This window comes from Melospiza melodia, unplaced genomic scaffold (assembly GCF_035770615.1).
Source record: "Melospiza melodia melodia isolate bMelMel2 unplaced genomic scaffold, bMelMel2.pri scaffold_383, whole genome shotgun sequence".
NCBI lineage: Eukaryota > Metazoa > Chordata > Aves > Passeriformes > Passerellidae > Melospiza > Melospiza melodia.
Window position 1 is genome coordinate 1 of NW_026948704.1, and position 52896 is coordinate 52896.

Below are 52896 nucleotides of genomic sequence, written 5' to 3' on the forward strand. Positions count from 1 at the left end.
TAAAGAGAATTTTGGGAGAAAAAAGAGGATTTTTTTCCACAAAAATGAATTTTTTTTACGGAAAAAAGAAAATGTTTTTATAACAGCAGGAAATTTTGAGGCTGTAAAGGAAAATTTTTCCCCCTCAGGTTGCGCGTGGTGGCCGTGTCCCTGTGCCTGTGGGGCAGCGTCAGCGCCGTGGCCGCGGCCAGAGGGACCCTGAGCGGCCTGGGGGGTGAGCGGGGTCACGCGGGGTCAGGGGTCACTCGGGGTCACTCAGGGGTCACTCAGGGGTCACTTTTGGGGTCATTTTTGGTCCATTTTTAGCCATTTTGGGGTCATTTTTGGGGTCACCTTGGGGTCACTCATTGGTCACTTTGGGGTCACTTTTGGGGCCACCTTTGGAGTCACTTCCAGGTCATTTTGGGGTCATTTTTAGGGTCACTTTTCGGGTCACCTTGGGGTCACTCAGGGGTCACTTTTGGGGATTTTTGGGGTGATTTTTTTGGCCTTTTTTGGAATATTTTTGCTGATTTTTTTTTGCATTTTTGAGGGGATTTTTGGGGCTGTGGTCACTCAGGGGTCACTCAGGGGTCACTTTTGGGGTCACTTTTGGGGTCACTTTTGGGTCCATTTTTGGGGTAGTTTTTGGGGTCACTCATTGGTCACTCAGGGGTCACTTTTGGAGATTTTTGGGGTGATTTTTTGAGCATTTTTTAGGATTTTTGGGACTCTGGTCACTTGGGGTCACTTGGGGTCACTCATTGGTTACTTAGGGGTCACTCGGGGTCACTTGAGGTCGCTCAGGGGTCACTCGGGGTCACTCAAGGTCACTTGAGGTCACTCGGGGGTCACTCAGGGGTCACTCGGGGTCACTCATTGGTTACTTAGGGGTCACTCCGGGTCACTCAGGGGTCAGGGGTCACTCACCGCTCCCTCATTGGTCGCTCAGGTGTGGCTCTGGGCAGTGCGGGGGCGGGGCTTGGTGAGGTCACGTTCCTGACCTTGGCGTCCTCCTATCCCAGGTAAGGGGGCGTGGCCTCACTTGAGAGGGCGTGACCACACAGAAAGGCCACGCCCACCTGGGCCACGCCCCAAAAATGTGGAGAGGGACCCAAAAAACCCCAAAAAATTTGGGGTAAAATTGCCCAAATTTGGCCAAAATCAGCCAAAATTGGAATTGGGGGCGGGGCTTAATGTGGATGGGCGTGGTCACGCAAAAAGGTGGGCGTGGCTTTGAAGTGCAGTTAAAATTCCATCAAATTGATCCAAAATTACCAAATTTGGGGCAAAATTGGCGAAATTTGGTCAAAATTGGCCAAAATTTGAATGGGGGGCGGGCAAGTGGGCGGGGCTTAATGTGAGTGGGTGTGGCCACAACAAAAGTGGGCGTGGCTTTAAAATGCAGTTAAAATTCCGTAAAATTGATCCAAAATCACCAAAATTTGGGGCAAAATTGGCCAAATTTTGTGAAATCGGCCAAAATTTGAATGGGGGGCGGGCAAGTGGGCGGGGCTTAATGTGAGTGGGTGTGGCCACAACAAAAGTGGGCGTGGCTTTAAAATGCAGTTTAAATTCCATAAAATTGATCCAAAATTACCAAATTTGGGTCCAATTTGGTCAAAATCAGCCAAAATTTGAATGGGGGGCGGGCAAGTGGGCGGGGCTTAATGTGAGTGGGTGTGGCCACAACAAAAGTGGGCATGGCTTTAAAATGCAGTTAAAATTCCGTAAAATTGATCCAAAATTACCAAAATTTGGGTCCAATTTGGCAAATTTGGTCAAAATCGGCCAAAATTTGAATGGGGGGCGGCAAGTGGGCGGGGATAAATGGGGCTGGGCGTGGTCACACAAAAGAGGGCGTGGCTTTTAAAATGGCGTAAAAATTCCTCAAATTTGGGTCCCAAAATCCCCAAAACTGGCTCCAAATTTGCGATAAAACGGGAATTTCGAGAGTGGGCGTGGCCATTCTGACTCGGCTCCTCCCCAGCAGCTCCGGGCTCTCCCATTGGTCGTCGGGGACGGGCGCGGCCGGACTGGGCGGAGCTTTGGGGTTCTGGGCCTTGAGGGTGTGGCTGCCCCTCCCCCACGCGCTGCTGCCCTTCCTGGCCCTGCCCCCGCTGATGCTGCTCAGGTGAGACCCAAAATTGGATTTTTTTGACCCAAAATTGGATTTTTTTTGACCCAAAATTGGATTTTTTTTAACCCAAAATTTCCCAAATTCCGACCCCAAAATTCCCATTTTTATATTCCAAAATTCCCAAATTTCAGCCTCACAAACTCAAAAAATCTAACCCCAAAATTCCCAATTTTTTTACCTGAAAATTCCCAAATTTCAATTCCAGAACTCCCAAATTTTAACCCCAAATTCCAATTTTTTACCTCCAAACCTCCCAATTTTTAACCCTGAATTTCCCAAACATTTTACCCCAAAAATCAGAATTTTCCACCCCAAAATTGTCAAATTTTAACCCCAAATTTTCCCATTTTTTTACCCCAATTTTTTCCTCCAACCCCCCATAGTGGGCGTGGCCTCCTTGGCCCCTCCCCCTAATTTAAATATTTAAATTTTTTTATTTTTCCCAATTTTTTCCTTTTTTCTCCTCAGTTTTTTCTTCCTGCTGGGCCCGGCCCCTCCCCCAGGCCGGATCCGCCCCTCCCCCACCCCGACGAAGGGGGCGGGGCCAGAGAGGAGAAATGGGGCGTGGCCAAGGTGAGAAAGGGGCGGGGCTTAAAGGGGCGGGGCTTAAAGGGGAATTTCAGGGGAATTTTTGGACATTTTGGTGTTAAAATTTAGGAATTTGGGGATTAAAATTTGGAAAATTCATTAAAAATTTGATAATTTTTGGGTTAAAAAAATGAAACTTTAGGGGGAAAATGTTGGGAATTCTTGGGTGTAAAAATTGGTGGAAATTTTGGGGTTAAAATTTGGGATCTGTGGAATTTAAATTGTGGAATTTTGAGGTTAAAATTTTGAAATTTTGGGTAAGCAGATGTGGATTTTTGGAGTTAAAATTTAGGAGTTTTGGATTAAAAAAGTGTAATTTTGGGGGGAAATATGTTGACAAGTTTTAGGATAAATTTCAGAAATTTTGGGGTGAAAAAGTCAGAATTTTAATAGAAAAAATTGGAATTTTTGAGGTTTAATTTAGGAATTTTTGGGGTTTAAATAGTTTGGAATTTTGGGGTTAAAGTTTGAGAGTTTTGATATGAAAAAACTGGGAACTTGGGGGTTAGAAAATGAGAATTTTGGAGTAAAATTTGGGAATTTTGGGGTTGCAAATTCAAAATTTGAGAAGCTAAAAATTGGCAATTTTGGGTTTAGAAGAATTTTGGTTAAAATTTGAGAGTTTTAGGGCTAAAAGAAGGAGTTTTAGAGCTCAAAATTCTGACACTTTGATGTGAAAAATTTGGGAATTTGGGGCAGAAATCTGGAAATTTTTGGGTTCAAAAATTGGAATTTTGGGTTAAAATTTGAGGAATTTGAGGTTTAAAAATCGGCAAATTCAGCATTAAAAATTGGGAATTTAGGGGTTAAAAATTGGGCAATTTTGGTTAAAAATTTGGAATTTTATGGGGCAAATTTGGAAATTTTGAAAGGGTGGGGCTTAAGGGAGGGGGCGGGGCTTGTGGACACAAAGGGGGCGTGGCCTGACTAAGCCCCGCCCCCTTTAGGCCGTTTTATGCCAGGGGGCGCCGCTGGGCCTCGTTTACTTCGCCGAGTACTTCGTTAACCAGGGGCTGGTGAGGGGGCGGGGCTAAATGGGGAGGGGGCGGGGCCTAAATAATGTCAGGGAGGGGCTTGAGGAGGTCGGGGAGGGTTTTGGAGGAAGGGGGAGGGGCTTAAAGTGGTGAGGGCGGGGCTTAAAGGGTAAGGGAAAGGTCACAAAATGGCGGATTTGGGGTTGGGCGAGATTCAAAATGGCGGATTCGGTGTGAGTGGCTGGTGAGGGGGCGGGGCTAAATGGGGGGGTGGGGCTTAAGCGATGTGGGGCGGTGCTTAAATGTGTGGGGCTTGAAGGGGCGGGGCTTAAAGTGGTGGGGGCGGGGTTTAAAGGGTAAGGGAAGAGTCACAAAATGGCGGATTTGGGGTTGGGCGGGATTCAAAATGGCGGATTCGGCGTGAGGGGCTGGTGAGGGGGTGGGGCTCAGTGGGGAGGGGGCGTGGCATAAACTGTGGGGCGGGGCTCAAATGGGTGGGCTTGAAGGGGCGGGGCTTAAAGTGGTGGGGGCGGAGTTTAAAGGTAAGGGAAGGGTCACAAAATGGCGGATTTGGGGTTGGGTGGGATTCAAAATGGCAGATTTGGCGTGAGGGGCTGGTGAGGGGGCGGGGTTTAAAGGGGTGGGAGCTTGAAGGAGCGGGGCTTAAAGTGGTGGGGGCGGGGCTTAAAGGGTAAGGGAAAGGTCACAAAATGGCGGATTTGGGGTTGGGTGGGGTTCAAAATGGCGGATTCGGCGTGAGGGGCTGGTGAGGGGGCGGGGCTAAATGGGGGAGTGGGGCTTAAATGATGTGGGGGTGGGACTTAAATGGGTGGGGCTTGAAGGGGTGGGGCTTAAAGTGGTGGGGGCGGGCTTAAAGGGCAGAAGAAGGGTCTCAAAATGGCGGATTTGGGGTTGAGCGAGATTCAAAATGGCGGATTTGGCGTGAGGGGGCGGGGCTACATGGGGTGAGGGCGGGGCTTAAATGATGTGAGGTGGGATTTAAATGGCGGGGCTTGGAGGGGCGGGCTTAAAGTGGTGGGGGCGGGGTTTAAAGGGTAAGGGAAGAGTCACAAAATGGCGGATTTGGGATTGGGCGGGATTCAAAATGGCGGATTTGGCGTGGGGGGCGGGGCTAAATGGGGCAGGGGCTTTAAAGATGTAGGGTGGGACTTAAATGGGCGGGGCTTGAGGGGGCGGGGCTTAAAGTGGTGGGGGCGGGGTTTAAAGGGTAAGGGAAGAGTCACAAAATGGCGGATTTGGGGTTGAGTGGGGTTCAAAATGGCGGATTTGGCGTGAGGGGGCGGGGCTAAATGGGGCAGGGGCTTTAAAGATGTAGGGTGGGACTTAAATGGGCATGGCTTGAGGGGGGCGGGGCTTAAAGTGGTGGGGGCGGAGTTTAAAGGGTAAGGGAAAGGTCACAAAATGGCGGATTTGGGCATGGGTGGATTCAAAATGGCGGATTTGGCGTGAGGGGCGGGGCTAAATGGGGAGGGGGCGGGGCTTAAACGATGTGGGGCGGGACTTAAATGGTTGGGGCTTGAAGGGGCGGGGCTTAAAGTGGTGGGGGCGGGGTTTAAAGGGTAAGGGAAAGGCCACAAAATGGCGAATTCAGTGGCGCGAGGGGCTGGTGAGGGGGCGTGGCTAAATGGGGAGGGGGCGGGGCCTAAAAATGTCAGGGAGGGGCTTGAGGAGGTCGGGGAGGGGTTTGGAGGAAGGGGGAGGGGCTTAAAGTGGTGAGGGCGGGGCTTAAAGGGTAAGGGAAAGGTCACAAAATGGCGGATTTGGGGTTGAGCGGGATTCAAAATGGCGGATTCGGCGTGAGGGGCTGGTGAGGGGGCGGGGCTCAGTGGGGGAGGGGGCGTGGCTCAAATGGGTGGGGCTTGAAGGGGCGGGGCTTAAAGTGGTGGGGGCGGAGTTTAAAGGTAAGGGAAGGGTCACAAAATGGCGGATTTGGGTTGGGTGGAATTCAAAATGGCGGATTTGGCGTGAGGGGCAGGTGAGGGGGCGGGGTTTAAAGGGGTGGGAGCTTGAAGGGGCGGGGCTTAAAGTGGTGGGGGCGGGGCTTAAAGGGTAAGGGAAAGGCCACAAAATGGCGGATTTGGGCATGGGTAGAGTTCAAAATGGCGGATTTGGCGTGAGGGGCTGGTGAGGGGGCGGGGTTAAATGGGGGAGTGGGGCTTAAATGATGTGGGGTGGGACTTAAATGGGTGGGGCTTGAAGGGCTGGGGCTTAAGTGGTGGGGGCGGGGCTTAAAGGGCAGAAGAAGGGTCTCAAAATGGCGGATTTGGGGTTGAGCGAGATTCAAAATGGCGGATTTGGCGTGAGGGGGCGGGGGCTACATGGGGTGAAGGGCGGGGCTTAAATGATGTGAGGTGGGATTTAAATGGGCGGGGCTTGGAGGGGCGGGCTTAAAGTTGTGGGGGCGGGGTTTAAAGGTAAGGGAAGAGTCACAAAATGGCGGATTTGGGGTTGAGTGGGGTTCAAAATGGCGGATTTGGCGTGAGGGGCGGGGCTAAATGGGAAGAGGGCGGGATTAAACAATGTGGGGCGGGGCCTAAATGGGTTGGGCTTGAAGGGGCGGGCTTAAAGTGGTGGGGGCGGAGTTTAACGGGTAAGGGAAGGGTCACAAAATGGCGGATTTGGGGGTTGGGTGGATTCAAAATGGCGGATTTGGCGTGAGGGGCAGGTGAGGGGGCGGGGTTTAAAGGGGTGGGAGCTTGAAGGGCGGGGCTTAAAGTGGTGGGGGCGGGGTTTAAAGGGTAAGGGAAAGGTCACAAAATGGCGGATTTGGGGTTGGGTGGGGTTCAAAATGGCGGATTTGGCGTGAGGGGTGGGGCTAAATGGGGCAGGGGCTTTAAAGATGTAGGGTGGGACTTAAATGGGCGGGGCTTGAGGGGCGGGCTTAAAGTGGTGGGGGCGGGGTTTAAAGGGTAAGGGAAGAGTCACAAAATGGCCGATTTGGGGTTGAGTGGGGTTCAAAATGGCGGATTTGGCGTGAGGGGGCGGGGCTAAATGGGAAGAGGGCGGGGCTTAAACGATGTGGGGCGGGGCCTAAATGGGTTGGGCTTGAAAGGGCGGGGCTTAATGTGGTGGGGGCGGAGTTTAACAGGTAAGGGAAAGGTCACAAAATGGCAGATTTGGGGTTGGGCGGGATTCAAAATGGCGGATTCGGCGTGAGGGGCAGGTGAGGGGGCGGGGCCTAGATGGGCGGAGGGTGGAGCTTAAACGAGGTGTGGGCGGGGCTTAAATGGTGTGTGAGGGCTTGAAGGGGAGGGGCTTTATGTGGAGTGGGCGGGGGCTTAGCGGGATGGGGAGGGGTTAAAGGGTGGGGGAGTGGCTTAAAGGAGGGGGGGGCGGGGCTTAAAGGGAACATGGAAATTTTAGGGGACGGAAATTGGGATTTTTGGCATCAACATTTGGAGTTTTTTGGGGTTAAAAATTGGGGAAATTTGTGTTAAAAAATTTGGGAATTTCAGGGTTAAAATTTGGGGATTTCGGGGTGAAAATTCGGGGATTTTTGGGGTTAAAAATTTGGGGATTTTTAGGTTGAAAGTTTCGAATTTTGGGGGGTTAAAATTTGCAAATTTTGGGGGGGTTTCAATTTGGGGTGGGGGAGGGGCCCAAAATGGCGGATTTGGGGTGGGGGAGGGGCTTAAAGTTATGTGGGAGGGGCTTAAATGGGAGGGGGAGGAGCCTAAATTGCATAATTGATTTGGGGGAGGGGCTTAAATGGAATTTATGGGTGGGGGAGGGGCCAGCGCTGTTTGGCCCCGCCCCCATTTTTTGGCCCCGCCCCCTTTCAGATGGAGCTGCTCTACTTCCCGTCCTCGCCCCTCCCCCACAGCGCCCAGTACCGAACGTGAGTTTTTCTCGCCCAAAACTTCGAATTTTTACCCCAAAACTCCAAAGATTTTAACCCCAAAATTCCCAGGATTTAAATCTGAATTTCCCAATTTTACCCACAAAAATTCCTAATATTTAAATCCCAAAAATTGTCCAATTTTTATCCAAAAATCCCCAATTTTCAGCCCGCGAAATTCCCAGTTTTAACCCCAAAAATTCACAAACTGAAAATATAAATTGAATCCCAAAAATTCCAATTTAAACCACAAAAATTCTCAATTTTTACCCCAGAGCTCCCCAATTTTAAACTGGAAAATCCCAAATTTTAGCCCCAGACTCTCAAATTTTAACCCCAAACTTCCAAAAATTTCAACCCCAAATCCCCTCATTTTTATCCCAAAATTGCTAATTTTTATCCCCAAAATTTCCCAAACTTTAACCTGAAAATTCCCAAATTTTTGACCCCAAAAGTTTCCGATTTTTACCCCTGAAATCCCCATCTTTAATCCCAAAAGTTCCAGATGTTTAACCCAAAATCCCCAAAATTTTAACCCAAAACTCCCAAATTTTAACCCAAAAATTCCAATTTTCGACCTCAAAATTTTTCAATTTCAACCCCAAAATTTCGCAATTTTTACCTCAAAATCCTCAGTTTTCAACCCCCAAAATTCCAGTTTTAACCCCAAAAACTTTCCACGCCTTTAATCCAGAACTCCAAAATTCAACCCCCAAACTCCCAAATTTCAACCTCAAAATCCCCAAACGTTAAAACCAAAAATTCCCATTTAAACTCCCAAAATCCCCGTATCTTAATCCCAAAAAAATTCCAATTTTTACCCCAAAAACTACCAAATTTTACCCGAGAATTCCCAACTTTTAACCCGTTAACTCCCAAAATTTAACCCCGAATTTAATCCCAAAATTTCCCCGGTTTAAACCCCAAAACTCGCAAATTTCAACCCAAAATTTTCCCAGGTTTTAAACCCCGAAACCCGCAAATTTCAAGCCCCCAAAATTTCGGTTTTTCGCCCCCAAAACCCCCATATTTTAATCCCAAAAAAATTCCAATTTTTACCGTAAAAATTACCAAATTTTACCCAAAAATTTCCCAACTTTTAACCCGTTAACTCCCCAAATTTAACCCAGAAAATTCCCAAAATTTTCCCAGGTTTCAACCCCAAAACTCGCAAATTTCAACCCAAAATTTTCCCAGGTTTAAACCCCAAAACTCGCAAATTTCAACCCAAAATTTTCCCAGGTTTCAACCCCGAAACTCACAAATTTCAACCCAAAATTTTCCCAGGTTTCAATCCCGAAACTCACAAATTTCAACCCAAAATTTTCCCAGGTTTCAACCCCAACACTCCCAAATTTCAACCCAAATTTTGCCAGGTTTAAACCCCGAAACTCACAAATTTCAAGCCCCCAAAATTTCGGTTTTTCGCCCCCAAAACCCCCATATTTTAATCCCAAAAAAAATTCAAATTTTTACCCCAAAAAAATTCCAAATTTTGTCTGAAATTTCCCAGTTTTTAACCCATTAACTCCCAAAACTTAACCCCAAATTTCAACCCAAAAAATTCCCAGGTTTAAACCCCAAAGCCCCCAATCCCCAACCCCAAACTTCCCAATTTTTTTTACGCCAAAATTTCGTTTTTTCACCCCAAAATCTCCGGTTTTTAACCCCTTTGGTGCCAGGCTGCAGCTGCCGTACTTCAATCCCAAAAAATTCCAATTTTTACCCCAAAAACTACCAAATTTTACCCAAAAATTCCCCAACTTTTAACCATTAACTCCCAAAATTTAACCCCGAAAATTCCCAAAATTTTCCCAGGTTTAAACCCCAAAACCCGCAACTTTCAAGCCGCCAAAATTTTGTTTTTTCGCCCCAAAAATCTCAATTTTTTAACTCCTCCCGTGCCAGGCTGCAGCTGCTGTACCAGGCCGGCGTTTTCCTCTCGCGCTCGTCCCTGCGCTGCCTCCGCCTGCGGCGCCTCTGGGGGCTGGCGCTGGCCCAGGTGGGACCCACAGAATCCTGACCCACAGATTCCTGCCCCATAGATCCAATCCTGCCCCATAGATCACAATCCTGCCCCATAGATCTGATCCTGCCCCACAGATCCTGATCCTGCCCCACAGATCCCAAATGTGCCCCATAGATCCCAATCCTGCCCCATACATCCCTAAATGGGACCCATAGATCCCAAATGTGACCCATGGATCCTGATCCTGCCCCATAGATCCCAAATGTGACCCATAGATCCCAATCCTGCAAATGTGACCCATAGATCCCAATCCTGCCCCATAGATCCTAAATGGGACCCACAGATCCTGATCCTGCCCCACAGATCCCAAATGTGCCCCATAGATCTGATCCTGCCCCATAGATCCAAATGTGCCCCATAGATCCTAAAAGGGACCCACAAATTCTGATCCTGCCCCATAGATCCCAAATGTGCCCCATGGATCTGATCCTGCCCCATAGATCCCAAATGGGACCCACAGATCCTGATCCTGCCCCATAGATCCCAATCCTGCCCCACAGATCTGATCCTGCCCCACAGATCCCAATCCTGCCCCACAGATCCTCACAGATCCCTCTGGGGGCTGGCGCTGGCCCAGGTGGGACCCCAAGCTGCCCCATAGATCTGATCCTGCCCCATAGATCCTAAATGTGCCCCATAGATCCCAAAGCTGCCCCATAGATCCCTCAGTGCCCCATAGATCCCAATCCTGCCCATAGATCCTAAATGGGACCCATAGATCCCAAACGTGACCCACAAATTCTGATCCTACCCCATAGATCCCAAATGTGCCCCAATAGATCCCAGTCCTGTCCCATAGATTTATCCTATAGATCCTTCAGTGCCCCATAGATCGTAATCCTGCCCCATAGATCCCAAATGTGCCCCACAGATCCCAATCCTACCCCACAGATCCCTCAGTGCCCCACGGATCCCAAATGTGCCCCACAGATCCTGAGCCTGCCCCATAGATCCCAAAGCTGCCCCATGGATCTGAGCCTGCCCCATAGATCCCAAATGTGACCATAGATCCCAATCCTGCCCCATAGATCTAAATGTGACCCATAGATCCTAAATGGGACCCACAGATCCTGATCCTGCCCCATAGATCCCAAATGTGCCCCATGGATCCTGATCCTGCCCCACAAGATCCCAATCCTGCCCAATAGATCCCAAATGTGACCCATAGATCCCAATCCTGCCCCATAGATCCCAAATGTGCCCCATAGATCCTGATCCTGCCCCACAGATCCCAATCCTGCCCCACAGATCCCAATCCTGCCCCATAGATCCCAAATGTGCCCCATAGATCTGATCCTGCCCTATAGATCCTAAATCTGCCCCATAGATCTGATCCTGCCCCATAGATCCCAATCCTGCCCCACAGATCTGATCCTGCTCCATAGATCCCAATCCTGCCCCATGGATCCCAAATGTGACCCATGGATCTGATCCTGCCCCATAGATCCCAAATGTGCCCCATAGATCCCTCAGTGCCCCATAGATCCCTCAGTGCCCCACAGATCCCAGTCCTGCCCCATAGATCCCAAAGCTGCCCATGGATCTGATCCTGCCCCACAGATCCCAAATGGGACCCATAGATCCCCAATCCTGCCCCATAGATCCTAAATGTGACCCATAGATCCTAAATGTGACCCACAAATTCTGATCCTGCCCATAGGTCCCAAATGTGCCCCAATAGATCCCAAATGTGCCCCACAGATCCTGATCCTGCCCACAGATCCAAATCTGCCCCATAGATCCCAGTCGTGCCCCATAGATTTATCCTATAGATCCCTCAGTGCCCCACAGATCCCAAATGTGCCCCATAGATCCCAAATGTGACCCACAGATCCTCACAGATCCCTCTGGGAGCTGGCGCTGGCTCAGGTGGGACCCACAGAATCCTGACCCACAGATCCAAAACCTGCCCCATAGATCCCAAATGTGCCCCATAGATCTGATCCTGCCCTATAGATCCCAATCCTGCCCCATAGATCCTGATTCTGCCCCGTAGATCCAAAGCTGCCCCATAGATTTATCCTATAGATCCCAATCCTGCCCCATAGATCCCAAATGTGCCCCATAGATCTGATCCTGCCCCACAGATCCCTCAGTGCCCCATAGATCCTAAATGGGACCCACAGAATCCTGCCCCATAGACCCTGATCGTACCCATAGATCCTCCCTGGCCCCATAGATCCTGATCCTACTCCATAGATTCCTAAATCTGCCCCATAGATCCCAAATGTGACCCATAGATCCTAAAAGGGACCCATAGATCCTGATCCTGCCCCATAGATCCCAAAGCTGCCCCATAGATCCTCAGTGCCCCATAGATCCCAAATGTGCCCCATAGATCCCAGTCCTGTCCCATAGATTTATCCTATAGATCCCTCAGTGCCCCATAGATCCCAGTCCTGCCCCACAGATCCCAAATGTGCCCCACAGATCCTGATCCTGCCCCACAGATCCCAAAGCTGCCCCATGGATCCCAATCCTGCCCCATAGATCTGATCCTGCCCCATAGATCCCAATCCTGCCCCATAGATCCCAGTCCTGCCCAATAGATCCTGATCCTGCCCCACAGATCCCAAATGTGCCCCATAGATCCCTCAGTGCCCCACAGATCCCAAATGTGCCCCATAGATTGTCCCTGACCCCATAGATTCCGATCCTGCCCACAGACCCCAAATTTCCCCAATTTTTCCCAATTTTAATTCCCATTTTTAACAATTTTTAATTCCCGTTTTTCCCCATTTTTAACCCCCGTTTTTCCCCGGCCCCGCCCCAGGTGCTGCTGGCCTCGTTCCTATTGGCCGCCGTGGCTGTCAATCACCTCCTGCCCGGGCTGGGCGTGGCCGCGGCGCTGGCGCTGGGGGAGGGGCTTGTGGGGGCGGGGCCTACGGGAACGCCTTCAGCAACCTGGGAGAGCAGGTCAGTGACCTTTGACCCCCGAGTGACCCCCGGGTGACCCTGAGTGACCCCGAGTGACCACTGAGTGACCAATGAGTGACCCCTGAGTGACCACTGAGTGACCACTGAGTGACCACTGAGTGACCCTGAGTGACCCTGAGTGACCCCTGAGTGACCCTGAGTGACCACTGAGTGACCACTGAGTGACCACTGAGTGACCACTGAGTGACCACTGACCACTGAGTGACCACTGAGTGACCAATGAGTGACCAATGGGTCACCCCTGAGTGCCCCCTGAGTGACCAATGAGTGACCAATGGGTGACCAATAAGTGACCAGTGAGTGACCACTGACCCAAAATGGCCAAAAGTTACCCCAAAATGGCCCCTGAGGGACCAATGAGTGACCACTGACCCCTGAGTGACCACTGAGTGACCCTGAGTGACCACTGACCCAAAATGGCCCCAAAATGGCCCAGAGTGACCAATGGTGACCACTGACCAATGAGTGACCAATGAGTGACCTCTGAGTGACCAATGAGTGACCAATGAGTGACCAATGACCACTGAGTGACCAATGAGTGACCACTGACCCAACATGGCACAAAATGGCCCCAGAATGACCCCTGAGTGAGCCCTGAGTGACCAATGAGTGACCCTGAGTGACCACTGAGTGACCAATGAGTGACCCTGAGTGACCACTGAGTGACCCTGAGTGACCCCTGAGTGACCCCTGAGTGACCACTGAGTGACCAATGGGTGACCACTGACCCAAAATGCCCCAAAATGCCCCCAAAATGACCCAAATGACCCCTGAGTGACCACTGAGTGACCACTGACCCAAAATGGCCAAAAACTACCCCAAAATGCCCCCAAGTGACCCCTGAGTGACCCCCGAGTGACCCCCGGGTGACCCCTGACCCCGGGTGGCCGCTGTCCGCAGGTGCCCCTCCCCCGGCGGCCGCTGGCCATCGCTGTGGTCACTCTGGGGGCCGAGGTGGCCATCGCCGCGGCCGGAGCGGCCGGAATGGGGGCGCACGCGGCGTTCTGCGGCCGGGAGTGACCACGGAGTGACCACTGAGTGACCGCTGACCATGGAGTGACCACTGACGTGACCACCGAGTGACCACGGAGTGACCACTGACCATGGAGTGACCACGGAGTGACCACTGAGTGACCACCGAGTGACCACGGAGTGACCGCTGAGTGACCACTGAGTGACCACTGACCACTGAGTGACCGCGGAGTGACCACGGAAGTGACCGCTGAGTGACCACTGAGTGACCACCGAGTGACCACGGAGTGACCACTGAGTGACCACAGAGTGACCACTGAGTGACCAATGAGTGACCACGGAGTGACCACTGAGTGACCATGGAGTGACCACAGAGTGGCCATGGAGTGACCGCTGAGTGACCCTGAGTGACCACTGAGTGACCACTGACCATGAGAGTGACCACAGAGTGACCACTGACCATGGAGTGACCACTGAGTGACCACTGAGTGACCACTGAGTGACCGCTGACCATGGAGTGACCGCTGAGTGACCACTGAGTGACCACGGAGTGACCGCTGACCATGGAGTGACCGCTGAGTGACCACTGAGTGACCACTGAGTGACCGCTGACCACGGAGTGACCATGGAGTGACCACTGGATTGCTCAAGGAGTGACCACGGAGTGACCACTGAGTGACCATTGAGTGACCACTGGATTGGCCATAGAGTGACCACGAACTGACCACTGAGTGACCACTGAGTGACCATTGAGTGACCACTGGATTGGCCATAGAGTGACCATGAACTGACCACTGAGTGACCACTGAGTGACCATTGGAAGTGACCACGGAGTGACCACTGGATTGGCCATAGAGTGACCACTGAGTGACCATTGGGAGTGACCACAGAGTGACCATTGAATGATCCTGAAAGTGACCACTGAGTGACCACGGGAGTGACCACTGAGTGACCAATGAAAGTGACCACAAAGTGACCACTAAGTGACCATGGAGTGGCCATTGAGTGACCCCAGAGTGACCATGGAGTGACCACTGAATTGGTCAAGGAGTGACCACTGGAATGGCCTTGGAGTGACCACTGAGTGACCACTGAGTGACCACTGAATTGGTACTGCAGTGACCACGGAGTGACCATCGACCTCCCTGAGTGACCACCGAGTGACCACTGAGTGACCACTGGAAGTGACCACTGAGTGACCACTGAGTGACCGCTGACCATGGAGTGACCACTGAGTGACCACTGAGTGACCACTGACCATGGAGTGACCACGGAGTGACCTTGGTCTGGTCATTGAGTGACCATTGAGTGACCCTGGGAGTGACCATTGGATTTGCCTTGAGTGACCACTGAGTGACCACTGAGTGACCACGGAGTGACCACTGAGTGACCACTGAGTGACCACAGAGTGACCACTGAGTGACCACTGACCGTGGAGTGACCACTGAGTGACCACGGAGTGACCACGGGAGCGGTCACCGAGTTTTAGAAGGAAAAAACGGAATTTTGGAGTTAAAAAAATTTGAATTTTTGGGTGAAGAAATCCAAAATTTGGGGGGTAAAAAATCGAATTTTTGTTGGTGGGGGGGAAAATGAGATTTTAGAGGGAAAAAAAAAACTGAATTTTTTTTGGAGAAAAAAAAAAAATTTGAATTTTAGGGAGAAAAAGAGGAATTTTGGAGTAAAAAAAAAAAAAACCCACAAAATTTAGGGGTAAAAAATTGAATTTTAGGGAGGAAAAAAGGAATTTTGGTAAAAAAAAAAAAAACCAAAATTTAGAGGTAAAAAATTGAATTTTAGAAAGGAAAAAAGGAATTTTGGTTAAAAAAAAAAAAAATTTAGGGGTAAAAAATTGAATTTTAGGGAGGAAAAAAAGAATTTTGGTAAAAAAAAAAAACCCAAAATTTAGGGGTAAAAATTTGAATTTTAGAAGGAAAAAGTGGATTTAAAAGGGAAAAATGGAATTTAGAAAGTAAATAAAAATATTTTTTAAGAATTTTGGTGGTTTCGTGTAAAATTTTTGGGTTTAGGGAATAAAAGAGGGAATTTTGGGGGAAAAAAAGTCAGTTTTGGGAAAATAAAGCAATTTTATATGAAAACTCTTGAATTTGGGGCGGAAAATTCCAAATTTGGATTAAAAAAGAATCAATTTGGGAATGAAAAATAGAATTTTGCTTAAAAATTTTGCATTTGTGGGCCCAAAATTTCACAACTTGGGGCAAAAAAATTGCGATTTTGGGTTAAAAAAATTAAATTTTGCATTTCAAATGTCAATCATTGGAAAAAATTTAATTTGGGTCAAAATTCATAAATTTTGGGTCCAAAATTGCAATTTTGGGTCAAAATTTCTGGATTTGGTGCCAAAATTCCAATTTGGGAAATAAAAATCTCAACTTTAGGTTAAAAATATCAAATTAAGTTAAAAAATTAAAAATTTGGGGCAAAAATTTCAAACTTGGGTGAAAACTTCTCAATTTTGGGTCGAAACGTTTCAATTTTGTGTCGAAAATTTGAATTTTGCGTCAAAAAATCCCAAATTTTGATCAAAACCCCCCAAATCCCCACCTGGGCGTGGCTCATCGCCTCTTAGCCCCGCCCCTCCCTCCCCATCCAATCCCAGCCCTCCCTATAAAAAGTGGGCGGAGCCTTTTTTTTTTTACACCCAATTCTTTTATTGGTCGGCCCCGCCCGGCCCCCTCCCCCTCCCCCCGTGTGGGGGCGGGGCTTGAGGGGGGGAAATGGGCGGAGCTTGGGGAGGTGGGGGCGGGGTTTGTGAGGGTTTGTGGGCGGGGGTTTGTTTGGCCCCTCCCCCCTCACCAGCCCTGGCTGCCCCCGGGGGTCCCGTCCAGGGGTGGGGGAGGGGCGGGGGCGGGGCTTGGGGAGGGGGCGGGGCAGCCGGAACCTGCGGGAAAGGGGGGGGAGGGGAAAGAAAGAGAGAAAAAAAAGGGGCGGGGTCACAGATTGCCCCTCCCCCAAACCCTTTAATCCCTCCCTTTTTAGCCACTCCCCCATTTAAGCCCCTCCCGTTTAGCCCCTCCCTTTTAGCCCCTCCCCCTTATTAAACCCCACCCCTTTTGGCCCCTCCCCCTCACTTTAGCCCCTCCCTTCCTCTTGGCCCCTCCCTCACCCCTTTAGCCCCTCCCCTTCCCTTTTAGCTCCTCCCCCGTTTTAAACCCCGCCTCTTTAGCCCCTCCTCCGCCATTTTAGCCCCTCCCCTTCCCTTTTAGCTCCTCCCCCGTCCTTTTGGCCCCTCCCCCACATTTCCAGCCGTGGTTTTGGCCCCTCCCCCTCCCTTTTAGCCCTCCCCTTTTTAGCCCCTCCCCATTTAACTTTTTCTCTCAAGCCCCTCCCCCTCTTTGTGACCTCTCCCCCACAGCCCCTCCTCACACTGGCCCACGCCCACTGGCCACGCCCACTGGCCACGCCCCCCCCCCGGGCTCTTTCCGCCCCCAATGACCACCACGCCCCAATTTCCACTGATCCCTGACCTCTGTAGCCACGCCCACTGACCTCTGACCCCCTCCCTGAGTGACCACTGACCACACCCACTGACCACGGCCCTCTCTGGCCACGCCCAATGACCACACCCAATTAGGCCACGCCCCCCACAGTCCTCTTTACGGCCCCCTATTGGCCACAGTTCATTCCTGCCCCTCACCCACTGACCACTGACCACACCCACTGACCACACCCACTGACCACTGACCACAACCCACTGACCATTGACCACACCCACTGACCACACCCACTGACCACTGACCACACCCACTGACCACACCCATTGACCCATGACCCCTCCCACTGACCACTGACCACACCCACTGACCACACCCACTGACCATTGACCACACCCACTGACCACACCCACTGACCACACACCCACTGACCACACCCACTGACCACTGACCACACCCACTGACCCCTCCCACTGACCACTGGCCCCTCCCACTGACCACACCCACTGACACCCACTGACCACTGACCCCTCCCACTGACCACTGACCACACCCACTGACCATTGACCACACCCACTGACCATTGACCACACCCACTGACCACTGACCACACCCACTGACCACTGAGTGACCACTGACCACACCCACTGACCACTGACCACACCCACTGACACCCACTGACCACACCCACTGACCATTGACCACACCCACTGACCACACCCACTGACCACTGACCACACCCACTGACCACACCCACTGACCACACCCCACTGACCACTGACCACACCCACTGACCACACCCACTGACCACTGACCACACCCATTGACCCCTGACCCCTCCCACTGACCACTGACCACACCCACTGACCACTGACCACACCCACTGACCATTGACCACCACACTGACCATTGACCACACCCACTGACCATTGACCACACCCACTGACCACTGAGTGACCACTGACCCCTCCCACTGACCACACCCACTGACCATTGACCACACCCACTGACCACTGAGTGACCACTGACCCCTCCCACTGACCACACCCACTGACCATGACCACACCCATTGACCACACCCACTGACACCCACTGACCACTGACCACTGACCACACCCACTGACCATTGACCACACCCACTGACCACTGAGTGACCACTGACCACACCCACTGACCACTGACCCGAGTGACCACTGACCCCTCCCACTGACCACACCCACTGACCATTGACCACACCACTGACCACACCCACTGACCATTGACCCCTCCCACTGACCACACCCACTGACCCCTCCACTGACCACTGACCACACCCACTGACCACTGACCCCTCCCACTGACCCCTCCCACTGACCACACCCACTGACCACACCCACTGACCACACCCACTGACCATTGACCACACCCACTGACCACACCCACTGACCACACCCACTGACCATTGACCCGAGTGACCACTGACCCCTCCCACTGACCACACCCACTGACCATTGACCACACCCACTGACCACACCCACTGACCACACCCACTGACCATTGACCCCTCCCACTGACCACACCCACTGACCACACCCACTGACACCCACTGACCACTGACCACACCCACTGACCACTGACCACACCCACTGACCATTGACCACACCCACTGACCCCTGACCCCTCCCACTGACCACTGACCACCACACCCACTGTCCATTGACCACACCCACTGACCACTGACCACACCCACTGACCACTGACCACACCCACTGACCATTGACCACACCCACTGACCACTGACCCGAGTGACCCCTGACCCCTCCCACTGACCACTGACCACACCCACTGTCCATTGACCACACCCACTGACCACTGACCACACCCCACTGACCACTGACCACACCCACTGACCATTGACCACACCCACTGACCACTGGCCCCTCCCACTGACCACACCCACTGACCACACCCACTGACCACTGACCTCTGTGGCCACACCCACTGACCACCGGCCCCTCCCTGAGTGACCATTGACCCCTCCCACTGACCACACCCCACTGACCACCGGCCCCCTCCCCCTTGCCCCGCCGGCCCCGCCCCCACCTCTGGGCGTGGCCTGCCCGCGGGGGGCGGGGCCGTTGCACCCGCAGGTGGTCGCTGACGTAAGGCGGCGCTCAGCAGCTTCCCGCAGACGTGGCACGGCACCTTGTCCTCGTGGCGCACGGCCGTGGGCGCGCAGCCGGTCACGCGTGGCGAACGCCGCCTCGCACGTCTGACGGTCAGTGAGGGGTCAGTCAGGGGTCAGTCGGTCATTGGAGCGGTCAAGGGGTCAGTCAGGTGGTCAAGGGGTCAGTTGGGGTCATTGGAGTGGTCAAGGGGTCACTCAGGGGTCAGTCAGGTGGTCAAGGGGTCAGTTGGGGTCATTGGAGTGGTCAAGGGGTCACTCAGGGGGTCAGAAACGTCATTCGGGGCTTGTTTTGGGGCCACCCGGGTCATTTGGAGGGTCAAGGAGTCAGGAGCCAGTGGTCACTCAGGTGGCCAAAGAGTCATTTGAGGGGTCAAGGGGTCACTCAGGAGTCATTGGAGTGGTCAAGGGGTCACTCAGGGGGTTGTTTGGGGTCACTCAAGTGGTCAAGGGGTCAGTGGGTCATTGGAGTGGTCAAAGGGTCACTCAGATGTCCATTGGAGTGGTCAAGGGGTCACTCAGGGGTGGTTTGGGTGGTCAAATGGTCAGTCAGGCGGTCAAGGGGTCACTGAGGGGTCATTGGAGTGGCCAAGGGGTCACTCAGAGGGTCAAGGGGTCAGTTGGGACCATTGGAGTGGTCAAGGGGTCAGTTGGGACCATTGCAGTGGTCAAGGGGTCATTCGGGGCTTGTCTGGGGTCACTCAGGTCATTTGGAGGGTCAAGGAGTCAGCCAGTGGTCACTCAGGTGGTCAAGGGGTCATTTGAGTGGTCAAGGGGTCAGTCAGATGCTCAAGGGGTCAGTTGGAGTCATTGCAGTGGTCAAGGGGTCACTCAGGTGACATTGGAGTGGTCAAAGGGTCACTGAGGTGGTCAAGGGGTCACTCAGGGGTCAGTCAGGGGTCAGTCAGGGGTCAGTCGGTCATTGGAGTGGCCAAGGGGTCACTCAGGGGTGGTTTGGGGGCTCCAAACGTCACTCGGGGGTTGTTCGAGTGGTCAAAGGGTCATTTAGGGGTGTCTGGGGTCACTCAGGTGGTCAAGAGGTCACTCAGGTGGTCAAGGGGTCCCTCAGATGTCATTGGAGTGGTCAAGGGGTCAGTCAGGTGGTCAAGAGGTCAGTCAGGGGTCATTGGAGTGGTCAAGGGGTCACTCAGGTGGTCAAGAGGTCAGTCAGGGGTCATTCAGGTGGTCAAGGGGTCACTCAGGGGTCATTGGAGTGGTCAAGGGGTCACTCAGGGCTTGGTTGGGGTCACTCGGTGGGATCGGTTTGGGGTCACTCATTGGAGGGATCAAGGGGTCACTCACTGATCACTCGAGTGGTCAGTCGGTCATTGGAGTGGTCAAGGGGTCACTCAGGTGGTCAAGGGGTCAGTCAGGGGTCATTGGATTGGTCAAGGGGTCACTCAGATGTCATTGGAGTGGTCAAGGGGTCACTCAGGGGTGGTTTGGGTGGTCAAATGGTCACTCAGGTGGTAAAGGGGTCACTGAGCAGTCACTGGAGTGGTCAAGGGGTCACTCTGGTGGTCAAGGGGTCAGTTGGGACCATTGGAGTGGTCAAGGGGTCACTCAGGTGGCCAAAGAGTCATTGGAGTGGTCAAGGCGTCAGTCCGATGTCACTGGAGTGGTCAAGTGGTCACTGAGGGTCATTCGGGTGGTCAAGGGGTCACTCAGGGGGTCAAGGGGTCACTCAGGGGTCATTCAGGTGGTCAAGGGGTCACTCAGGGGTCATTGGAGTGGTCAAGGGGTCGCTCAGGGCTTGGTTGGGGTCACTCGGTGGGATCGGTTTGGGGTCACTCATTGGAGGGATCAAGGGGTCACTCAGATGGTCAAGAGGCCAGTTGGGGTCATTGGAGCGGTCAAGGGGTCGCTCAGGGGGTCAGAACGTCATTCGGGGCTTGTTTGGGGTCACCCGGGTCATTTGGAGGGTCAAGGAGTCGGCCAGTGGTCACTCAGGTGGTCAAGGGGTCACTCAGGGATCATTGGAGCGGTCAAGGGGTCACTCAGGGGTGCTTTGGGTGGTCAAATGGTCACTCAGGCGGTAAAGGGGTCACTGAGGGGTCATTGGAGTGGTCAAGGGGTCACTCAGGTGGTCAAGGGGTCACTCAGGTGGTCAAGGGGTCACTCAGGTGGTCAAGGGGTCATTGGAGTGGTCAAGGGGTCACTCAGGGGTGGTTTGGAGGGTCAAAGGGTCATTCGGGGCTTGTCTGGGGTCACCCGGGTCATTTGGAGGGTCAAGGAGTCAGTCAGGGGTCACTCAGGTGGTAAAGGGGTCACTCAGGGGTCACTCAGGGGTCACTCAGATGGTCAAGGGGTCAGTTCATGGTGTGGTCAGTGGGTGTGGTCAGATGATGGGCAAGCTTGATGGGCGTGGTCAGTGGGCATGGTCAGATATCAGTGGGCGTGGTCAATGGGCGTGGTCAATGGGAGTGGTCAGATGGTGGGTGTGGTCAATGGGCGTGGTCAGCCGGTGGGTGTGGTCAGTGGGCATAGTCGGTGGGCGTGGTCAGTGGGTGTGGTCAGGCGGTGGGCGTGGTCAGTGGGCATGGTCAGATATCAGTGGGCGTGGTCAGTGGGCGTGGTCAGTCGGTGGGCGTGGTCAGTGGGCGTGGTCAGGCGGTGGGTCATGGTCAATGGGTGTGGTCAGTGGGCGTGCCTCACCTGGCACTTGAAGGGCCGCTCGGTGGAGTGAACCTGCCGGACGTGGCTGTTGAGGTGATCCGGCCTGCGGAGTGACCAGCAGTGACCAACGGTGACCAGCAGTGACCAACAAGTGACCAATGGTGACCAGCAGTGACCAACGGTGACCATCAGTGACCAATGGTGACCAATGGTGACCAATGGTGACCAGCAGTGACCAATGGTGGCCAACGGTGGCCATCAGTGACCAGCAGTGACCAATGGTGACCAATGGTGACCAACGGTGACCAACGGTGACCACTGGTGTGGCCAGTGACTGACCGGTGTCACCAGTGGCCATCAGTGACCAATGGTGACCATGGTGACCAACGGTGACCAACGGTGACCAGCGGTGACCAATGGTGGGCCAGCAGTGACCAATGGTGGCCAGCAGTGACCAACGGTGGCCAGCAGTGACCAGCAGTGACCAATGGTGACCACCGGTGTGGCCAGTGACTGACCAGTGTCACCAGTGGCCAGCAGTGACCAACGGTGACCAATGGTGGCCAGCAGTGACCAGTGGTGGACCAATGGTGGCCAACGGTGACCAATGGTGACCAACGGTGGACCAATGGTGACCAATGGTGGCCAGTGGTGACCAATGGTGGCCAGCAGTGACCAGCGGTGACCAGTGGTGTCACCAGTGACCAATGGTGGCCAATGGTGACCAACGGTGACCAACAGTGACCAGCAGTGACCAATGGTGACCAATGGTGACCACCAGTATGGCCAGTAAACTGACCAGCAGTGACCAACAGTGACCAATGGTGACCAGCAGTGACCAATGGTGACCAATGGTGACCATCAGTGACCAACTGTGACCAATGGTGACCAATGGTGACCAATGGTGGCCAGCGGTGACCAGCAGTGACCAGTGGTGACCAACGGTGGCCATCAGTGACCAATGGTGACCAATGGTGGCCAGCGGTGACCAATGGTGGCCAGCAGTGACCAAGACAGTGTGGCCAGTGACTGACCAATGGTGACCAACGGTGACCATCAGTGTGGCCACTCACTGACCAGCGCCACCGGTGACCAGGACGATGTCCCCAAGCCCCACCAGTCACACCATGACCCCAACGACCCCAATGGCCATTGTGACCCAACGATGACCCAAACCCCACCGTGACCCAACCATGACCCCAAACCCCCACCACGACCCAACGATGACCCAACCACCACCATGATCAAGACCCAATGATGACCAAGACCCACCATGACCCAACGATGACCCCAAACCCCACCGTGACCCCAACGACCACCATGACCCAAATCATGACCCCAAACCCTCCATGACCAATGACCACGATGACCTCAACCCAACGATGACCCCAAACCCCACCGTGACCCAACAATGACCCCAAGATCCACCACAAACCAAGACCCACCATGACCCAACAACCCAACAATGACCTCAAACCTCACCATGACCAAGACCCACCACGACCCAATGACCACCATGATCCAACAACGACCCAAACCCCACCATGATCCAGTGACCACCATGACCCAACAATGACCTCAAACCCACCATGACCCAGTGACCACCATGACCCAACAATGACCCCAAACCCCACCATGACCATGACCCACCCGTGGACCAAGACTTACCATGATCCAACCAGATCCAACCATGGACTTACCATGATCCCACCATGACCACAAGATCCACCATGACCCAACAACCACCATGACCCAACAATGATCCCAAACCTCACCATGATCCAGTGACCACCATGACCCAACAATGACCCCAACCCAATGATGACTCCAAAGCCCACCATGACCATGACCCACCATGACCAAAACTTACCATGATCCAACCATGACCCCTAACCGCACCATGACCACAAGATCCACCGTGGACCCAACAACCATGACCATGACCCAACAATGATCCCAAACCCCACCACGATCCAATGACCACCATGACCAAAACCCACCATGACCTAAACCCAATGATGACGACCCGAACTCCAACAGGACCAAGACCCACCATGACCCAATGACCACCATGACCCAACATGGACCCCAAACCCCACCATGACCAAGACCCACCATGACCCAATGACCACCATGACCCAGTAACGGCCACAACCCAACAATGTCCCCAAACCCCACCATGACCATGACCCACCATGACCCTAAGAACCCACCGTGACCCAATGACCACCGTGACCCAACAATGACCTAAAACCCCACCACGACCAAGACCCACCACAACCCAATGACCACCATGATCCAACAACGACCCCAAACCCCACCATGAACAAAACCCACATGACCCAATGACCACCATGACCCAACAATGACCCCAAACCCCACCATGACCAAGACCCACCGTGACCAAGACTTACCATGATCCAACCATGACCCCAAAACCCCCCCATGACCAAGACCCACCAGAATCCATGACCACCATGACTCAATGATGACCCCAAACTCCTCCATAACCAAGACCCACCATGACCACAAGACCCCACCATGACCCAATGATGACCCCAAACCTCATCATGACCAAAACCCTCCATGACCACAAGACCCCACCTCAACCCAAACGATGACCCCAACCTGGAGAAGCTCTTGCCGCAGTGCCCGCAGGCGTAGGGCTTGTGCACGTGGCCCTGGTGGGAGCGCACGTGCGACGCCATCCTGTCCTTGCGCCCAAAGCCCACCGTGACCCCAAACCCCACCATGACCCAATGACCACCATGACCCAACAATGACCTCAAACCCCACCATGACCATGCCCCACCGTGACCAAGACTTACATGATCCAACCATGATCCAACCATGACTTACCATGATCCCACCATGACCACAAGATCCACCGTGACCCAACAACCATGACCATGACACAACAATGATCCCAAACCCCACCATGATCCAGTGACCACCATGACCAAAACCCACCCATGACCTAAAACCAATGATGGTGACCCTGAACTCCAACAGGACCAAGACCCACCATGACCCAATGACCACCATGACCCAATGACCACCTCAACCCAATGATGACCCCAAACCCCACCATGACCATGACCCACCATGACCAATGACCACCATGACCCAATGACCACCGGTGACCCAACAATGACCTCAAACCCCACCATGATCCAGTGACCACCATGATCCAAACAACCCAATGATGACCCCAAACCCCACCATGAACCAAACCCACCATGATCCAGTGACCACCATGACCCAACAATGACCCCAAACCCCATCATGACCGAGACCCACCAGAATCCATGACCACCATGACTCAATGATGACCCCAAAACCCCACCATGAACAAAACCCACCATGATCCAATGACCACCATGACCCAACAATGACCCCAACCCAACGATGTCCCCAAACCCCACCATGACCATGACCCCACCATGACCCCAAGACCCACCTTGACCCAACGATGACCCCAAACCCCATCATGACCAAGACCCACCATGACCCAGTGACCACCATGACCCCAACAACCCAACGATGACCCCACCTGGAGAAGCTCTTGCCGCAGTGCCCGCAGGCGTAGGGCTTGTGCACGTGGCCCTGGTGGGAGCGCACGTGCGACGCCATTCCTGTCCTTGCGCTTGAAGCGCTGCTGGCACACGGGGCACTGGAAGGGCCTCTCGTCCGTGTGCGACAGCCGGTGCCGCTTCAGGTGGTACACGTCGCGGAACGCCTTCCCGCACGTGTCGCACGCGTGGCTCTTCCTCGCCGACGCCGACGCCGCCGTCCTCTTGGCCGCCGCGTCGCCATCGTCGCCGCCGCCGCCCGCCGCGCCCTCCTCGCCCTGGGGGGCGTCCAGGAGCTCCTGGGGGAGGGGCAGCAGGGTGGGGGAGGGGCGGGGGGCGCGCTTGGTGGCGTTGGCGGCGTTGGGGACGCCGTGCGTGGGCCTGGTGGCGCCGCAGGTTGTAGCCGTTTCTTGAACTCCTTGGCGCACAGCCCGCACACGTACGGGGCGCCCTTGCCCTTCCGCGACGACGACGACGACGTCACCGGCGATGACGTCACCGGCGGCGAGGTGGCCGGCGATGACGTCATTGCTGTTGTGGTCTCGGGTTTGAGGGGGGAGGGGTCGATGGTGGGGGGGGGAGGGGCGGGAGGGGGGGGAGGGTCGGGGGTGGGGGGGGGAGGGGGAGGGGCAGGAGATCGACGGGGAGGGGGGAGGGGGAGGGGGGAGGGGGAGGGGCGGCGGCGGCCTGGGGGGGGAGGGGAGAGAGAGAGAGCAGTGTGAACCAGTATGGACCAGTACAAACCAGTATGGACCAGTATAAACCAGTATGGACCAGTACAAACCAGTTTGGACTGGTATATATCAGTATAAACCAGTTTGGGACCAGTACAACCCGGTTTGGACTGGTATGGAACCAGTATAAACCAGTATGGACCAGTACAAACCAGTTTGGACTGGTATGGAACCAGTATAAACCACTATGGACCAGTATAAACCAGTAATGGGACCAGTACAAACTGGTTTGGACTGGTATAGATCAGTATAAACCACTATGGACCAGTATAAACCAGTATGGACCAGTACAAACCGGTCTGGACTGGTATGAAACCAGTATAAACCAGTATGGACCAGTACAAACCGGTTTGGATCAATATAAACCAGTTTGGATGAGTCTAAATCAGTCTGGACCAGTATAAACCAGTTTGGACTGTTTTGGACTGGTATGGAACCAGTATAAACCAGTATGGACCAGTATAAATCACTTTGGACTGGTATAAACTGGTTTGGAGTGGTATGGGATTGGTATGGGACCAGTATAAACCAGTATGGACCAGTATAAACCAGCCTGGAGTGCTATAAATCAGTATAAACCAGTATGGACCAGTATAAACCCGGTTTGGATCAGTATAAAACCAGTTTGGACTGGTATGGACTGGTATAGATCGGGTAAATACTGGTTTGGATTCGTATAGACCAGTATAAACCAGTCTGGACCAATTTAGACCCAGCATGGACCAGTATAAACCAGTCTGGATCAGTATGAAACCGGTTTGGACTGGTACAGATCAATATAAACCAGTATGGACCAGTATAAACCAGTTTGGACCAGTATAAAACCAGTTTGGATCAATATAAACCGGTTTGGACCAGTATAAACCAGTTTGGACTGGTACGGACCAGTTCAGACCCAGTATAGACCAATATACACCAGTATGGAGTGGTATAAACCAGTATAGACCAGTTTGGACCAGTAAGAATCAGTATGGACCAGTATAAACCAGTACAGGTCAGTACGGACCAGTAAAACCAGTAAGAGACCAGTAACACCAGTAGGGACCAGTAAAACCAGTAACAGACCAGTACGGACCAGTAAAACCAGTAACAGGAGCCACAGCAGGGTCTCCATCACTCCCAGTGCTCCCAGTAACTGCTCCCAGTGCTCCCAGTATCAGCTCCCAGTAATCCCAGTATGGAGTGACAGCGGTGTCCCCATCACCGCCAGTGCTCCCAGTACCAGCTCCCAGTGCTCCCAGTAACACCAGTAACAGCTCCCAGTGCTCCCAGTACCAGCTCCCAGTGCTCCCAGTAACACCAGTAACAGCTCCCAGTGCTCCCAGTAACACCAGTAACAGCTCCCAGTAACACCAGTAACAGCTCCCAGTGCTCCCAGTACCAAGACTCTCATCCCTCCCAGTGCTCCCAGTGCCACAGTGTCACACCAGTGCTCCCAGTATAGTGACACCCAGTGTCCCCATCATTCCCAGTGCTCCCAGTATGGAGCGACACCGCTGTCCCCATCGCGCCCAGTGGCCACCAGTGCCACCAGTGCTCCCAGTAACAGCTCCCAGTGCTCCCAGTAACAGCTCCCAGTGCTCCCAGTATAGAACGACACCGCTGTCCCCGTCCCGCCCATGCCACCAGTGCCACCAGTGCTCCCAGTGCCAGCACCCTCAGCCTTCCCAGTGCTCCCAGTAAACAGCTCCCAGTTACACCAGTGCCACCAGTACAGAGCAACGCTGCTGTCCCCCATCATCCCCAGTGCTCCCAGTGCCACCAGTAACAGCTCCCAGTGCTCCCAGTAACAGCTCCCAGTACAAAACGACACCAGTGTCCCCATCGCGCTCAGTGTCCCCAGCGCTCCCAGTGCCACCAGTAACAGCTCCAGTGCTCCCAGTACAGAGTGACACCAGCGTCTCCATCACGCCCAGTGCTCCCCAGTAACACCAGTAACAGCACCCTCATCCCTCCCAGTGCTCCAGTAACAGCTCCCAGTGCTCCCAGTATGGAGCGACACTGGTGTCCCCATCCCTCCCAGTGCTCCCAGTGCCACCAGTCCCAGCACTCTCATCCGTCCCAGTGCTCCCAGTGCTCCCAGTATAGAATGACACCAGAGTCCCCATCACGCCCAGTGCTCCAGTATCAGCTCCCAGTAATCCCAGTATGGAGTGACAGTGGTGTCCCCATCACCGCCAGTGCTCCCAGTACCAGCTCCAGTGCTCCCAGTAACACCAGCAACAGCTCCAGTGCTCCCAGTAACACCAGTAACAGCTCCCAGTGCTCCCAGTACCAAGACTCTCATCCCTCCCAGTGCTCCCAGGTGCCACCAGTGTCACACCAGTGCTCCCAGTATAGTGACACCAGAGTCCCCCATCATTCCCAGTGCTCCCAGTACGGAGCGACACCGCTGTCCCCATCGCGCCCAGTGCCACCAGTGCTCCCAGTAACAGCAACCCTCATCCCTCCCAGTGCTCCCAGTACCAGCTCCCAGTGCTCCCAGTATAGTGACACGCTGTCCCCCATCGCGCCCAGTGCTCCCAGTGCTCCCAGTGCCAGCACCCTCAGCCTTCCCAGTGCTCCCAGTAACAGCTCCAGTTACACCAGTGCCACCAGTACAGAGCAACGCTGCTGTCCCCATCATCCCCAGTGCTCCCAGTGCCACCAGTAACAGCTCCCAGTGCTCCCAGTATGGAGCGACACTGCTGTCCCCATCATCCCCAGTGCTCCCAGTGCTCCCCAGTAACAGCTCCCAGTGCTCCCAGTAACAGCTCCAGTACAAAACGACACCAGTGTCTCCATCACCCCCAGTGCTCCAGTGCTCCCAGTGCCACCAGTGCCACCAGTGCTCCCAGTACAGAGCCACACCAGTGTCCCCATCGCGCTCAGTGTCCCCAGCGCTCCCAGTGCCACCAGTAACAGCTCCCAGTGCTCCCAGTGCAGAGTGACCACCAGCGTCTCCATCACGCCCAGTGCTCCCAGTAAACACCAGTAACAGCACCCTCATCCCTCCCAGTGCTCCCAGTAACAGCTCCCAGTGCTCCCAGTATGGAGCGACACCGCTGTCCCCATCGCGCCCAGTGCCACCAGTGCCACCAGTGCTCCCAGTACCAGCACCCCTCAGCCTTCCCAGTGCTCCCAGTAACAGCTCCCAGTTACACCAGTGCCACCAGTACAGAGCAACGCTGCTGTCCCCATCATCCCCAGTGCTCCCAGTGCCACCAGTAACAGCTCCCAGTGCTCCCAGTACAGAATGACACCAGCGTCCCCATCCCTCCCAGTCCCTCCCAGTATCATCACCCTCATCCCTCCCAGTGCTCCAGTGCTCCCAGTGCGGCCCCACCCCGCTGTCCCCACCCCCTCCAGTGCCACCCCCCACCCCTCCCAGTCCCTCCCAGTCCCTCCCAGTGCCCCAGTCCGAGCCTCCCTCTCCCCCCCATCCCCCCCCCCAAAACAGCCCCACCCCCCCTCCCCCCCCTCCCCCCCCCAGCGCTCCCAGTCCGATCCCCCCCCCCCATCCCCTCCCCCACCCCATCAGCGCCGCCCCTCCCCCCACCTGGAAGATGAAGCTGCTCCAGTTCGCGGGGTCCATCTCGCGACAGTCGCGACCGAATCGCGACCGAATCGCGGCCGGGGAGGAGGAGGAGGAGGAGGAGGAGGGGGAGGGGGAGGGGAGGGGGAGGGGGAGGGTGGGGGGATCGGGTGGGGGGAGGGGCGGGGGGCTCTGAGGGAGGGGGGGGGAGGGAGAGCGGCGTGAGGGGAGAGGTGGGCGGGGCCTCGCTGAGGGGGCGTGGTCGGTAGAGAGGCGTTGATTGGACGCGGCGCGCCCGCGGGCGGGCGATGATTGGGCGGGGCGATGTTGGCCACGCCTCCTTTTCCCCCTCAGGGGAAGCCACGCCCACCGCGGGTTTCCCGCCCTGCCGCCGCTCCCGCGCGCCCACAAAATGGAGGCGGCCGCGCGACCCCCGAGCCCCTCGGGAAAGGAGGGGCGCTGATTGGTCAGGACACGCCCATGAGGGAGGGGAGGAACCAATCAGAACGCAGCGCGGCGGAGGGCGCCATGTTGGGGAGAACGTTGTCATGGCAACCGCGCTGATTGGGTGACCGGGAGAACAAAGCCCCGCCCCCTCATCAATAAAGCCACGCCCTGTTGATTAATTGGTTATTAATTAATTATTCATGGCGCGCCCGCGGTGTTGTGGCCACGCCCTGCCTATGGCGCCGCCCCCGTCACGCCAGGCCACGCCCACTGCCGCCGGTTTCCCGCCTTTTTTCTCCCTCAAGAGCCGCCGCCATTTTGAGCCCCCCGGCCCCTCCCGCAACGGCGCCAAAAACCGCTCGAAATTCACCCAAAACTTCACTCAAAATTCACCAAAAAATCACCAAAAATTCGCCCAAATCCCAAAAATCCTCACCGGGATCCTTCAAAAAGGGTTTTGATCACAAAATTCCTCTTTCGTGAGTGAAAAATCAGCTTTTTCCTACCAAATCCGCTTTTTTTTTTACCCCAAAACCCACATTTTTATCCCTAAATCGACATTTTTAGCCCAAATTCCCCCCCTTTTTTTTACCACAAAAGATACATTTTTTATCTCAAAAATCCACTTTTTTCGACCTAAATTCCACTTTTCCCCCTCAAAATGTGATTATCTCCCCCCAAATCTTTCTTTTTTTCCCATAAATTCACATTTTGTTTTCCTCATATTCCCTTTTTCTCCCCCCAGAAATTCACCATTTCCCCCAAATTTGACTTTTTGTTCCCCAAAAATTCACCTTTTTCCCTAAAATTCATCTTTCCCTTCCAAAAAACCGCATTTTATCACCTTTTCTTCCCTAAAAATTCTCACTTTCTTCAAAAAATTCCCCTTTTCCTCACAAAATCCAAAATCCCACAAAAGTTTCACTTTTTTCCCACCTAAAATCCACCTTTTTTCCCCAAAAATTCACATTTTATTCCCAAAATTTATTTTTTTTCTCAACAAAATGCAGATTTTTTTATTTAAAAATCCCCTTTCCCCAAAATTCCCCCCAAATCTACCTTTTTTTCCTAAAAAAAATTCCCATTTTCTCACCTCAAATCCATCATTTTTCCGCCATTTTTTCAGAAAATTTCCAAGTTGTGAAAATATTTAGGAACTTTTGGGGAAAATCTTAGGAATTTTATGAAATTTTGGGGTTTCTATCCAATTTTTGGGTGGTTTTAATGGATTTTTTTTTACATTTTAGAAGGGAATTACAGGATTTTTTTAAATTTGGGGGAAATTTTGGAGCTGTGGGCGGAGCTTCACATAAGCCCCACCCACAGACGCACCCATTACCATATATGGAAATATTTTGGATTATTTTATTGCAATTTGTGGAGTTTTAAAAAGATTTTAGATAGAAATTTCAGGATTTTTGGGAAATTTTGGGGAAATTTTGGGGAAATTTTGGGGAAATTTTGGGATTCAGGCCAGGGGCGGAGCCTGTGCTGAAGCCCCGCCCACATCCCCACCCACTTCCATATATGGGCATTTTCTGGGTGGTTTTAATGGGATTTTTTTTTGTATTTTTAATGAGAAATTTTGGGGGAAATTTCAGGGAATTTTAGGGTTCACACAAAGGGGCGGAGCCTCCACCAAAGCCACGCCCACAACCACACCCACTTCCATATATGGGCATGTTTTGGGTGTTTTTAATGTTTTTTTTTTTATTTTTGGGGGTAGAAATTCCGGGATTTTTTGGGGAATTTCGGGGATTCAGGCCCAGGGGCGGAGCCTGTGCTTAAGCCCCACCACAGCCACACCCACTTCCATATATGGGCATAATTTGTGTGGTTTTAATGGGATTTTTTTTTATTTTTGGGGTAGAAATTCCGGGATTTTTTGGGGGAATTTCGGGGATTCAGGCCCAGGGGCGGAGCCTCCACCAAAGCCACGCCCACAACCACACCCAATACCATATATGGGCACATTTTGGGTGTTTTTTTATGGGATTTTTTTTTATTTTTGGGGTAGAAATTCCGGGATTTTTTTGGGGAATTTCGGGATTCAAACCCAGGGGCGGAGCCTGTGCTTAAGCCCCCACCCACAGCCACACCCACTTCCATATATGGGCATAATTTGTGTGTTTTTAATGCGATTTTTTTTTATTTTTGGGGTAGAAATTCCGGGATTTTTTTGGGGAATTTCGGGGATTCAGGCCCAGGGGCGGAGCCTCCACCAAAGCCACGCCCACAACCACACCCACTTCCATATATGGACATAATTTGTGTGGTTTTAATGGGAATTTTTTTATTTTTGGGGTAGAAATTCTGGATTTTTTGGGGGAATTTCGGGAATTCAGGCCCAGGGGCGGAGCCTGCGCCGGAGCTCCGCCCACAGCAGCTGCCGCTCCTCCTGGCCCCGCCCAGCGCCCCGCGGTTCTCGGCCGCTCGCCGCGCCAGGTACGGGATCGTCACCTCGGGGGACCCAGAGCCACCGACTTGTACACGGGGAGACCCCCGGCCCCTGCCCGGACACGCCCGGGGTCACCCGGGGTCAGGGGTCACGCGGGGGTCACTCGGGGGGTCACTCGGGGTCACTTTTGGGGTCAATTAAAGGGATTTCGGGGGGGGGATTTTTTTAGGTGTATTTTAGGGATTTTGGGGGGATTTTTTGGGGATTGGGGTCACCTGTGGTCACTCAGGGGTCACTCAGGGGTCACTCAGGGTCGCTCAAGGGTCATTTGGGGTCATTTGGGGTCATTTAAGGGGAATTTTTGGGGATTTTTTTTTATTTTTTTTTTATTTTTTGGGGGGGATTTGGGGTCACTCGTGGTCACTCAGTGGTCACTCAAGGTCAGTTTGGGGTCATTTGGGGTCATTTAAAGGAGTTTTGGGGGAATTTTTTTGGATTTTTTTTGGATTTGGGGTCACTCAGGGTCACTCAGGGGTCATCCAGGGGTCACTCAGGGGTCAATTTGGGGTCATTTCAGGTCTGTTTGGGGTCATTTGGGGTCATTTAAGGGGAATTATTTGGGGGGATTTTTTTTGGGTTTTTTGGGATTTGTGGGTCCCCTGTGGTCACTCCCAGGTCATTGTCATTAATGGTCACTCATTGGTCACTCAGTGGTCACTCATTGGTCACTCATTGGTCACTGTGGTCACTCCGTGGTCACTCTGTGGTCACCCATTGGTCACTCTGTGGTCACCCATTGGTCACTCTGTGGTCACTCAGTGGTCACTCAGTGGTCATTGTGGTCACTCTGTGGTCACTCAGGGGTCAGTGGTCAGTGGTCACTCATTGGTCACTCATTGGTCACCCATTGGTCACTCATTGGTCACTCATTGGTCACTGTGGTCACTCTGTGGTCACTCAGTGGTCACTCTGTGGTCACTCAGTGGTCACTCATTGGTCAGTGGTCACTCATTGGTCACTCATTGGTCACTCAATGGTCACTCAGGGGTCACTCTGTGGTCACTCAGTGGTCACTCTGGTCACTCACCCAGGGCCAGGCTCAGGTGCTCTCCCATCCCCTGCAGTTGCCCGAAGCAAACGGAGCCGGGCGGGACCCGGGACAGCCTGGGGGGGAATTTGGGCTCAAATCCGGCGATTTTGGGGTTTTGCAAAATTCACCCCCAAACTGACCCAAAATCAGCCCAAAATTGACCCAAAATCACCCCAAAATTAATCCAAAATTACCCCCAAATCACCCCCGAATAATCCCCAAAATTCCCCCCCCAAATTAAATAAAAATAATTTAAAATTAATTTAAAATTAACTCAAAATTAACCCCAAATTACCCAAAATATAAGAAAAAATTAATAAAAAATTAAACCCCAAATTTTGCAAAAATCCCAAAAAATTCGTAAAAAAAAAAAAAAAAAAATCCACCAAAAATTCACCAAAAAATTCTCAAAAATTTCATCAAAATTCACAATAAATCCACAAAATTCGCCGTAAAATCACCGAAAAAAAAACCTCAAAAAAATCACAAAAAAATCAGGAAAAATCCCCATTAAAATCTCCATAAATTCCCATTAAAATCTCGATAAATTCCCATCAAATTCCCCAAAATTCCCATTTTTGGCCCCGTTCTCACCCCCTGAGCGCGGCCAGCGCCGATTCCTCGTTGTGCGTGGCCGCCATCAGCGAGAGGCGCGAGCGCGGCCGGGCCAGGGCGGAGAGGAGGAGCTGCAGGCAGCGCTCGTAGCTGGGAGAGACCCAAAATCAGGGGAAATCAACCCAAAATCGGCCCAAAATTGGCCCAAAATTCACACAGAAATCACAGGAAATTCACCCAAAATTCAGCCCAAAATTCACCCAGAAATCAGCCCAAAATCACAGGAAATCAACGCAAAATTAACCCAAAATTGGCCCAAAATTCACCCAGAAATCAGAGGAAATTCACCCAAAATTCAGCGCAAAATTGGCCAAAACTTCACACAGAAATCAGCCCAAAATCACAGGAAATCAACCCAAAATGAATCCAAAATTGGCCCAAAATTCACCCAAATTGTAGCCCAAAATTGGCCCAAAATTCACCCAGAAATCAGCCCAAAATCACAGGAAATTCACCCAAATTTCAGCCCAAAATTGGCCTAAAATTCAGCCAAAATTTAGCCCAAATTTGGCCCAAAAAATCACCCCAAAATTTACCCAAAATCAGAGGAAATCAACCCAAAATTCAGCGCAAAATTGGCCCAAAATTCACCCAGAAATCAGAGGAAATTCACCCAAAATTCAGCGCAAAATTGGCCAAAAATTCACACAGAAATCAGCCCAAAATCACAGGAAATCAACCCAAAATGAATCCAAAATTGGCCCAAAATTCACCCAAAATTTAGCCCAAAATTAACCCCAAAATAACCCAAAAATAACCCAAAATTTAACCCAAATTTAACCCAAAAAATCACCCAAAATTCACCCAAAATTAACCCAAGAATCACCTAAAATTAACCCAAAATTAACCCAAAAATAACCCAAAATTTACCCAAAATTGACCCAAAATTTACCCAAAATTCCCCCAAATTTAACCCAAATTCCCCCAAATTCCCGCGCATCGCGGCCCCTCCCCCACCTGGCCGAGGTCTGCTCGGGCGTGTCCCAGGTGGGGGCGGGGCAGCCCCGGGCCCGGGCCCGCCCCTGCTCCTGGGCCAGGTAAGCCCCGCGCACCAACTTCACCCCGCAGCTGAGGCCGGCCCCGCCCACCCGGGCCAGGTGCGCGCGCAGCTCCGACTCCGTGGCCTGGGGGGGAGGGGACAGGTGTGATCAAAGTGTGCCCAAAGTGTGCCCGAAGTGTGCCCAGGTGTGCCCAGGTACCCCCCAGGTGTGCCTAGGTATGACCCAGGTACCTCCAGGTGTGTCTAGGTACCCCCAGGTGAGCTCAGGTGTGCCCAGGTGTGCCCAGGTGTGACCCAAGTGTGCCCAGGTACCCCCCAGGTGTGCCCAGGTGTGCCAAAGTGTGCCCAGGTGTGCCCCAGGTACCCCCAGGTGTGCCCAGGTGCACCCAGGTACCCCCAGGTGTGCCCAGGTGTGCCCAGGTGTGCCCAGGTGTGCCCAAAGTGAGCCCAGGTGTGCCCCAGGTACCCCCAGGTGTGCGCAGGTGAGTGCGCAGGTGAGACTCGGTGTCCTGGGGGAGGGGACAGAGGGGACGGGTGTGATCAAAGTGTGCCCAAAGTGTGCCCAGGTGTGCCCAGGTACCCCTCAGGTGAGCCCAGGTGTGCCCAGGTGTGACCCAGGTACCCCCAGGTGCGCGCGCAGCTCAGACTCGGTGGCCTGGGGGAGGGGACAGGTGTGATCAAAGTGTGCCCAAAGTGTGCCCAGGTACCCCCCAGGTGTGCCCAGGTACCCCCAGGTGAGCCCAGGTGAGCCCAGGTGTGCCCCAGGTACCCCCAGGTGTGCCCAGGTGCGCGCGCAGCTCGGACTCGGTGGCCTGGGGGAGGGGACAGAGGGGACAGGTGACATCAGGTGTGCCCAAAGTGTGCCCAGGTGCGCCCAGGTACCCCCCAGCTGTGCCCAGGTGTGCCCAGGTGTGACCCAGGTGTGCCCAGGTACCCCCAGGTGTGCCCAGGTGTGACCCAGGTACCCCCCAGGTGTGCCCAGGTGTGACCCAGGTACCCCCAGGTGCGCGCGCAGCTCCGACTCGGTGGCCTGGGGGAGGGGACAGAGGGGACAGGTGACATCAGGTGTGCCCAAAGTGTGCCCAGGTGTGCCCAGGTGTGCCCAGGTGCGCCCAGGTGTGCCCAGGTGTGCCCAGGTGCGCCCAGGTACCCCCCAGGTGTGCCCAGGTGAGACTCGGTGTCCTGGGGGAGGGCACAGGTGTGAATAAAATACCCCAAAATGTGCCTTAGGTACCCCCAGGTGTGCCCAGGTGGGGGGACAAGGAGAGACAGGTGAGATCAGGTGTGCCCAGGTGTGACTAAAATACCCCCAGGTGTGCCCAGGTGTGTCACTCATCCTCAGGTACCCCCCCGGGTGTGCCCAGGTGTGTTTTTACCCCCCCAGGTGTGCCCAGGTGTGCCACTCACCCTCAGGTAGGCCTGCCAGGTGTGCCCAGGTGTGACCGAGGTGTGCCCAGGTGTGACCCAGGTGTGCCCAGGTGAACCCAGGTGTGCCAGGTGTGCCACTCACCCTCAGGTAGGCCTGCCAGGTGTGCCCAGGTGTGCCCAGGTGTGCCCAGGTGTGCCACTCACCCTCAGGTAGGCCTGCCAGGTGTGCCCGGGTGTGCCCAGGTGTGTTTTTACCCCCCCAGGTGTGCCCAGGTGTGCCACTCACCCTCAGGTAGGCCTGCCAGGTGTGCCACACGCGGGCTCGGGGCCCGTCCCGGTTGTGCCTCCACATCAGCCCCCAGGTGAGGCAGGAGAGGGCGGGGTTCAGGTGAGACATCTCCGCGTCCACCAGCACCTGCACGTCCCGGGATGCCGCGGCCTGGGGGCACAGGTGGGCACAGGTGGGCACAGGTGTGGCACAGGTGTGCCCAGGTGTGCCCAGGTACCCAAAAATGAGGCTCAGGAACCACCCAGGTGTGCCCAGGTGTGCCTAAAATACCCCCAGGTGTGTCCCAGGTGTGCCCAGGTGTGGTTCAGGTAACCTCAGGTGTGGCACAGGTGTGCCCTGGTACCCCCCAGGTGTGCCCAGGTGTGCCCAGGTGAGGGCGGGGTTCAGGTGAGACATCTCCGCATCCACCAGCACCTGCACGTCCCGGGACGCCGCGGCCTGGGGGCACAGGTGGGCACAGGTGTGTCTCAGGTGCCCCCAGGTGTGCCCTGGTACCCCCCAGGTGTGCCCAGCTGTGCCCAGGTGTGCCCAGGTACCCAAAAATGAGGCTCAGGAACCAACCAGGTGTGCCCAGGTGTGGTTCAGGTGACCTCAGCTGTGTCCCAGGTGTGTTCAGGGGTGGCTCACGTGTGCCCAGGTGTGCCCAGGTGGGATTAAATACCCCCAGGTGTGGTTCAGGTACCCCCCAGATGTGCCCAGGTGCCCTCAGGTGTGCCCAGGTGTGGTTCAGGTGTGCCCAGGTACCCCAAAATGAGGCACAGAAACCCCCCAGGTGTGTCTCAGGTGTCCCCAGGGGTGCCCAGGTGTGCCCCAGGTGTGCCCAGGTGTGCCCCAGGTGTGCCCCAAAATGAGGCTCAGGAACCTGCCAGGTGCCCCCAGGTGTGCCCAGGTGTGGTTCAGGTGTGCCCAGGTAACCTCAGGTACCCCCACGTGTGCCCAGGTGGGCACAGGTGTGCCCAGGTGTGCCCAGGTATCCTCGTCCCATTTTCCCCACCATTTCCAGCTGTGCCCAGGTGTGTCCAGGTGTGGCTCAGATAACCTCAGCCGTGCCCAGGTGTGCCCAGGTGAACTCAGGTGCCCCCAGGTGTGCCCAGGTGTGCCCCAGGTGTGCCCAGGTGTGCCCCAGGTGTGCCAGGTGTGCCCCTCCCCCTCCCCTGAGGCCCCTCCCCCTCACCTGTGCCACCCGTTCCAGCCTCCTCAGGCCCCGCCCCAGGTGCTCGTTCTCCTCCGGGCTGAGCCAGGTGAGCCCCGGCGCCTGCCGAGGGGGCGTGGCCCCGGAAAAGGGGGCGTGGTCAGTGAAAAAAATAGGCGTGGTTTATGTAAAAGAGAGCGTGGTTTGGGTTAGAAGGGGCGTGGTTTGGGTTAGAAGGGGCGTGGTCAAAGGGGGTGGGGTTACCTGGCCGCCCAACATGGCCGCCACCTGTTCTGGGTTAAGCCCCGCCCCTTCCGGCTCGGCCAATCGGAGAGAGATTTTCTCCTGGGGGGGCGTGGTCAGAGTTGGCTCAGCTGAGCGGGCTCAGTGCCCCACAGAGGCCTCGGTGCCCCACAGATCCCTCAGTGCCCCATAGATCTGAGCCTGCCCCACAGATCCCTCAGTGCCCCACAGATCCCTCAGTGCCCCACAGATCCCAGTCCTGCCCCACAGATCCCAGTTCTGACCCATAGACACCAATCCTGACCCCATAGATCTCCATCCTCCCCCATAGACCCCACACATCCCCGTGCCCCACAGATCCCTCCCTGCCCCATAGATCCCCCTGCCCTACAGACCCCACAGATTCCCACCCCATAGATCACCCCACAGATCCCCCATAGACCCCACAGATCCCTGTGCCCCACAGATCCCACCCCACAGATCCCCCATTGATCCCACTGACCCTGCCCCATAGATCCCCCTGCCCCATTGACCCCACAGATGCCACCCCACAGATCCCCCTGCCCCACAGATCCCCCTGCCCCATTGACCCCACAGATGCCACCCCACAGATCCCACCCCACAGATCCCCCTGCCCCACAGATCCCCCTGCCCCATTGACCCCACAGATGCCACCCCACAGATCCCACCCCACAGATCCCCCTGCCCCACAGATCCCCCTGCCCCATTGACCCCACAGATCCCACCCCACAGATCCCACCCCACAGATCCCCCTGCCCCACAGATCCCCCTGCCCCATTGACCCCACAGATCCCACCCCACAGATCCCCCTGCCCCACAGATCCCCCTGCCCCATTGACCCCACAGATCCCACCCCACAGATCCCCCATTGATCCCACTGACCCTGCCCCACAGATCCCCCTGCCCCATTGACCCCACAGATGCCACCCCACAGATCCCCCTGCCCCACATCTCCCCGTGCCCCACATTTCGTACCCCACTCACGCAGAGCCGCTGGCTCAGCAGCGCCGTCACCTTCAGGCCCATCCCACAGTTCCCCCTGCCCCACAGTTCCCCCTGCCCCACAGATCCCCCTGCCCCACATCTCCCCGTGCCCCACAGATCCCCGTGCCCCACATCTCCCCCTGCCCCACTCACGCAGAGCCTCTGGCTGACCAGCGCCGTTATCTTCAGCTGCATGGCGGGCTCGGGCCCCGAGGCGGCCGCCAGCCCCACACACTCCAGGGCCGCCCCACAGTTCTGCTCGAACCACTCCTCGCTGCCCCACACGGACCCCAAAAACGTCAGGGAGCCACGAGTGACCCCCGAGGGACCCCCAAACCCCATCAGTGACCCCAGAGCTAACCCGCAAGGGACCCTAAAACCCCATAAGTGACCCCAGAATTGCCCCCTAAGTGACCCACTAGTGACTCCAGACCCACAAGAATCCCATAAGTGACCCCAGAACTCCATATGGGACCCACAAGTGACCCTAAAACCCCATAAGTGACCCCACAACTGCCCCATAAGTGACACCCACACCAAGAGACCCCCACATCCCATAAGTGACCCCAGAACTGCCCCATAAGTGACCCCAAAACCCCATAAGTGACCCCACAACTGCCCCATAAGTGACCCCATTAGTGACCCCAAAAACCCATAAGTGACCCCAAAACTGCCTCATAAGTGACACCCACATCACATAAGTGACTCACAGGTGACCCCAGGACACCATTAGTGACCCTAAAACCCCATGAGTGACCTCCAAAACCCCATAAGTGACCCCACACCCCATAAGTGACCCCAGAACTGCCCCATAAGTGACCCTAAAACCCCATAAGTGACCCCAACTCACCCCTCGCTGTCGGGTCCCTCACCCTCGATGGGCAGGGCCAGCAATGGCCGCAGGCCGCGGGCCCGGAGCCGCTGGCCCAGCTCCTGCACGGCCGCCGGGCTCCGGCCGACCGCAAACTGTCCCCAGAGGGACACGGAGAGAAGGGCTCGCCATAGGCGGGCACCCAGAACCCGGCGGGACGCCCGCAGGAACTGTGGGGAATGGAGGGAGGTTGGGGTGCTATGGGGACAAAATGGAGGGTGAGCGTGAGGGGAGAAAGGGCGGGAAAGGGTGAGGGGAGAAAGTGGAGGGCGAGCGTGAGGGGAGAAAGGAGGGAAAGTGTGAGGGGGGGAAATGGAGGAAAGTGAGGGGGGAAATGGAGGAGAAGTGTGAGGGGAAATGGAAAGTGTGAGGGAAAATGGAAAGTGTGAGGGGAGAAAAGGGCGGGAAAGTGTGAGGGGAGAAAAGGGTGGGAAAGTGTGAGGGGAGAAAATGGTGGGGGAGCATGAGGGGAGGGGAAGGGCAGGAAAGTATGAGGGGAGAAAAGGGTGGAAGAGTGTGAGAGGGAAATAGGTGGGAAAGTGTGAGGGGAAAAAGATGGGAAAGTGTGAGGGGTAAAAGATGGGAAACTGTGAGGGGAGGAAATGGAGGGCGAATGTGAGGGAAGGAAATAGTGGGGAACTGTGAGGGGAGAAAAGGGCAGGAAAGTGTGAGGGGAAGAAAAGGGTGGGAGAATGTGAGGGGAGAAAATGGAGGGAGAGTGTGAGGGGGGGGAAAAAGGTGGGAAAGTGTGAGGGGTGGAAATGGTGGGGAAGTGTGAGGGGAAGGAAAGGCCAGGAAAGTGTGAGGGGAGAAAATGGAGGGGAAGTGTGAGGGGAAAAAAGGGAAAAAAAGGCGGAGTGTGAGGGAAAGTGTGAGGGGAGGAAGTGGTGGGAAAATATGAAGAAAATGATGGGAAACAATGAGGGGACAGGAAGAAAGGAAGCCCTGAAGGGACAAAAAGGCCTCATCCCTGAAGGAAGAAAATGAAGGGAGCCATGAGGGAACAGGAGGAAGGGGATGCCCCATGCCATTTTCCCCTCACAGCTGCTTCAGAAGGACACAGCCCAGGACCCACCATGACTGTGAAGAGCAGAGCTGAATTTTGGGGTTCACTTAAATGTGGTTTGGGAGCAGGTTATAGGGCAGAAATTAAGTGTAGATTTGGAGATTTAGGGGTCACTTATAGGGTTAGGAGGGAGTTGGGGGTCATTAGTGGAATTTGGGGGGCTTCTGTGGGGCAAGGGAGGGGTTTGGAGATCACTTCTGGGGCAGTTTGTGAGGGCAGAAAATGGCGGGAAGCCCTGAGGGTGCCTCTGTATAGTTATGGGGGGGGTCTCTATGGGTCAGGGGTCTCTCTGTGGGTCAGGGGTCTCTATTTGAGGTAGGGGGGTCCCCATTTTGGGGAGGGGGTCTCACCGCCTCGGGGTCCTGCTGCAGCCGGGGGTGGGAGCAGAGGGCGAACACCAGCAGGCCCCGGAGCAGCTCCCACCACCCCAGCACCGCCAGGGCCCGGCCCTCCCTCACCATCACCTCCACCTGCTGCTGCAATGGCGACCCCTCGCCACCTTCTGAGCCCTGCTGCCCCACAGATCCCCCCACAGACCCCTCCTGCCCCACGGATTTACCCCCAGGCCTCTCCTGCCCCATAGATCTCCTCCGCTCCATAGATCTCCACAGGGACCCCCTCCAACCTTTGGTCACTCCCTGCCCCATAGATCGACCCTCAGACCGCCCCTGCCCCACAGATCCCCCCATAAATCTCCCCTGCCCCACAGATTCCCCCATAAATCCCCCCAGGGACCTCCTCTGCCCCATAGATCCCCCCATAAATCTCCCCAGGAACCTCCCCTGCCCCGTAGATCTCCCCTGCCCGATAGATCCCGCCATAAATCCCCCCAAACATCTCCCCTGCCCCAGAGATTCCCCTATGAATCCCCCCAAGGACACCCCCTGCCCCACAGATCTCCCCAAGGACCCCCCCTGCCCCAGAGATCCCCACAGGGACGCCCCCTGCCCCAGAGATCTCGCCAAGGACGCCCCCTGCCCCATGGCGGCACCAGGAGGACTCTGAGGGGGGTGGGGGAGGGGTGAATTTATCCCCCAGTCCCCCCTCGAGTCACTCATTAACGGGGTTAATTAGTGAGGGATTAATAAGGGGCAAAGCTGCCCCTCCGCCAGCCTTCGTCACTCATTAACAAGGGGTTTTTAGATGAGTAATTAATTAATGTCTGAATGATTTTTGGGGCACCGTTATGGGGCAGGGTGAATCCCCGTGTTGCTCATTAACCAGGGCTGATTAATTAATTAATAATTTTAAGTAATTATTATAAATTAATTCATTTTATCAAGATGGAGAGTTGTGGGGGACGTTATGGTGCAGATTATTGGGCAGGTGACACTCCCTTGATGCTGATTAATAAATTGTAAATTACTAAGTAGTAATTTAATTCACAATTTTATCAGTCCATTAATAAATTTGATTAAAATGGGGAAGAACAATGGGGCAGAATCTCCAGGAAAGTTACAGGGCAGGGGACACCATTAATTAATAAAGGATAATTATTTATTTATGGGTTTTAAGTCATTATTTTATTAAAATTAAGAGTTGTGGGGCAGAATCAGTGGGCCACACTGAGGGGACAAAATGGAGGGAAGCCATGAGGGGAGAAAATGGAGGGAAGGTGTGAGGGGAGAAAATGGAGGGAAGGTGTGAGGGGACAAAATGGAGGGAGGCCGTGGGGGGACAAAATGGAAGGAAACTGAGGGGAGAAAATGGGGGGAAGCTGTGAGGGTACAAAATGGAGGGAAGCCATGAGGGGACAGGGAGAAGGGAAGCCATGATGGGAGAAAATGGAGGGAAGCTGTGAGGGGAGGGAGTGGTAAGGCAGCCATGAGAGGACAAAGTGAAGGGACGCCATGAGGGACAAAATTGTGAGGGGACACGGAGAAAAGGAAGCCATGAGAGAACAAGAAAGGAAACTATGAGAAGAGAAAATGGTGGAAAACTGTGAAGGGACAAAGAGAAGGGAGTCCATGAGAGGAGAAAATGGCAGGAAATTGTGAGGGGAGAAAATAGAGGGAAGCTGTGAGGGGAGAAATTGGAGAGAAGCTGTGAGGGGACAAAATGGAGAGAAGCTGTGAGGGGAGCAAATGGTGGAAAACTGTGAGGGGACAAAGAGAAGGGAAGCCATGAAGGGAGAAAATGGCAGGAAATTGTGATAAGAAAAAATGAAGTGTGAGGGGAGAGTGAGGAGAGAAAATGGCAGGAAATTTTGATGAGAGAAAATGGAGATAAAGTGTGAGGGGAGAGGGAAAAGGGAAGCCATGAGAGGACAAAATGGTGGGATCCAAGAGGGAACTAGAAAGGAAGCCATGAGGGAAGAAAATGGGATATTGTGAAGGAACAAGGGAAACCATGAAGGGAGAAAATGGCAGGAAATTGTGAGAAGATAAAATGGAGGTAAAGTGTGAGCGGAGACGCACAAGGGAAGCCATGAGGGAACATGGTAATGGGGCAACCATGACAGGAAAAAATGGTGGGAAAATGTGAGGGGACAAAGGGTCAAAACGGTAGAAAACTGTGAGGGGAAAAAATGGTGGAAAATTGTGAGGGAACAAAGAGAAGGAAGGCCATGAGGGCAGAAAATGGTGGGAGCCATGAGGGAACATGGAAATGAAGCAGCCATAAAAGAATAAAATAGTAGGAAATTTTGAGAGAACAAAAAGGTGGAAAACAGAAAAAAAAATGGCCAGATCCCTGAGAGGACAAAATGGTGGAAAGCCATGAAGGGAAAGAATGAAGAAGATGAGAAAGGGGGTGACCATGAGGGAACAGAGTGAAGAAAAACCACGAAAGGAGCCATAAAATGATGGGGTGAAGGGAAGCCATGATGGGAGAAAAAGCAAGAAAATGTGAGGGGAGAAAAAAGGTGGGAAAATGTGAGGGGGAGAAAAAAAGTGGGAAAATGTGACGGGGTAAAAAAGGGCGGGAAAACGTGAGGGAGAAAAAAAGGCAGGAAAACGTGAGGGGAGGAAAAAAGGCGGGAAAATCTGAGGGGAGAAAAAGCAGAAAAATGAGAAGGAAAAAATGTGAGGGAATAAAAAAAAGAGAAAAATGTGAGAGGAGAAAAAAGGCGGGAAAATGTGAGGGGAGGAAAAAAGGCGGGAAAACGTGAGGGAAGAAGCTTTGGGGTCACTTATGGGGCAGAGCGAGGATCTGTGGGGCAGCCCTCACCCCGCTCTTCATTACCACATTAATGAACACCTCATTAACGCGCTCTTTAATAATTCATTTATTAATTTCCAACAGCGGGACCCTCGATGGAACAGGTGAGTGATCTGTGGGGCAGGTGAGGGATGTATGGGGCAGGTAAAGGGATTTATGGGGCAGGTAAGGCCTCTGTGGGGCAGATGGTGACATTTTGCCCAGGTGAGGGGATTGTAGGACAGGTAATGGATCCGTGGGGCGGGTGAGGGCTCCGTGGGGCAGGTGAGGGTCCCGCCGCGGCCCAGGTGTGTCTCTGGGGCCCAGGTGTGCCTCAGTAGTTGCTGCGCTCCTGCCGGAAGCCGCCGCGCCGCAGGTACCCGTCGCCCTTGCGGTATCCGCCATCTTTCTGGTCTGGGGGGACAGACGGACAGGTGAGGGCAGGGCGGGGCACAGGTGTGCCCAGGTGTGCCCAGGTGTCCCTCGGGTGTAGCCAGGTGTATCCCAGACATCTCCACCTTCCCCCAAGTGTATCACTGAGTAACCCAGGTGTGCCAGGTGCGTCCAGGTGTGCCCAGGTATATCCAGCCCAGGTGTGCCCCAGGTATACCCCAGGTGTAGTCCAGCTGTGCCCAGGTGTATCCAGCTGTGCCCAGGTGTATCCAGGTGTGTCCAGCTGTGCCCCAGGTATGCCCCAGGTATACCCCAGGTGTATCTAGGTGCGCCCCAGATGTATCCAGGTGCACCCAGGTGTGCCCAGGTGAGCCCAAAGTGTACCCCAGGTGTGCCCCAGACACCTCCACCACCCAGGTGTGTCCCCGAGTAACCCAGATGTGTCCAGCTGTGCTCCGGTGTACCCAAGGTGTGCCCCAGGTGTGTCCCAGCTGTGCCCAGGTGTGCCCCAGGTATATCCACGTGTGCCCAGGTGTACCCCAGGTGTGCCCAGGTGTACCCCAGGTGTACCCAGAGGTGCCCCAGGTGTGCCAAGGTGCCCCCAGGTGTGCCAAGGTGCCCCCAGGTGTGCCCCAGGTGTGCCCAGGTGTGTCCCAGGTGTGCCCCAGGTGTGCCAAGGTGCCCCCAGGTGTGCCCAGGTGTATCCAGCTGTGCCCCAGGTGTACCCAGGTGTGCCCCAGGTGTGCCCAGGTGTGCCCAGGTGTGTCCCAGGTGTACCCAGAGGTGCCCCAGGTGTGCCAAGGTGCCCCCAGGTGTGCCCAGGTGTATCCAGCTGTGCCCCAGGTGTGCCCAGGTGTGCCCCAGGTGCCCCCAGGTGTGCCCCAGGTGTGCCAAGGTGCCCCCAGGTGTGCCCAGGTGTATCCAGCTGTGCCCCAGGTGTACCCAGGTGTGTCCCAGGTGCCCCCAGGTGTGCCAAGGTGCCCCCAGGTGTGCCCCAGGTGTGTCCCAGGTGTGCCCCAGGTGTGCCCAGGTGTGCCCAGGTGTGCTCACCTCGGAAGTACCCGCCGTAGGCTCCCTGCCTCTGGTCCAGCACGCGCTCGTTGTTCTCCACCAGGTTGCCCAGCTTCTCGGCCAGCTGCAGCGCCAGGTTCTGCGTGGCCGTCGGCTCCGTCCGGTGCATCATCACCGTGGCCGTGGGCTGGTCCAGCGAGGCCTGCAGGTGTGCACAGGTGAGGTTACCTGGCCCACAGGTGACCCCAAAAATCCCACCTGAAATCACCCCAAAATGGCTCCAAACCTGCCCCAAATCACCCCAAAATGGCCCCAAACCACCCCAAAATGGCCCCATTTGGGTCTCTCCACCATCATGGTGGGTTTGGGCTGGTCCAGCGAGGCCTGCAGGTGTGCACAGGTGAGGTTACCTGGCCTGCAGGTAACCCCAAAAATCCCACCTGAAATCACCCCAAAATGGCTCCAAACCTGCCCAAACCACCCCAAAATGGCCCCATTTGGGTCTCCCCATCATCACCGTGGCCGTGGGCGGGTCCAGCGAGGCCTGCAGGTGTGCACAGGTGAGGTTACCCGGCCCACAGGTGACCCCAAAAATCCCACCTGAAATCACCCCAAAATGGCTCCAAAACTGCCCAAAACCACCCCAAAATGGCCCCACTTGGGTCTCCCCACCATCATGGTGGTTTTGGGCGGGTCCAGCGAGGCCTGCAGGTGTGCACAGGTGAGACTCACCTGTCCTGCAGGTAACCCCAAAAATCCCACCTGAAATCACCCCAAAATGGCTCCAAAACTGCCCAAACCACCCCAAAATGGCCCCATTTGGGTCTCCCCATCACCATGGTGGTTTTGGGCTGGTCCAGCGAGGCCTGCAGGTGTGCACAGGTGAGACTCAGGTAACCCCAAAAAAACCACCTGAAATCACCCCAAAACTGCCCCAAATTTGACCAAAATGGCCCCAAACCACCCCAAAATGGCCCCATTTGGGTCTCCCCATCACCATGGTGGTTTTGGGCTGGTCCAGCGAGGCCTGCAGGTGTGCACAGGTGAGACTCACCTGTCCTGCAGGTGACCCCAAAACCCCCACCTCAAACTGTCCCAAAATGGCTCCAAAACTGCCCCAAATTGACCAAACTTTGACCCCAAACCCACCGAAATTCACCCCAAAGCGCCTCTCAGGTGAGGCCACGCCTGTCCCCTGGTGTCCCCAGGTGTCCCTGGTGTGTCCCAGGTGTCCCCAGGTGTCCCTGGTGTGTCCCCAATGTCCCCACACCTGTCCCCAGGTGTGTCCCAGGTGTCCCCAGGTAAGGTCACACCTGTCCCCAGGTGTCCCCAATGTCCCCAGGTGTCCCCTCACCTGTCCCAGGTGTCCCCAGGTGTGTCCCCAATGTCCCCAGGTGTGTCCCCAATGTCCCCAGGTGTGTCCCCAATGTCTCCAGGTGTGTCCCAGGTGTGTCACACCTGTCCCAGGTGTCCCCAGGTGTGTCCCAGGTGTGTCCCCAATGTCCCCAGGTGTGTCCCCAGGTGTGTCCCCAATGTCCCCAGGTGTGTCCCCAGGTGTGTCCCCAATGTCCCCAGGTGTGTTCCAGGTGTCCCCAGGTGTGTCCCCAGGTGTGTCCCAGGTGTCTTAGGTCAGGTCACACCTGTCCCAGGTGTCCCCAAGTGTCCCCAGGTGTCCCCAATGTCCCCACACCTGTCCCCAGGTGTGTCCCAGGTGTCCCCAGGTAAGGTCACACCTGTCCCCAGGTGTCCCCAATGTCCCAGGTGTCCCCTTACCTGTCCCAGGTGTCCCCAGGTGTGTCCCCAATGTCCCCAGGTGTGTCCCCAGTGTCCCCAGGTGTCCCCAGGTGTCCCCTCACCATCAGCTCCTCGTTGATGATCATTTTGCTGATGATCCCGCGCACCGTGGGTGTGTCCCCAGGTGTGTCCCCAATGTCCCAGGTGTGTCCCCAATGTCCCCAGGTGTGTCTCAGGTGTCCCCACACCTGTCCCCAGGTGTGACCCAGGTGTCCCCAGGTAAGGTCACACCTGTCCCCAAGTGTCCCCAATGTCCCCAGGTGTCCCCTTACCTGTCCCAGGTGTCCCCAGGTGTGTCCCCAATGTCCCCAGGTGTGTCCCCAATGTCCCCAGGTGTCCCCAGGTGTGTCCCCAATGTCCCAGGTGTCCCCAGGTGTGTCACACCTGTCCCAGGTGTCCCCAATGTCCCCTCACCATCAGCTCCTCGTTGATGATCATTTTGCTGATGATCCCGCGCACCGTGGGTGTGTCCCAGGTGTGTCCCCAATGTCCCAGGTGTGTCCCCAATGTCCCCAGGTGTGTCCCCAGGTGTGTCCCAGGTGTCTCAGGTCAGGTCACACCTGTCCCAGGTGTCCCCAAGTGTCCCCAATGTCCCCAGGTAAGGTCACACCTGTCCCCAAGTGTCCCCAATGTCCCCAGGTGTCCCCTTACCTGTCCCAGGTGTCCCCAGGTGTGTCCCCAATGTCCCCAGGTGTGTCCCAGGTGTGTCCCAGGTGTGTCCCCAGGTGTGTCCCCAATGTCCCAGGTGTCCCCAGGTGTGTCACACCTGTCCCAGGTGTGTCCCCAATGTCCCCTCACCATCAGCTCCTCGTTGATGATCATTTTGCTGATGATCCCGTGCACCGTGGGCAGGTCCAGCTCAAACATGGCCGCCAGCGTCTCCATGCTGCAAAATTCCCATTTCACCCCTTTCTAACCCAAAATTGGTTTTTTTTTAACACCCAAATTCCCCAGTTTTTTACCTCCAAATTAAACATTTGTTATCGTTTAATTAGAAAAAAACTATATACTTGGAAAATTCCCCACTTTTACCACAAAAATCACCAAATTTTTACCTCAAGATTCAGAATTTTTACCTTAAAATTCCCAAATTTTTCCCTCAAAAATTCACCAATTTTTTACCATAAAATTCCCAAATTTTTCCCTCAAAAATTCACCAATTTTTTACCATAAAATTCCCAAATTTTTCCCTCAAAAATTCACCAATTTTTTACCATAAAATTCCCAAATTTTTCCCTCAAAAATTCACCAATTTTTTACCATAAAATTCCCAAACTTTTCCCTCAAAAATTCACCAATTTTTTACCATAAAATTCCCAAAATTTCCCCTCAAAATTCACATTTTTCTGGCTCAAAATTCGCCAATTTTTGCCTCTAAAATTCCTAATTATTTTTATGTCAAAATTCACTTTTAGACTCAAATTTCCCAATTTATTTTTTAGCTCAAAAGTTTTACCCCAAAATTCACCATTTTTAACCCAAAAATTCACATTTTTTTTACCTCAAGGATTCACAATTTTTAGCTCGAAACCACCATTTTCTTATCTAAAAATTCACATATTTTCACCTCAAATTTCCCAAACTTTTCCTTCCAAATGAACAATTTCCTCTCTAATAATTAATATATTTTTACCTCAAAATTCACCATTTTCCTCCTTCTGAATCTCCCATTTTTCACCCCTGAAATTCACATTTTTTAGCCCCAAAATCGCCCATTTTTGACCCAAACTTCTTGGGTTTTTTTACCCCTAAAATTCACATTTTTTAGCCCCAAAATCCCCCATTTTTGACCCAAAATTCTCGTTTTTTGCCCCAAATTTCTGACCTGATGGAGTCGTAGACGCTGCTGTAGGTGAACAGGTACGTGCGCAGCGACTCCTCCTGGATCTTCCTGCAGGGGCACAGCGGGGTCACACCCAAAATCCTCCAGAATTACCCCAAAATTACCCAAAATCCTCCAGAATTACCCCAAAATTACCCAAAATCCTCCAAAATGGCCCCAAAATGACCCAAAATGGCCTCAAATCCTCCAAAATTGCCCCAAAATGGCTGAAAATGGCCCCAAAATGACCCAAAATGGCCCCAAAATGGCTGAAAATGGCCCCAAAATGGCTCCAAAATGACCCAAAATCCTCCAAAATTACCCCAAAATGATCCAAAATCCTCTAAAATGGCCCAAAAATGGCCCCAAAATGGCCTCAAATCCTCCAAAATGGCCCCAAAATCCTCCAGAATTACCCCAAAATTACCCAAAATCCTCCAAAATGGCCCCAAAATGACCCAAAATGGCCCCAAAATGGCTGAAAATGGCCCCAAAATGGCTCCAAAATGACCCAAAGTCCTCCAAAATTACCCCAAAATGATCCAAAATCCTCCAAAATGGCCCCAAAATGGCCCCAAAATGACCCCAAATCCTCCAGAATTACCCCAAAATGGCCAAAAGTGGCCCCAAAATCCTCCTTGCCTCACCCAAAATGGCTGAAAATGGCCCCAAAATGGCTCCAAAGTGACCCAAAATCCTCCAAAATTACCCCAAAATAACCCAAAATCCTCCAAAATGGCCCCAAAATAACCCAAAATCCTCCTTCCCTCACCCAAAGTGGCCTAAAATGGCCCCCAAATGACCCCAAATGGCCCCAAAATGACTCAAAATCCTCCTTTCCTCACCCAAAATGGCCCCAAAATGACCCAAAGTGGCTCAAAATGGCCCGAAAATGACCCAAAATCACCCAAAAATTGGCCAAAATCACTGAAAATCACCCAAATTTGCCCAAAATCGCGATTTTTGAGTCTCACCTGACGAGCATGGCGCGCACCTGGTCGGCCTCGGGGAACAGGTCCCACACTTTGCCGTTCATCTTCTCGTTGACCACGAAGCGATGGCAGCGGCGCCAGTCCCCGGTTTTCATGGCCTTGGAGGCGGCCACCACGTGCTCCCGCATCGACTCGGGGGGACCTGGGCGGGGGACAGAGATTTGGGGTGAAAAATGAGAATTTTGGGCAAAAAAAATTAAAAATTTTGGAAAAAAAATGGAGTTTTTAGGGTTAAAAATGGAGATTTTGCGGTTAAAAATGGAATTGTTGGAGGTCACAAAATGGCGGCCACCACCACGTGCTCCCACATCGACTCGGGGGGACCTGGGCGGGGGACAGAGGTTTGGGGTGAAAAATGAGAATTTTGGGCAAAAAATTAAAAAATTTTGGAAAAAAAATGGAGTTTTTAGGGTTAAAAATGGAATTTTTACAGTTAAAAATGGAATTTTTGGAGGTCACAAAATGGCGGCCACCACCACGTGCTCCCGCATCGACTCGGGGGGACCTGGGCGGGGGACAGAGATTTGGGGTGAAAAATGAGAATTTTGGGCAAAAAATTAAAAAATTTTGGAAAAAAATTGGAGTTTTTAGGGTTAAAAATGGAATTTTTACAGTTAAAAATGGAATTTTTGCAGGTCACAAAATGGCGGCACCTTCAGGGGTTGAGAAGGTCCTGGATAGGTGGGACACAGGTGGGGACACCTGACAGAATTTTGGGGTGAAAAATGCAAAATTTGGGTAAAAAAATGTCAATTTTGGGAAAAAAATTTGGAGTTTCTAGGGTTAAAAATGGAATTTTTACAGTTAAAAATGGAACTGTTGGAGGTCACAAAATGGCGGCCACCACCACGTGCTCCCGCATCGACTCGGGGGGACCTGGGGCAGGGGACAGAGATTTGGGGTGAAAAACGAGGATTTTGGGCAAAAAAAATTTAAAAAATGGGGAAAAAATGGAGTTTTTAGGGTTAAAAATGGGATTTTTATGGTTGGAAATGGAATTGTTGGAGGTCACAAAATGGCGGCAGCTCCAGGGGTTGAGAAGGTCCTGGACAGGTGGGACACAGGTGGGGACACCCAGGGACAAGTGACAGAATTTTAGGGTGAAAAATGCAAAATTTGGGTAAAGAATGTCAATTTTGGGAAAAAAATTTTGAGTTTTTAGGGTTAAAGATGGAATTTTTACAGTTAAAAATGGAATTGTTGGAGGTCACAAAATGGCGGCAACCACCACGTGCTCCCGCATCGACTCGGGGGGACCTGGGCAGGGGACAGAGATTTGGGGTGAAAAATGAGAATTTTGGGCAAAAAAAATTTAAAAAATGGGGAAAAAATTGGAGTTTTTAGGGTTAAAAATGGGATTTTTGGGGTTGGAAATGGAAATTTCGGAGGTCACAAAATGGCGGCAGCTCCAGGGGTTGAGAAGGTCCTGGACAGGTGGGACACAGGTGGGGACACCCAGGGACAAGTGACAGAATTTTGGGGTGAAAAATGCAAAATTTGGGAAAAAAATGTAAATTTTGGGCAAAAAATTTGGAGTTCTTGGAGTTAAAAATGGAGATTTTGTGGTTGGAAATGGAAATTTTGGAGGTCACAAAATGGCGGCAGCTCCAAGGTCCAGGATGGACTCAGGGGGACCTGGGACAGGTGAGACACAGGTGGGACACAGTTGGGGACACGTGGGGACAAGTGACAGAATTTTGGGGTGAAAAATGCAAAATTTGGGAAAAAAATGTCAATTTTGGGAAAAAATTTTGAGTTTTTAGGGTTAAAAATGGAATTTTTACAGTTAAAAATGGAATTGTTAGAGATCACAAAATGGCGGCCACCACCACGTGCTCCCGCATCGACTCGGGGGGACCTGGGCGGGAGACAGAGATTTGGGGTGAAAAATGAGAATTTTGGGCAAAAAAAATTTAAAAAATTGGGGAAAAAATGGAGTTTTTAGGGTTAAAAATGGAATTTTTATGGTTGGAAATGGAAATTTCGAAGATCACAAAATGGCGGCCACTTTGGCCTGAGGAACATCAAGGAGATCCAGAATCTCCATTTTAAGAGATAGAAGAGCCAAACCAAGAGTGAATTAAGGTAATTATGGACCTCAAGAACCCAATTTTGGGTCAAAATTACTAAATTTTAAGCCAAACCCCCAATTTTGGTGTGAGGAACATCAGGAACATCTAAAACCGCCATTTTTGGACATAGAAGAACCAAACCAAGACTGAATTAGGGTAATTATGGACCTCAAGAACCCAATTTTAGATCGAATTTTCCAAATTTCGCACAAAATACCAGATCTTGGTCTGAGGAACATCAAGGAGATCTAGAACTGCCATTTTAAGAGATAGAAGAACCAAACCAAGAGCGAATTAAGGTAATTATGGACCTCAAGAACCCAATTTTAGATCGAATTTTCCAAATTTCGCATGAAATACCAAATTTTGGTCTGAGGAACATCAGGAACATCTAAAATCGCCATTTTAGAAAGTAGAAACACCAAACCAAGACTGACCCAAGGTAATTATGGACCTCAAAACCCAATTTTAGGTCAAATTTTCCAAATTTCTCACAAAAAGGACCAGATTTTGGTCTGAGGAACATCAAGAACATCTAGAATCTTCATTTTAAGAGACAGAAACACCAAAGCGAGAGTGAACTAAGATAATTATGGACCTCAAGAACCCAATTTTGA

At 53.4% G+C, this 52896-nt stretch overlaps 3 protein-coding genes and 2 long non-coding RNA genes across 6 annotated transcripts; 1 reads left to right on the plus strand and 4 right to left on the minus strand.

Moving 5' to 3' along the window:
• Positions 1-120: 120 nt before the first annotated feature.
• On the plus strand, positions 121-13645 carry CLN3 (CLN3 lysosomal/endosomal transmembrane protein, battenin). Of its 2 annotated transcripts, none has more exons than XM_063183213.1 (9): positions 121-214; positions 932-1004; positions 1970-2113; positions 2588-2692; positions 3655-3723; positions 7485-7540; positions 9449-9542; positions 12343-12485; positions 13407-13645. In XM_063183213.1, exons 6-9 carry the CDS (start codon positions 7485-7487, stop codon positions 13546-13548), a joined length of 435 nt encoding a protein of 144 aa, XP_063039283.1. In that variant the 5' UTR covers positions 121-214; positions 932-1004; positions 1970-2113; positions 2588-2692; positions 3655-3723; the 3' UTR covers positions 13549-13645. The 2 variants fall into 2 exon arrangements, with proteins under 2 accessions (XP_063039283.1, XP_063039284.1); XM_063183214.1 differs by having other exon boundaries at positions 1973-2113.
• Positions 13646-16291: 2646 nt separating this feature from the next.
• Positions 16292-25862, minus strand: LOC134434544 (myc-associated zinc finger protein-like). Its single transcript, XM_063183215.1, is given in 9 exon segments — positions 16292-16380; positions 18975-19077; positions 19079-19138; positions 19140-19184; positions 21753-21816; positions 24342-24427; positions 25342-25662; positions 25664-25693; positions 25695-25862. Coding segments are annotated over 9 exon segments (918 nt in total). The 5' UTR covers positions 25815-25862.
• Positions 25863-32262: 6400 nt separating this feature from the next.
• LOC134434546 (uncharacterized) lies at positions 32263-34122 on the minus strand. The gene is made up of 3 exons (XR_010031873.1): positions 34063-34122; positions 33466-33542; positions 32263-32489 (listed from the first exon to the last, which is right to left on the minus strand). It is a non-coding gene; the product is annotated as an uncharacterized LOC134434546 (long non-coding RNA).
• Positions 34123-37913: 3791 nt separating this feature from the next.
• LOC134434543 (uncharacterized) lies at positions 37914-40035 on the minus strand. Its single transcript, XR_010031872.1, has 4 exons — positions 39971-40035; positions 39274-39394; positions 38137-38217; positions 37914-37995 (listed from the first exon to the last, which is right to left on the minus strand). It is a non-coding gene; the product is annotated as an uncharacterized LOC134434543 (long non-coding RNA).
• A 4224-nt stretch (positions 40036-44259) lies between these two features.
• Positions 44260-50698, minus strand: EIF3CL (eukaryotic translation initiation factor 3 subunit C like). Its single transcript, XM_063183216.1, has 7 exons — positions 50667-50698; positions 50458-50531; positions 50190-50349; positions 49219-49284; positions 48192-48279; positions 45639-45801; positions 44260-44609 (listed from the first exon to the last, which is right to left on the minus strand). The coding sequence occupies exons 1-7, from the start codon at positions 50696-50698 to the stop codon at positions 44530-44532; spliced, it is 663 nt and encodes a 220-aa protein (XP_063039286.1). The 3' UTR covers positions 44260-44529.
• Positions 50699-52896: the final 2198 nt, after the last annotated feature.

Bases quoted from the DNA above. Each gene is read 5' to 3' on its own strand.
- CLN3 (XM_063183213.1), top strand. From the start codon at position 7,485: ATGGAGCTGCTCTACTTCCCGTCCTCGCCCCTCCCCCACAGCGCCCAG. The intron at 7,541-9,448 runs GTGAGTTTTTCT...CTCCCGTGCCAG, and splicing joins CACAGCGCCCAGTACCGAAC to GCTGCAGCTGCTGTACCAGG. The intron at 9,543-12,342 runs GTGGGACCCACA...GCCCCGCCCCAG, and splicing joins GGGGGCTGGCGCTGGCCCAG to GTGCTGCTGGCCTCGTTCCT.
- EIF3CL (XM_063183216.1), bottom strand. From the start codon at position 50,698: ATGCGGGAGCACGTGGTGGTGGCCGCCATTTT. The intron at 50,532-50,666 runs GTGACCTCCAAA...TCCCCCGCCCAG, and splicing joins GTGGTGGTGGCCGCCATTTT to GTCCCCCCGAGTCGATGTGG. The intron at 50,350-50,457 runs GCAAAATCTCCA...TCCCCCGCCCAG, and splicing joins CAACAATTCCATTTTTAACC to GTCCCCCCGAGTCGATGCGG.